Raw genomic sequence first — 72,089 nt, forward strand, 5'->3', positions numbered from 1 at the left:
TTGCATCCATATGGATAAGAAGATACCGGTCCTTCTCCCTCACACTCCTCTTCTCTAAAAAAATTGTTTCATAGATGAACCTACGCTGAATTGAGATTGCCCAACAAACCAGTCACATGACGATGTGATATTGTTTGTCTGGTGAGTTACCATAACTTTAAAATACCTAGGTTGTTGAGGGCACAGTGAAGGAAGACAAATTTGCTGATGTGAGTGTACATTGGTTTATCTTTTCTGAAGGGCATTTTGTCAATTATTCATTTAAAAAACCTTAAAACCAGGCAGGCTATTTGACCTACTGATTCTACTCCTAGGAATTTACACTAAAGACATAATCAGAAATGTGCACAAATAAATACAAACAAAAAATGTTTATTGAGACATTATTTACAAAAATAAAAAGGAGAAAACTTGAATTTCAAGTTGAAAATGGCTAACTAAATGTTGGCATATCCATAAAATAAAATACATGCAACCATTAAAATTGTGCCTTTAGGACCATTTAATGATACTGCACAGACCTCATAATATAAAGTTTAGTAGAAAACAAATAGCATAACATTTGCCGTTACATAAGACATAGGAGGGAAGAGCAAAAATATCTCTACTGGCAGAAGACATGAGTATATAACTGAAAAGTCCAAGACACTCAATGGAAAAGCACTACAAGTAATAAGAGAATTCAGTGAAGTAGCAGATAGGGAAGAAATCAGTGTAAACAGCCTTCATACATACAAACTAAAAGTAGTTAGAAGATATGTGATAGGTATGTTTAAGATAGTAATAATGATAAACTTAGGTACATTAAAAAACCAAAAAATTGTGCAAAAACTGTACAAAAAAAACTAAAAACACCCCTCAAGGATGCAAAAGGAGATTTGAAGAAATGGAAAGATGTATCAGTTTCTTGGATAGACAGAAGTCAGTTCTTTCTTAGTTAATTTATAAATTTAATTGAAAATTAATTTAACTTAAACAATATAATTTGAAAACTACTATTTGGGAGGAAAAATAAGCTGGAGTAGTCAGGAAATCCTTGTAAAAGAAGAGCAATGAGAATAAGGACTGGCATGACCGTATACTAAAATACATTCTAAAGCCTCTATAATTGAAGAACTATATAGGCACATGAGTAGACAGATCAATGACTAGAAAAGTCCAGAAATAGACCTAATTGCATATGGAAATTTAATATACAATAAAGATGGCATTTCAAATTGGTGGCAAAAGATGGACTTATAAATAAGTGGTGTTGGGATAAGTGGATAGCCATATGGAAAAAGATAAAATTGGATCTATTTCTCACATTGTACACCAGGATAAATTCCAAAGGCTCAGAGATCTAAATGTGAAATGAATGAAGCTATACATATTCGAAGAGAAGGGTATTTTCCTCCAATAACTAGGATGAAGAAAAGTGTCTCAACTATTTAACCAAGTCCAGAAACATCAAGTAAAAATCTAGCTAAATTTTATGGTATTAAAAAAAACTTTTTCAAGTAAAAAAACACTCTAAGCAATGTAAAAATAATGACAAATGGGAAAAAAATTGCAACTTTTATCACAAAGGGTTAACATGTCAAATATATAAAGAGCGTCTAAAAATAGAGAAGAAAAAGCCTATAACTTGGTAGATAAATGGACTAGGGAAATGAACAGACTGTTCCCTATAAAAAGAAAGGCGAATGGCTCTTAACCATATGAAAATAGAGTGCAGCCTTGCTCCTAATAAGAGAAATTCAAGTTATAATATCCTGAGATACCGTTTCTCACGTGTCAGATTGGCAGCAATCCAAACGTTGCACACACTCCTCCAGAAGTGGTTAGGACCAAGACCACTGGGAATAGAGGCCCAGAGGATGGGTCTGGCTGGGGCACTTGGGGTCCTTTATGGACAGTAATGGGGCTCCTGCTGCTGAGGCTGCTTCTTCCTCTGGTTTCTTCTGGGGTGAAGTCACTGGCTGCTCAGGGTGAAGACTGGGGCAGACTGGGCTGGGGAGTGAAAGAGTATAGGTATAGGAAACAGGGCACAGATACACGATGCCCTATATTTAGAAATATAAACACTGGCTGTGCTTATATTACAATAACATATTAAAATAGACCTAATTCAACAAGTATTCATGGAGTGCCTTCCCTGGGCCAAGCACTGTTCTAGACACCGGGGATTCATCAGTGAACAAAACAGTCAAAAATCCTCATCCTTCAGATGCTTACCTCCTAGCCTTCTCTACCACTCTTTAGTCATCATTTTGCAACCAAGGCTTGGATACATGCTAGAACTCAACCCTAATCACCCACAATGCTCACTGGAGAACCGCAGTCACCTCTTTGACAACATAATTTCGTAACTGTGACAAAATACCAAATTTGAGTTGAAATGCTCCAGGACTTAAAGATGGCCCAGTAGCAAATGGCTGACTTTTTTGGTTCCTCCCTTGTAAGCCAATCATCGCTAATCATTTGCCACATTCATTTTGTAAACTTGTCTGTTTTCATTTATACAGGTGCAAAAAGTAGCATTCTCATAGGCATGAGGTTGTGTGCATATTTTTTGTTTGTTTGCTTATTTTTTGTTTTTTGTGTTTTTTAACATTGCCTGCATTTGGAAAGGGTCAAGCTGATTATTTTACAACCTGTTTACATGAACTCCCATACTGGGATGTAGCACGCCAAGTCTCACTCAAGTTCAGATGCTCACAAAGCCTCCTGGAAACTCAGAGTGGTATTTATAACAGGAAACGGTGACCCCAAGTCCACAGAGCCACACTATAAATGTCCTCAGAGCTGTCCTCTGGGTCCTTATTAGGGGTCTTTTTGTAAATGAGATTGCCTTATAACTGTCTTCTTTACTTCCAGAAATAACCCCTTTCTAGATGAGGCTCAAGACAGGTCCTGAGTAAGAACCTGTGTTGGATTCTGTGCTGTAGCGCATGGTGTGGTTGCAGTGTATTCAGATCTGGTAGAAATTGCAGACCGTATTGCCTGTTTCTATTTTGATGCTTAGTACAATGCTTTGCACCTAACAAGTTGAGTCAAAGAACATATGGATACAGTCAATTCTTATTGTTCAGGCAGTTATCTTCTATAAAGTCACAACGGACACTGAATTCATGAATCCTGAACCGTTGCTCCTAGAGAAGGTAGAGGGTTAGGTTCCTGTGAGTCTCTGGTCACAGCATTTTGGTCAGCTGATCAATATGTAATGATGTTTTCTGCGTGTTTCTGCTTAAAGACACCTTATTTAATATGTATTGTTGATTCATGACATTGAACTTGTGGCCAATAGTATCAGAACTCATGCCTGAACAAAGCTTATCTAACATGTATACTTTCTACATAAGGCACATCACAGCCTTCTTGCTCTTAGGAACACTAGACAGCACTTCAGCTCTATACTTGGGGACCATTTTAAACACCAAAATCATCAACAAAAAGCACAAAAATGAAAAACGTGGCACTAAACAGGCTGTGAGAAAGTCACTCGTTTTACAGTATGAGAACTAAAACAAGAAGGCAGAGGGTCACCTTGTTCTATCTCAGCTGCCAATGTACGTCTCAGAAGACTCACATTTTTCACCGCTCTGTGTTTGTCCATGAGTGACTGTGCAAGCACCGTGAGTGTTGATTTTGAGGTTAGAAATAAATATTAGCAAGTAGGCGAATTTGCAAATATGGAATCCATGAATACTGAGGATAGGTTGTATGTAAATGTATGTGACTTTTAACTTACAGCACTTAAGGGCAAGCAAAGAAGAGCAAGTATAAAGTTTCCAGCCATTATAAAATTAAATCTGCTCTGAGCACCCACATATCTGACCAGTGGGAAATTCCATTTGCTTAGTAAAAAAAAACATGTTGATCTGTGTGTGTGCTGTGAGAAAAATCAAGGGAAGTTCCTTTCTTAGCATCTGGTAGTCCCCTTACTGCCTTTGTCCTTTAGTCACTTGTTACTGGTGCCGAGTGCTGGTATTCTAGCATCACTCAAGCCTCTACTCCAGGAGGATGCAGAGGGGACCTTCTCAGCAGTCAACAAAACTGACCATGGTTATATAAACCCACTGGGAGGGTCACTGATGCCTTCCAGGCCAGCCTGGTACCAGGTGCGCGGTCTCTCTCTCAGCATCCCACAGTAGTTCCTCACTGGAGCATATCCTCCAGGGGGCCCAATGCTGGAAAATCCAGTGCTCCTTGGTCCCTCCATCTCAGGAATCCCCTGCATTTCCTATGGACCCAGCTGTTCCTACCTCTCAAAATCCTCAAAATTCTGTCTTCCTTTAACCAACTTTATGCTACTCAGAGGCCTAAAGAGGGTGGAATGAGGGGAATGAAGTAGTGAGAAGGAAGTTTTCACTTCCATTACAGGAATGGGAGTAAGAACAGCTCAGACACTTGGAACTATTGAAACAACACTGGCTTCTTATATTCAAAATGAGAGTAGGGAAAGGAAACGCTTATACTAATTATTTTTTGTTCTTCATAAATCATTGTATTACAAGTAATGTAATGTTAGGAATGGCTTATTTTAACTTGGTATATTTCCATGTTTGAGCTTTTAGATGGGAGCCCAAGTTATCATAGTTCTTTTGTGAAAGGGGAAAAGGTCTACAGAACAGATTAGAAGCAGATTAGGGGCAGAGATGATAGTTTGTATTTCTTTGGTGTTATTTATAACATTAGGATAGTAATAAGCAGAGCTAATAGGTGATAGATGCATTTAGCAAGGCCCAAATCCTCTATATTGTAGATATGAGCCGTTGTACAGGGGGGTCTTCAAAGCACCTTCCCTGTGTAAATTTCTATGCTGCATTCCAGAAAAGTGACACATTCATGGCATTTTGAAAATCACTTCATATTAAACAGAGAACTGGATATTTAGATGAGTCATGAATAATTTCATAAGCCATCTTTCCTAATTTATATCTTCTGTGAGTTTAAATTTCATTACGGATCTGTTCTTTTAATATGGGACTCATCACAAACTGTTAATATGTTAGGCTATTCAAAGAATGTTTCTAAATCTTAGCGGAACTTGTTAATAACAATTACTCTGATTATTGAATCACCCATATGGTCTAATTTTATGTCTCTAAATATTTCTAAACTATGAGCCCCAGCATCTTCATATGAGAGATGGGATTAATATCTACTTCAGAGAGTAGTTGTGATGAGAAATTGGATATTATACATGAAATTGCAAGATGACTTATAAAGTGAGATGTAACTATGAAGAATGACTATGAATTCTCCCTCCTTTAGTTCTTATCCAAATTCAAGTCACTGACCAAGGCCCATATAAAGTTCAACCTTCTCTTTGAAGCTTTTTACAACCACTCCAGCCAACAGCTGTCTCTTTCTCCTCTGCATTCTAACCACATGTGTTGCATACTACCCATCCTAGTTCTCAAATATTTGGTTGCTGTTTCTTTAATGTGCTTTGTGCATACGTTCATTCTTAAAAATAAAATCTGGAAGAAGGAAACTCTGTCTTGGTGCTTACTGAATGGATGGATGATGAGAGGGATGGATAAATACGTCATCTTTGCTCTTTTCAGCCAGGTGATTTAGGATGACTAGAAGAAATCCAGATGTCAGTGCCTGAGAGCTCCCTTTTCTTTACTATCCAAGTCAAATGGCTCAAGCCTCCATCCAGTGTCAGTGGAAGTCCTCCACACTCTCCCTGATCACCTCTGAGGATTCCCAGGGAGAGGCTTATGTTCTCCTGGGTCTGTCTCTGTGTAGCCTGCCTCCAAACTAACTCTCTCAGCTCCAGTGGCCAACATCCTTCTTCTTCACTGCTTTGGTCCAGGCTGAGCACTGCACCACTTCTTCCATTCTGTCCCAATACCTCTAACACATCTCTAGGCAGATCTTTACAGGGGCAGATCTTTACCGAAGCTTTCAAGGCAGGAAAGGGTGGTGTCAGCACAGAATAGGAAACAACTGACAATTGAATATTAATCACCACTATTCTTGAAAGTCCATCAGCCATCATTTCACCTTGACTTTCACACTGGCTGTCTTTTCTTCTCAGGCTCCTTGCCAACTTCTTGCCAAGTTGCTCAGCCCTCTCTAACAACAATAAAGCATCAGTGACCATTTCCCCAATGCCAGTTAATTTTTAATGTAATGCAGTTTAACTCCCTTTTCTTCATCCTATCTTTTAAGATAGTGGGAGCATCATTTATATAAAAAGGGGCCCATCAGGCTCTCTTCCCCAGACAAAGTGCTGTCTCCTCGGAGAGGAATAATTCCACTTCTCTGCCAGGCAAAAATAATGGAAAGTCGGTGTTATAGTTTAAATAGTAAATATACCCTGCATTTGTCATTTTAAAAGATCTTTCACTTGAGATTTCCAGAATGGTGCAAGATATACTCGTTCCCTCAGTAGCCTTCTGTCTGGTAGTCAGATATCCCAAGGACCATTTCTTCCATCCATCTCCAGAAGCCATCACAAAAAAGTAACTTCTCATCTTCTCAGAATGCTGAGTCTTAATGGACAGTAGTGATGTCATGAGGTGTGGTCTGTCTTAACCATATTCAGTAAGTTATTAAATGCCTGCCAGACACTTGAGTGCAGATTATTTCTTCTGCACTCTAAAACATTGATTATAAGAAAATCAATTTCACATCCTAAACATTGATTATAAGAAAAGCTTTTCTTATCACCACACTTTGAGCTCACCAGCCAGCCTCCATCTGGTTAAAAAAAATATTAGTTAGCTGTAAGGCTGTAGGGCAAGAAACTCAATAATGTATATGCTGAGCCTACCAAGTTTTCAATCTTAAACTATACATTTCTTTCCATTTTCTGCTTTCTTCATGGCCCAGTTCCCACTTTGTCTTTCAAGTAAAGTTTTGTCTTGTAACAAATCCCATGACACTCTTCCCTAATACTGAATATCCTATCTGCCCATGTCGAGTTACACCATTCTACACCAGCTTATACAATGCCTCCCACGTGGGCTATTCTGGCTCCACAAAAAATTGTATGATTATTTATTGGCAGAAGCATGTCTTAGGCTTATTACAAATTCATCTTGGTGCATAGCTTAGTGCTACGCACATAGAAGGTGTGTGCCAATAAATTCTGTTTAACATCTAAGCAAAATAATTGCCAAAAGAAATTTTATCACTTGAGAATGAAATGTAGAAACGTGAAAGAAGAATGAAACTTAGTCCTCTCTACTATGCCAAGCAGAGAACTTGTGAACTTAGTCATTAGTGAATGAATATGGAGCCCCATTGGTATACAGTTGTCTGTTAAGAGTTGGGGAAGATACAGGTGCAAGAGAAAGTATGGTGCTGTTCTCATGAAGGCTGAGATAGCTATTTTCCTCTTGCTTCATTGGAAAGACATCCAGTTTGTTGTACATTTATAAGATATGAGCCATGAAACACCCATACATTTAAACTCAGGTAACGTTACGATAAACAATGGAGAAAAAAAGGAAGTAGCATCCGTTAAAACATTTAGCAATTACTAATCCTTTCAAGGCTAAACACAGCTTGTCTTCACAAAGTCATTTGAATCGAGTCCAATTGTTAGACAAAAACATTTTAGAGTGCAGACATTTTGGGGAGACAATTGACCATGCCTTTTAGAAATGTGTACTTTTAAAGCAAAGGCAGTCGTGTGTTGAACTTTCTGTGGAGGTTGGCTCTCCAGTAGCGTATGTGATGATTTCATTACTACCCCACCACAAATTCTTTTAAGAGATGGAAATGAGAAGTTTTGTGTTTCTTTTCTGAAATTTTCATCACCTCTGTTAGAGACAAAAATATGGTTTCCCCTTACAAATGATTCTTTTAAAATGTACAATTCAAGCAAGCCATGAGCATTCTACCAGATTGTCAATACTAATGGTCATGAGAATTGCAGGCAAGATGGGGACACAGCACATGCTGTCTTTTTGGAAACATTTGCAAGGGTGGTCTGGAACCTGTGAGGTGAGAGAGAATTTAAGAAGTAATCTTATATGGCAAGAAAGCCAGCTTGGAAACTTCCTGGAAACATAAGCAAAATCAAAGGCCATTGCTGTAAAATTTCCAAACACTCCACTGAAGTAGAATATTGCAGTCCTAAAGAAAATCCCTGATAGAAGGGTACCATGAAATATCAAATCTTATCCAAGTTTTTGACAATAAGTCATAGCTATGTTAGGTGTTACTGGGGCTATACACTTTAACTGTGTCATTAATGCTTCGCTCTATGAAACATTGGCAGATAATTTATATATTTCATATGTAATGGTGCAAACCATCATATCAGCTTATCTAAGTGTCGTCTATTGTTTTCCCATCAGCTGAGGTCTAGATGACACAGACGTTGCCAAGCCTTCCTGGGCACCAGCAGAAAAACGGTTTTTTTCTATGTATTTGTTTTCTCCCAGGAAACACCTCGACCTCACTTAGGTATTAGCCAGTTAGAGCTAATCCAACTGTACTAAGAAGGGAACAGTAACAAAAGTGTCTTATTTGATAACTTCTGCCCTCATTTGATTTCTTTTCAACACTTTATTAAAAATAAAATGCATTATCACCTCTTCATTTATCTTCCACATCCAGAAGGTCCGTCTGAAAGATTGATCTAATTGTAGATACTAAGGGAGTGTCACTCTGTGGCTGATCCTTAGGGGTCTTCTGGTGTCCGAACCTAGGGGTTTTAAATAGAGATGTGTTTTCCAATGCAGACTTTCCAAATGCAATTTCCTATCAGTGTGCGTGGAGAAACAATGCTGACAATATTTCTACTCATCTTTTAAATCCCCGAAAGGCGATTATATAGCATATGGCTGTTAAGTTTAACTAAAGTGGGCTGGGGGGTGGAGGGCAAGTGGGGTAGGAGCCCTGGCCATGAACATTCCAGAGACTGGAGCAGCTCCAGCTGAAGGAGTCAGGAGGCCAGTGGCCGGATGTGCACAGATCCCTGGAGGGGAAAAAAGAAGCCAGAGCGGCTTAAATGGTCAAGGAATCCAATGTAAAGTGAGCTGCAAGGGTCAGATCTGGATTGAAGCCCAAATTCTGAGTCTCCGCATCCGTCCGGGGATAAACTTGGCTCCTAATCAGGGCTGACAATTAGGCCGTACAGTTAATATTTTTACAGCTGTTTTATTAATAACACATACAGTGCATCCAGCCAGGATTTGTTGGAGACACCTCAGGAAAACGAATGATGTAAATAACAGATGGATGTAGAATATTCCTACAAACAGGCATAAAGATATTCCCTTCTTGTTTAAAAAGAATTTAAATAGACAGATTGTAGATAAACAGGCAGACAGAAAGGGGGAGAGAGAGAGGATTTATGATATCTGAGGTAGTGGCTGCATGCATTCACATGGTAGATGGACATAGACACAGAAGCTTTCTATAGGGGAGGAGAGACTCAAAGCCTTGGCTTCCAGAAAAAATAAATTCCATGGTGCAAAGGGTTGAGCACAGCAGCATGGGGGCCATTAGAAGCAGGTGTGCTATGTGGTTCCTCTAACACCTCCTCTGATACATGTCGCAGGTTTAGAGACGACTCATGTCACTTGCCCAGCCGTGCCAGAGCCCAGCCTTGACGCACAGGGTGGCCTGGGGCCGTCCTTTCCTCTTTCTACATATGTCAGTCTCTTATCCAAAGACCCCATGCACACTTGCCCATTTTGCATCCGAACCAGGAGCCGTGATATTTCACTCTGAAAAGAGAAATAAAAAATTCAGGATCTTTGTGTCTTTTGTTTTCACTCCTACTATTTTTTTTTTTTGTACTGCTTTTTCGTGTGTCTGCTGCACTGTGCTCCTTCCATACTTTGCAACCAGATGGCTCAGGAACGAGGAACAAAGGCCACTAAAACGTGGGCGGGGAGAAAAGGAGAAAGAAGCCGAGAGCTGAAAGTCAAGGCGACCGGAGATCGAAGCAAAGCCCAGAAGCTTTCATCACTGATGACTTTTGGTTGAATTGTGAACCTAGAACAGTTCTTCTTCTTGGTGGTACTTTATGTGTGGGGGGTGTGTGTGTGTGTGTGTGTGTGTGTGTGTCTGTGCCATACACAGAAACATCCCCAGTCATTTATTTCACTGATAGGGATCAAAGTCAGAATCCTGTTTCCTTCGATCCATCTCCATGTTTCCTGACACATATCAAAAGGGGTGTGAGGCACCTTTACCCAGAGCGGGTAAAGCACAGATGTGGGCATGGAAGATGCATCCCAGCATCTAGGGAGAGTTGTGGTGAGTTTGAAGGACTCAGGAGTTGTAAGACCTGCCATTTCACAGCTGGCCGACCTTGGGCAAGTCACCTCCCTTCTCTCACTCTTTGTTTCTTCCTCTGGAAATACCTACCTCAAAGGGATGTTGTGAGTGTTAAATGGCTAATATGGGTGAAACTAGAAAGCACCAGATGAAAAGATTGTGTTTTTCCTGGAGTACTGCAACTTCTCCCAAAATGAAAGGTGGCCTAGAGTTGTCTTCAGTGCTTTTCTATGACCCTCTATGCTCTTGAGTTTTACGCTGCACTTAGATCCCTACCTAAGCCTGCCTCTCCAGATTGTGTCCTGTACTATCAAGCTTTTCCTTGACCCCCAGTTGAACTTACTGTTTGTGTACCATTGGACTTTTGTTAGGTTTTAGGATGAACTAATTGTGACTTAGCCTCTTAATTACTTTGTGTGTGAGCCATAGAAAGGTTTCATTTTTAATCAAGAACTTCTATAGATATAATGCCTTAAAGCAAAAGGAATGACTATCTAATGCTAAAATTTCATGCAGGTTGAGGGGGCTCAATAACTTTAGAAGGGAAACAGTTGTTATTCTTCTGGTCAGGGATACACACAAAGGCCTCTTCTGCATCCTGGTAAGGCCAGGCCAGCATCCATGCATTTGTGGGAGTATTGACTAGGAAGAAAGGAAGACTTCTTGTGTGATTTATAAGTACTTCTGCTAAAAGTCCCTTTACACGCTTTACATATCCCTTTACACCCTCCAGGTGGGCTAAGCTTTTCTTCTCTCTGCAGTATGTAGAGTCACACTCCTCTTTCTAGACTTAGACAGGGTGAGGACACTTGTGAAAAGGCAAGACTTGATATTTTCATTTCATACGAAATCACATCCATGGCTTTTGCCTTCTCTGATATCTTGGGGACTCTGCAAGACAGTGAGGGGAATTTGGGTTCCAGATGAGTACAATGAAATGCAAAGAAAGTGACTGACTCCCTCGTCTTCCAAGGCCAAGCAGGCATTGGGGTATGCATCGCATCTTCCCTCGTCAAGAAGAAGGGGCGTGGTCGGTTTCATAATCTAGACAGAGACCTGCGTCCATCTGTATCATGGGCTGAGCTGCTAACTGATACTCAGAATCTCACACATTTGGCAGCAAATTGTAGAAAAATTAAGAAGGACTTGCAAGTCAGCCTACAAATTTCAAATCTTGACTTTCCTGCCAACTATATGTTCTGAACCTCTCCAACATTGCTTAATTTCCTTAGTCCTTATAAAATGGCATCATGATTACCTAACACATAGGGTTGTTGGGAGTGTTCAATGAAATGATGCATGGAAAGCAATTAACATGGTGTCTGGAAGCCTAGAAAGTGTTAAAGGGTGCTGCATTTCATATTCTCATTATGGGCTTAATGAGCATGCCCCTTTCCATATTCTAGAATCATAGAACACTAGAGTGGATGGAAACTTAAAGGAGTGGTTTTCAAACAGTTTAACCAAAATCTCTAAGAAGAAATGCATTTTATTGTATCACTCAGGACAAAAAAAAAGAATATTACTTGCCATGGAATTATTTGAACATTTTTCAAAAATTGCTAAAAACTGGGGTTTGTTTGTGATAGCTTCTGATGTTTGTCTCTTTATATTGTTTCATTTTTAAAATTTAATAAGCCTATTGTAGAGGAGCAAAACAATTTCAATATGCATACATACTGAAACAGAAATTGCATGAAATAAGGCATACTGTTACTGCCTTGCCATGCACTCTGATATTTTCTTCTTGTTTTTTTTTAAATTTATCTATTTTATTTACTTATTTTTGGCTGTGTTGGGTGTTCATTGCTGCGCACTGGCTTTCTTTATTTGCGGCGAGTGGGGCCTACTCTTTGTTACGGTGCGTGGGCTTCTCGTTGCGGTGGCTTCTCTTGTTGTGGAGCACGGGCTCTAGGTGCGCAGGCTTCAATAGTTGTGGCACACGGGTTCAGTAGTTGTGACTCGTGGGCTCTAGAGCGCAGGCTCAGTAGTTGTGGTGCACGGGTCCAGTCGCTCCACAGCATGTGGGATCCTCCCGGACCGGGGCACGAACCCGTATCCCCTGCATTAGCAGGCAGATTCTTAACCACTGTGCCACCAGGGAAGTCACTTTCTTTTTGGTTTGATTCTGGTTTTTTCTTTTTTAAACGTTGGTCGTGATCCAAAAAATTGTTTTCCAAACCCACTAATGAGTCATTCCTAGTGGTTTGAAAACACCGATACAGAGAAAGCACTTCTTTTTACAGATAATGAAGTAAAGCTTAATGTGACTTGTTCAGTATCACTCATATGCCAAGGGCAGAACTGAGCCCTCCATCCAGGGCGCTGAGCTCCCAATCCCAAGAGGCTTATAATCACTGAAAGGTACTAAGCTGCAGAGCCTTGTCCTTTGCTGTTTAATGTCTTGACTATCTAGAGCAAGGGTTCTCCGTGATTCATTACCACTCAGAACAGCCAAACAGACATATGTGGGTCATTCCGAACATTCTTGAAAATTTCCTGAATCTTAAGAAAGATCTGTTTTCTGCACTGCATTGGCAACACAGTTGGAAAGTTACTTGAATGTTTTTCAAAAGTTGTTTATAGATTTGAAAACTGTTTGGGATTTGTGATTGCTTCTGTTGTTTGCCTCTTTGTATCATCTCGTTTTTCAAAATTTAATAAACACTTTGCCGAGGAGCAAGATAATTGATCACACACTTGTGGGTTCCCAGATTTGTTTTACATGTGTATGCAATACAGCGTAACTCAAAACATGTTCAAGCCCAGTGCATCAAATCATCTCTGATGCTGTGGTCGAGACCAAAGCAGACCTCAAGCGAGCACCCACGGCCCCAGACCACATCACTCACCGGGCCTTTTGACCACAGCACTTGGGAGCCAGATTCGGGCCCTGGTGACGTATGTGGTGCCATCGCGGCCACGGCCATGGCTGGCAGGTGCTGTGACAGGCTCATACAGAGGGCCGAAGCCTCAGTCTGGGCCCGTTAGTGTTGAAGGCTTTGCCCAGCTCTGCCACAGAAGGAGGCAGCAACCCCTGCAGGATGCCAGCGGTGCCAGTGGCATGTCTGCCTGGTTCCTTTCACCTGGACAAGCTCCTGCCCCACAGTGGGCTGCTAAGCAAGGTTTGTCTTGGGCCCACTTGTAGAACAGGTAAAGGCTATATTATCTCTTTTCTTTCTTTATCCGGCACCTCCAGGACCTTCTTTTTTTCCCCCTATGAACCATACAAGCCCATTTTTCACTGGAAGGGTGCTAAAGGCCTTGTGGGTTTTCTTTTTGTACCAAATCCTTGAGTGGTCTTTCTCTATAGAGATCATTGATCTCTTTTTACCTTGGATCATTCAGTTCTTGGTTGTTGAAACTCATAAGACAAGTTCAAAATCACCTTCCACTTCCATTCCATCCCACTTCATCACAACAGCTTGCACCTAATAAGGCCTGGTTAACTTGCAGGTGTTTGCTTTGCTTTAACTTCCCCATGAAGAAGGAATAGGTTGAGGAGATTTGGTGAAAATGCCAACAGACCTTTAAACTGCAACGACCTGGTTCTTCGAGAAAAAAAATAAGCAGCCAAACTATACAATCAATGTCAGCAACCCATCCGGGTCGTTCAAGCCCCCAATTTGGATGCCTCTGAAATCTGCACCAATCCCATATTCATTTATTAAATCATTCATCTATCTATACAGTTATTTATCCAACATTTCATTTAATGATGACGTTTAGGTCTTCACTACAGTGAAGTACACCTCACAGTAGATTAAGAGCCAGGTTTATACTGATGAAGTGGATTGGAATACGGAAGCTCCAGTCCACATGGGGACATGTATCTGCCTTTGCCACAGAGTGAAGGTCCAGAAATCCTAGTCCTGTGGCTCACAGTGTCTTATTAGTTATTCATAGTGAATCACAGCAGCAGATATTTTCTCCATTTCATATTATAATGGACGGTCTGGTACCAGTGGCTGTAAGCCCAATGTTGCTGTTCCCCTACAACGTCTCCAAAACAGTTTTAAAATGAAGAAAGCAGTAATTTTTATAACACAATACCTAGAATGTTCCATTTCAGCCCCGATTAGACATTCAGACCTGAGACTTTTAGCCACGGAAGTATAGACCTATCGGTTTGTTTATTTGCTCAAAATTGCTACCTGTTGATTATCTTAACTCATAGCCATAGCTGTGTAAATATAGACACCATGTGAATGGTCTGGCCAACACATGTCCCTTACATATGACTGTAAACTCCTTTCTCACTCCTTACCCACTGTGCGGTGATTAAGTTATAGTCTCTTGCTCCAGACCTAAGCCTCTGTAATCTGTTCTGTGATACTGGGATAACACTCTACAAAGTAAGTTTTCCCTTTGTTTCCAGTTAGGTTCAGCCAATAGGAGATAGTAGAGGAAGGAATCCAGGAGGAGAGGAGAAGGGACTTCTTCTTTGGAATAGATACTTTCTGAACTGAATTGTCCCAGTAATGGCACCTGACGCCAACTCCTTTCAGCTTTCTCAGGACCAGCCCCATCACCACGCTCCCAGGGAACTGCGGCGTCTAGGCACAGAAGCCACCCTACCTAAAGGTCTGTGCCCTTGCTCCTTGTAGCCCTTCCTCTGAACTGCCGGCTTTCTGGCAGTGTTGCCTTTTTGTTCTTTAACCCTCTAAATTCCCTTATTAGATTTTCCAGTTGAAATACTTAATGTGATTTCTGTTTTCCTCATGGACACTGATTGTACAGTATTTGTACCAGGAGGCCCTCCAGGATGGGGTTATGGGATTGGTCTGGTTCTATGCCTGGGCTTGAATGCAGTGCTGGCACCTGCTAATGGGAATGAAATGTTAGTATTTCATGCCAAGCAGCAGCCTCTCAATTTATTGTGGCTAATTGTGATAAAGTTCCTATTAAGTCAGTGTCTTAGGGGACCAAATGCTTGCTGAACTTGGCCTTCATGGTAGCAAAGTGAGGGATAGTGATGACAGTTGACGACAATTTCAAGGACAGCGGGGTGAATGAATTGAGTGAATTGAGGGGCTTATAGGAGGACAATGACAAGTTCAGGGCTTTAAGCTCTCAGCTCAAATTACAGTGAGAAAACTCAAGAACTTTTTCTATGGTAGCCCCCAAAGTTTCTCTTCTTATAACCACAGGGCTGAACTCATTGAAGACCAGACTCAGAATTTAGTTGTGTTGATTGCAAAATTACACAGACTCACCAAACATCTTTTGTGAAAGTCAGGGCATTGGGGAAAAAGGGGACCCTGACACTTGGGAGGTGGCCTCTGGGTCAATTGAGCCAAAGCTGAGAATCTTGAACCCCCAAAATCTTAAATCTTGAATCCTCTGAGCCTCCCTTCCCAGTGGAAGCAGCTCATCCTCCTGGGTTTGAGAAAAATCAGCTTCCCTTTGCTCAAAGACTCCAGAATAACCTTGCTTGGGGCAGCTGCCTGACAACAGGTTGTCTATTCTCCTGAAGACTTACCCCAATTACTGCTTACTGTCCTCAGACCTATAACTAGATTCGTATCTCAGCAAGTTCCAGAGGGACAAATGCAAAGTCTGATCTGGGAGGACATAGCTTATACTAAAAAAAAAAAAAAAAAAGTAAGATGTTATTCGCTTATAATGACAGAAAGCTAGCATATGTGTGAGAATGATTTCTAAGGGTGTTAGACCAAAGATGACGAATATAACGTTGGATTGAGCTGAATTTGTTGATATGAATACACTTAACAGAGACTTTAGATTTGTCATAATTGCCCACTTTCTTCTTACTTCTCGCCCACCCTCAAGCCTCTTCAACTACCACCTCCATCTTGTCCTGTTCCTCGACTCACTGGAGAAAATTCATCTTTCTCTTGGTCCACCTCCTCCATTTTACCATTTCTTTTTTATCCATTTCCCTTTCTCCTCCTTCCATTGCCTCTCCTTCTTTTCTCAAGACAGAAATATTGTAAGAATAGTGCTAGTGATAGGCATATATCAAGGGAAAGGACATTCATAAATTTTGAAGGGAAATTAAACAAAAATAAGAGTCCAGCTGATCAAATGCCAGTATTCGTGTACCTGAAACACACCCTTCAGACTTTCCACTCTAGTTAGGATCTCAGGGATAAGGTCTTTCACAAACAGGGCAACTGAGGACTAGAAACATTAAATCATCTTCCTGGTGCTATTTCTATTGCCCTCTGTAGTATTCCTCTTCTATTATTTATCATTAAAATTATAATATTTTATTTCCATTAAAGATTTTATTTTTATTTATGTATTTATTTGCTTATCTTTAATGATCTAGAACAGATGTACAGTTTTATAGCAGAGTTTTCGGGGGAAATGTATTCAAAGTGGCAAATAACCAACTTCAAAGAGAATTTGAAATAGAATCCATTTTTAAGTTGAGCATTGCTTGGATAATCCTTCAAATAATAATTGAGAAAGGGAATCGGTAATTAGATTAAATGGTTAAGATCACAGATTTGGGGGCCAGAATGCCTGCATTCAGATCTAGTTCTGCCATTTCCCAGCTGTGAAACTTTGGGCAAAATATTATCTCTCTGAGCCTTGGTTTCTTCATTTGTAAAATAATACCTATTACATGCTGGTGTTATAAGAATGAAGTAAACTAGTAGATGTTAAAGGGTAGGACAGGACTTGGCACATAGTAAGCTGTATATCTGTAACTTTTATTATTAACATCATTTGAGGGCATTATTTTTATCCTGACTTTATAAATAGGAAGCTTAAACTTAGTATCAACTGACATGCTCCAGCAGCATGGCTGATAAATGAAAAAACTGAGATTTGAAACCACAGCCATTCAATTCTGAATTCCATGTCCTGTCTCTGAGGCCTTGTGGCTTTCCTTTTAATAATCAAACATACAGAAGTAGATGTACCACCTAAGAGAACCCACAGATTAAATAACTTCCAATGTATAAGAGTTTCATTCACGTAAGTGGCGTTTTTTTTTTAATTTGGAAGGTATTTTTAACTTGCTAAATAGTATAAATGAGATTAATCAGTTTTGAGCAAAAAATAATTGTTTTATTAACGATATGGAGGAGAAAGAAGAGAAAGTGGGAAAAATTGCCCTTTATCTTATGATAATCCTCAAAAATGGGTCACAAAACGTCCTCAAGGGATCACATGATTTCTAACTTCTAGACTCAGAAATAGTCCCTTGTTGATGCTCTAGTTACTACCGCATCTCATGTTTTGGGGAAAGAGAAAAAAAAACCCATTCTTCCTCCTCCCAATTTATGACTTATTATACAAAAAAGAAGCCCTTAAATGTTATGAATTTTTAATTTTTTTTCATTTAGTTGATTCTCTTGCTGAGAAAAGTGACTGCCAAAGAACTGTGCCTAGTATGAGCAATAAACATCAACCATATCTGCTGCATTAATAATTTAAACATAAATAGTCAAACAAAATGATCTGGCAGATCCCACAGGTGAGTCACGCAGAGTTTTAAAGATGCTGGTATGTTTAAACCAGGCAGCTTTTAAATGAAACTTTTACCCCAAGTGTGGTCAGAAATGTGTTAGAGAGCCCATGGATTCAACATCCATTCCACTACCACACTGATCTTACTGTTTTCACCAGGATACATCCCTACCCAAGACCTCACTAGGTTAGGACTTCCCTGGTGGTGCAGTAGTTAAGAATCCGCCTGCCAATGCTGGGGACAGGGGCTTGATCCCTGGTCCAGGAAGATCCCACATGCCATGGAGCAACTAAGCCCGTGTGCCACAACTACTGAGCCTGCGCTCTAGAGCCCATGAGCCACAACTACTGAAGCCCTTGCTCCGCAACAAGAGAAGCCACCCCAAGGAGAAGACTGTGCACCTCAAGGAAGAGTTGCCCCTGCTCGCTGCAACTAGAGAAAGCCTGTGTGCAGCAATGAAGATCCAACACAGCCAAAAATAATAAACTTTTTCTAAAAATTATAAAAAAAGAGACCTCACTAGACTATGTTTTATCCATGGGATTAAGGTCAAGGCCATCTGTAAAGTGGTTGTATCCCATTTACCCTGAACTGATGTCCAGCATGGACTTCTGATTGTCTGGGCATCCATTCTGACTGGTCGGTCTCTGTACCTTTTTTTTTTTTTTAAGTTATTTAAAATACCATTGTATTTGTAGTTTTCTATCTCTGCAATAAAAAGTTATCATAAGTTTAGTGGCTTGAAACAACACAGTTTATGATCTTACAGTTCTATAGGTTAGAAATCCAACACAGGTCTCCCTGGGCTAAAATCAAGGTCTTGACAGAGCTATACCACGTTTTGGAGGCTGTAGGGAATAATTCACTTCCTTGCCTATCTCATTTTCTAGAAGTTGCCAACATTCCTTGGCTTGTGACCCCATTCCTTCATCTTCAAAGCCAGCAACCATGGATTGAGTCCTTCTCACATCGTATCACTCCTAACTTCCTCTTCTGCCTCCCTCTTCTACTTACAAGTACCACTGTGAATATAATGGGTCCACCCAGATAATCCAGAAATACCCCCCTATTTTAAGGTCAGCTGGAATTCCATCCACAGCCTTCATTGATTGTGGAGATTGGGACATGGACATCATTGGGGACCATTTATCTGCCTGCCACAACTATTCATGCAGTTATCCCTGCATACTCTCTACTGCTCACCCAAATATGCCCTTTGCTGCAATCAGGCTAAGCTCCCCATTGACTCTCAAGGTCAGTGCATTTTCCCATCTCTGTGCCTTTCCCTACTTGCTTCTTCCTCTCAGCTAAGCCCTTTCCCTTTCTCTCAGAGTCTGCCTATCCTTCCAGGACCAGCTTCAGTTTCACCTCCCACACGGAGCTTTTCCCATTTCGGAGTGCTCACCTTATATTTGTCCCCCCCTCCATCCCTTTTCTGAACTTCCATTAGAATTCTGTTACGTGGACATATACAAAATTGCCAATAGTTTTCTTACAAAAAGAGAAATTGTTTACCATTTATCCTAATACTCACTTACCCACAATTTGTCATTTAGTTGTTCCTGAATTATTTTATTTGTATTTGTTTTCTCTTCCCATTTGGATTGTAATCTCTTTGAAACCAGAACTATGTCTCATACTTCTTTGGAATCATTCCCTTACAACTCTCACTTGCTCAAAATATAGTGGTTCATTTGGTACTGATGTAACTGGACAATGCTGTACCTGTTATTGTTGTTTCTTTGAAAGCAACAGAATTACAATCTGGCCAATTTAAGGAAAGAAATTAATTTATTAGAAGGATAGTGAATTCAAAAAGCACACAATTGTAAAGAGCAGTCAAGCATCAGGAAGTAGAGGGTGAAACTAAGTTTAGAAATGCATATAGTATTGACTGTGAGTCAGCTCCCAGAAGTTTGGTTCTGTGACAAAAATCTCTGAAGAAAGATTATCCTGGCTTAGGTCATGTCCTTACTTTATGAATGGGGAATGGATCTAACAAAGACACTTGGGTTGACAGCTCCTAGGACCACATAAAATGTGGGGAGAGCAGTTTCTCCAAAGAAAGGATGCTCATAGCAAAGAAAGGATATAGAGATACTGGGTAGACAAAATGACCAATGCACACGAAACTTCTATGTTAATTGGCAATGTCAATAAAAAAACAAGTAGAGACAGAAAAAAGTATAAAACAAAACACAGGCAAAAAAAAAAAAAAAAAAAAAACACGGGCAAGGATGACTCTTAATAGCTTATTAAAACCTTTACCTCTCTTGGGCTTCCCTGGTGGTGCAGTGGTTGGGAGTCCGCCTGCCGATGCAGGGGACACGGGTTCGTGCCCCGGTCTGGGAAGATCCCACATGCCGCGGAGTGGCTGGGCCCGTGAACCATGGCCGCTGAGCCTGCGCGTCCAGAGCCTGTGCTCTGCAACGGGAGAGGCCCCAACAGTGAGAGGCCCGCATACCGCAAAAAACAAACAAACAAAACCTTTACCTCTCCTCTGTAAGTAAGCAACTACTTACCCTGAATTGTAAAAAAGAAAAAAAAAGAATCTTCTTTTTATAGAAGCACCATCAACAGCTAATATTTACTGAGCATATATTATAAGCCAGACATTGTACTAAAATAGTACATGCATTTTCTCATTGAATCCTTATGACAACCTCCTGAGTTGAGTACACTTGTTGTTCTCATTTGATGACGAAGGAAGTGATGCACAGAGAAGTTATGCAAGCTGCCCATGCCTTGTATCTGCGAACCGTAAAGGAGAAGTAGTGATGAGGCGAGGCAAAAGAGATGGAAGGGGAGAGGTACACCTATGTCATTTGGACATCAGTGACATTTGAGAAAACCAGGGTTAAGGAAGACAGCTTTAATTCGGTGATTCATTTAACTAGGCACTGTGCTGGAGGCCAGTAAGTGACAGAGGGAAGGGCATCTATTGTCTAGTAGATCTAGACTGACACTTGGGCAACTGATTCCAGTGCAGTGTGAGAAGCCCTACACTAGAGCTCCCTCAACTGAGCAGAAAGAACTCAAAGAGACCCATGACCCAGGGCATAAGAGGAAAAGGGAGGTTGAGCGAGTTTCTCCAAGAGGAGGTAGGTCTTGAAGACATAGAAAATAGTCATGGTCAAGAACGCAATCCTAAGAAAAGACATCAAGATGAGAAGGAACCCAGTGTATCTAGAGAGCTGCAAGCAGTGAGGTATGATTGAAGCATATGAGTCATGATGGGAATTTGGGGATGGGAATAACATGAGATTAGACGGAAAACATAGGTCAAAGCCACTTTTTAAAGGATTTTGAATGCCATACTAAGTCATCTGCTTCTTAAACTACAAGCAGTGGAGAGATTCTGAATATGTTTAAAGCCTGTATATTAGTGACAAGATTAGGGAGCACTCTGAATGTTAGACTGGAGTTGGGGATGACCTCCAGCTTTCTGATTTAGGTCACTGGGAAACTGTGACACCATTTATCCCAGGACTGGATTCTAAGAGGAAGGATGGGTTTGAAAGGAAATAAAATGAGTTTGGTTTGGGGAGCTCCTCATGTCAATATCCAACACAAAGTAGAAAAGGTAGGGTAGAGCCCAGGATGCATCAATACATGGGGAACAAGAACTCACAACGATTGAGAAGGTTAGAGATGGAATAGTGGATGAGATTACCCAAAGAGAACATGCAAAATGAGAAGAGAGATAAGAACATAAACTCTGGAGGCACCAACATTGAAAGATAGGAAGAGGACAATAAGCCAGGCAAGAAGGATCAGAAGGAATTAAAGGGTTAAGAGAAATGTTAAAAAAAAAAAAGTAATAAATCAAGAGACAAGGAAGTGTCAAGAACACAAGTCACTGCATACCCTTCAACTAAAGAGGAGAACTCAATCTTTTCCACAGGATTTGGCTACTAGGAAATTACTGGTGATCCTATTGGTTAGTTGGTGTTGCACAGTAGAGCCAAAGTCAGGGAGTTGAGTGTAAAGGGCAGTTGAAGAATTAGGGGCCATGAGAGTATTTTATGAAAATGAAAGAGAGAGATAGGTGGTGGTGGATTCATGGTAGGAAGAGTGCTTTTCGAGACAAAGAAAGAAATGGAGATGAGGAGTTGGAATGAAGATGAAGTGGGGGAATTGGCATCCCAGTTGGAAGGGACGGATAGAGGCCCCAGTGAATTTTTGGTCCAGAAGAGGTGGTATGCTCTTTCCCTGAGACGGAGATACACTAGTTCCCCCAAGATTCTTTTCCTCCTTTCTTTTCCTTAACTTCTCTGACCTTTTCAAATTCAGTCCTAGTATGGGGATCATGACTGAGATCATGTATGCAAAGCGCCTGGCCCTGTGCTGGTTACATAACACAAGGTCAAATAATGTTATTTCCCTCTCCACTCCTCCTCTTTGGGCTGGACCACTCCCTTCCCATTTTCCCTTTGCTTATGAAGGAGATGAAATGCCCCAGGGCCAAACTGCCAAGATTGACAGATCAAGTAGCCATGACACATTAATTGTGAGAAGGGCTGTAAGAAACAGTTGGCTATAGCTCCTAAATTCCATCTTACGACAATGGACTTCCTATTGGAAGCATCCTCCCTTGTGGGCTTCACAGAGTTGGCCTGTGAAGATATTCCCATTCCTTCTTCCACCCTCCTACTGTTTCAGGTCAGAAGTGTACAGAGCATGGGTGGGTCACGTAGCCCAGCCAGAAAGAGCTAATGTGAGTAGCAGGCCAGCCTCTGATGAAATAAACAAGGAACATAATTCTGATTGTGTCTGTTCTATTTGCCTTGGATTACTTGGTCCAATTAAATTTAGGAAACACTATGTGTAATACAGTACTTATAATACATATTGGCAATAAAGAAAATAATTGTTAAAAAAACACACATTTTGGGCTTCCCTGGTGGCGCAGTGGTTGAGAGTCCGCCTGCCGATGCAGGGGACACGGGTTCGTGCCCCGGTCCGGGAAGATCCCACATGCCGCGGAGCGGCTAGGGCCGTGAGCCATGGCCGCTGAGCCTGCGCGTCCGGAGGCTGTGCTCCACAACAGGAGAGGCCCCAACAGTGAGAGGCCCGCATACCGCAAAAAAAAAAACCCAAAAAACCACACACACATTTTTACAATTTGAACATGGATTCTGTTTTTAAAGCCACATTTTTTTTAGCCAGATTTTTAGAGCCACATTGGATAGAACAGGTATAGAACAAGATTTGATCATGTGAATGGTCATCAGTCAAAAAATTCCTTAAAATTAATTTGGGGATTCATTTCCCATCATAGTTCAACTACGTACTATCTCAAGCAATCCAAAATTGAGAAAATTTGTAAATGAGCTTGTATTTGGTGGATTTGAATGAATAAAATTTCTATAGCTTTGCAAAGATATATTTTTAAGCCTATTTTTGGGAGATAGTTGGGTGTTCCATTTGGTTTGGTATCCAATATTCATAAATTGCCATCCTTTTCTGTTGTGCTTTATCCTAAGTATATTCCATAGTATGTTTTCATAATTAATATGCAAATAGATGTATAGTTTATAATTAATTTCAGCCGGGCACAGTGAAAAACTTGAAAACCTCAGCGTGGAGGCATCTTTCTTGGTAGAAGTTCAATGAAATCCCCAAATGTCTTTGTTTTTGCAATCCATAATTTGCAGATTATTAATACAATAAATCCTTGTTGTCTGTGAGAGTTGGCATCATACCCACAAACTCCTGTGCAGAAAGCCCACAAACTAAAAATCCAAATGGAAAGAAAAAAACCATGTGGTTTCTGTGTATGCTCATTACCTGCTTCTGAAACCATAATATCTCGGCCTTTTATAGATCTTATAACAGGCTCTGCAGGAAACAGCTGCAGTCATTAGCCATAGGACAGACTAAACACACAATCTGCGTGGAAGGAGGCCTGGATGCTTTTGGACCCCCAATTTTAGGCACAGGAAAGAGCCCCATCAATAGCACATTTTGTACATGTACTTAAAATCAAACAGAGTGTAGTGTGTTTTACAACTTAAGGGATTTGAGAAAACAAAGAGTCCGCCCCCATGTTCTGCCATCTTTGGTACAAGGTTTGGATTGGTTAAGGGGCTTGCCCGAGATCCCATGTTTAGTAGGAGACACAGCTAAGATTCAAAACCAGTTCTGGCTTCTGTGTCTACGTTCTTTCTATTCCCCTCCAGTGGCTCTTTCAAGGACCCTGAGAGAGGGACACAGCACAACTAGGTAACATCTACCCACACACTTGGTGCCCCTGAGCTTCTTCAAATCTAAACATAGAGCTATAACTCCTGTGACTCCCAATCCAGAATTCCTCTCATCACACCCTTCTAAGGAAAACACTAAAATGAAGACACCCCTTCCCCAATCCCAAATTCAAATTCCACACAGCCGTGTCCTCATTTTGAAATCACCCAACTTGTCATAAATTCAGCTGGACTCGTTAGAGTTAAAGCACTGACAAAACTGAACACTTGGTGACAGAAGTCATAGCGGTTTCGGGAGCTAGGGTTCACCTTTCTGAGACCACTTTGGTGCCAACCCAGATCCAATATCCCAGTGTCGCTGGAGGGAAGGATGGTGCCCTGCATTTCAGAGAAGAGTTTAAACCGCGATCCTAACTGCTCATCATCATTAAAAATCTCCAGGCAGTTTTCATAAGAGCAAGGGGGTGGGTGCCTGAGGTTTTGGCTGACGGTCAACCAAGCTAATTACATTCTGTCTACTGTGTCCTCCTGCAGTTTCAATCGGATGTGGTAGTTGTTTTTAACTTCCTGTCCTAATCTGAAGGTAGGGTTGCTCCGTGTTCTTAGGCAGATGCTGCTGTTCTTCCTGGTAAGAGAGGCTTTTCAGATTTGTTTTTTTCTTACAGAAACTTTTTGAGACTTTAAATAAAAGACGTCTTCTAAATGATCCTAAGATCCCGGTACCAAATAAATTTTCAGTGTAATGTCTGCTGGTAATGGGCTATTTATATTGTTATTTTCTCTCACCAAGGATTGACATGAGCAGACATGCTTAACCCCAAGGTGATCATGTCCTCCTTAGAGACAGTCAGCGTCATGGCAATGCCCTTAGCTTTCCCTGTCTCGCCTTCTTCCCAATTGCAATCTCTCCTGTGGCTCTTCCTACGGGCGAATTTCAGGGACAACTCACACATTTTGTGGCACAGTTGTAATGAGAAAACCTTAAGCTAGTTTTATCTATCTGTCTACCTCTCTGCCCATTTATGTCTCTGTCTATCCATATTGCAGTAAGTCAAATAAAGAAGAAAGGGGGCTTCCCTGGTGGCGCAGTGGTTGAGAGTCCGCCTGCCAATGCAGGGGATATGGGTTCGTGCCCCGGTCCGGGGGGATCCCACATGCTGCGGAGCGACTGGGCCCGTGAGCCACGGCTGCTGAGCCTGCGCGTCCGGAGCCTGTGCTCCGCAACGGGAGAGGTCACAGCGGTGAGAGGCCCAAGTACCGCAAAAAAAAAAACACAAAAAAAAAAAAAGAAGAAGAAAGGGAAGAAATTGTTAAAATCCTGATCTTTTCTGGCAGAGCTCCTCTGTGAACTCCAGCATATAGCCATCGGTGGAATAAGAAAGCATTGTTTGGTGCGAGCTCAAAAACCCGGGAGACACGACTTTTATTCCTTCTCTCCCACCCACACTGGCTTCCAGCTCCGTGACCTTCCATAAGGGCTCTCGCCTCTCTGAAGCACACACTCTCCAGCACTGAAGAGCTGAAGAGGCACCAACGGTGGGTCTTCAAGGACTCCTAGGACATATAAATTTATATACTTTCCTCCATGGATAGAAACTATGAGTTTGCACATAAAGCACTGATAACAAACTTTAATGATGGGCGTTTCTGTATTGATAAAAACAGTTACCCAAAATTCTCAGCTATTTCAGTCAGGCAGATTAAAAAACACTGGCTAACATTTTGAGAGGCTTACTCTATGCCAGGCACAGACCTAGGCCCTTTATCTGTATTAACTCATTTGATCCTAACTTGTTAGTCCCACTTTAGAGATGAAGAAACAGAGACACAAAAGGATAATTTTCCCAAACTAGGATGAGGGAGAGCCAGGCTTCACAACCAGGCAGTCTGATCTGGAGTCCACACTCTTCCCAGCTCTGCAATGCTGCCTCCTCGGGGACAGGCACTTGATCAACTTCAGTTCACCTCAAACATTGATTAATGTCCATAGGAGTAAAAAATGCGGTCCCTTCCCCCCCAATCCTCAAATAAGGACTTAGAAGAGGGACAAGTAAGATTGTCTTCTGTGATTAAACTGTAATCTACACATGAAGAATCAAAACAAAGGTATTCAAAATCATTTAAAAAGATAGATGACTTCTTAACCTGCTCTTTTTGGTTCTGCATGGGTGTGATTTTTTTTTTTTTTTTTTTGGTACGCGGGCCTCTCACTGCTGTGGCCTCTCCCGTTGCGGAGCACAGGCTCCAGACGCGCAGGCTCAGCGGCCATGGTTCATGGGCCCAGCCGCTTCGCGGCATGTGGGATCTTCCCGGACCGGGGCATGAACCCGTGTCCCCTGCATCGGCAGGCGGACCCCTAACCACTGCGCCACCAGGGAAACCCAGATGTGATTTTTAAAAATCGTTTTCTTACTTTTCGGTGTAGGCTTGGTCAAGACTTGGGTCTCACTTGTTTCACGTCTCACTCTCGTGGTCTCTATTTCCTGGAAGGGATGCCAGAAGAGAATAAACTATATAAAGGATAACTTATCTTTAAAAAATGGGTCATTCAAAAGGAGTTTGGTTGGCCATGAGATACTGAGTGTGTGTCCTTGAGTCAGATGTCACCAGTGCCTCTGGGAGCCCAAGCCAGAAAGGAGGGGCCTCTGGGCAAAACTCTACTTGATTGCTGTGGTGGTATGTGTGTCCCTGTGAGGAGAATGGACGTCTTAGGTATCTTGACTTGAGTAGACTGTCTTCAGACCATAGAGCCACATCCCTCTGTGCTTACTCCAAGCCCATTAAACTTCCTCCTGTTGACTACCTGGCCTGTCACGGCAGTGCCTACAGGAGGATAAGATGCAGCCCCACCAGCATGAGTACAACTTACACCTACATTTCCCACTGCCAACGAGTTATTGGTATTCTGATTAGACATAGTCTCAAGAACTGTGCTCATGTGAGTCTGTCCTTGGAACCATCCCTCATCACCGGGATTGCAAAGCTCGTTTCCTGAGCCTGAAAACAAAGGATCACCCCCAATGCCATGGCAAGTCCATGAAGTAATTGCTCCCTCTTGGGGCCTCTGAAAAGTGCCTCTGTTCTCTTCTTATGATGTGCCTCTGTATCTGGGACCCTGCACATGTATTCCTTTAAACTTCCCCATCTGTGGTATGAGGTTTTCTGTGATCCCAGTAGAAAGTCTCAACAGATGTGTCTCTCAACCCCAGTTTGAAGCCTTCAATACAGTAAGCTGCAGTTTTCAGTTAGGGATGGACATGGCAATACATTTGTATTCTCACGGGTACATATTGGTGTTTATACTCACATGTGTGCCTCCATTTGCAAGACAAAAAGAAGTATAAAATATGAAATAGCAAAACTGGAAGTGTGAAATTTGTCTTTATCAGAATATGTTAAATGTCAGGATAAAAATCCTCTCAAGGGAACAAACAGTCTCCTAGAGCATTCCTGGCTGACAGGCCGTGTGTGAGAGGCACACAGCAAAATCCCTCATGCCTCTTCTTCGGCTGAACATTGCTGGTGTTTTAAAATTCAGACGTCGTGACACCAGTGACAAAGAGATCTTGAGAAAGACATCCTCAGTGCATCTGAGATATTTCCAGTTCATCGTAAAGAAGGAAATGAATAGATGGCAATTAAAACCAAACGTTATATAACTCAGCTACTGTGTGAAGTATGTACGGAATTGTGATCCGAGAAAAGACAAAAACCCCAGCTTGAGTCGCGTTACATATTGTATGAGAAGGATGTGTTTTGAAGTAATTGACATTTCAAGAGTTAGCAGAAATAATTAGTCTTGATGTCACCTCTATTTAAGTCAATCTGAGTGCGAATCAGAAATTAAAATGTTAACCAACTAGCTTGATTGCCTGTTTTGAGTTAGGCAGTAAGTATTTAAGTGATGTCTTCATATCCAGCACTGTGCTCATCGGGGGGTGGGATACAAAAATGGTCCCTGCCTGCAGATCCTTATAGTCTAGTAAAATAGACCTATATCCAAGAAACAGCTAGAAAATGCAACCTTCACATCCAGTCTGAGGTTACATCAGTGATTCTCAATCAGGGGCAACTTTGCCCCCCTAGGGACATTTGGCAAAGTCTGGAGATAGTTTGTGGTTGTTTCAGCTGAGGGAGATGCTACTGGCATCTAGTGGGTAGAGGCCAGGGATGCTGCTAAACATCCTACAAGGCATGGAACAGCTGCCCACAACAAAGAATTATCCTGCCCCAAAGGACAGTAGGGTAGAGGCCACATATGCATACCACACTATTGCGGCATTGTTTTGGACTAGAGAAATTCAGTAAAGTTCCCAGAAAGGGAGACCTAAGATGGCGCTTCAAACCTGGGAGGACTGAAGCTGTCAGAGTACTTGTATGTGCCAGGAAACCCTCTCATTTCAGCACTGGGATTCTCAGCTGCTACCTAGCTCATTGCACTCAGCTGCCAGCCCAACCTCCTCTTTGCACTGTGTGGTATCAGCTCATGTCAAGGTTTAACTAATATTTAACTAAGCATGTATTATGTACCAGGACCTTACAAATACTTTAAAGCATTTAGTCCTTGTAACAATCTTGTAAAATAGGTCCTATTGTCATCCCCATTTTAAAGATAAGAAAACTGAGGCACAGGAGGCTGAGTAATTTTTTCCTTGTTACACAACTGGTAGATGGCAGAGCTGGATTTAAACCTAGGTGGTTTCACTTCAATCACTATGCAATACTGCCTCGCTGTCGGATGACTTCTACATGGCAGGAGTGATGAGGTTTTTGGCAGGTTTCTTTCACAGTAAAGTGTGTGCTCACAGAAACCATCCATAGAGGTACCCCCGTAGGCAGCAAATGCACCTGGAAAATCCCGAGAGTAGACTTACATCTCCCCCAGGGTATCTCCCCTGTAATTCCAAGGGAAACTGGTGTGCGTGTGTGTGTTTGTGGCAGTGGCGGGGGGGGGGGGTTCTTTCCCCTTTATTCTTGAGCAAAATCCTTGATGGGAAGAAATGGACTATTAAGTTTAGAATCATAGAGCTTGAAGTACAATTGACAGAATGAGTTTCAGATTGTTAAAATAAGTTATGTACCACCTTACAATGGAATTGTATTTAAATAGTTACATTCAGGTGTACTGATAGGGAAGGATTTCCATGTTATCTTGTTCATTAAAAGCAACAAACGTCATACGCCAGTGCATATAACATAATCCTGTTTTTGTTAGAGTAAAATGATGCTATCATACGTGTGGAAATAAGTCCAAAGAATCCATACCAGTCTGTTACCCGTGATGGTAGAATTTTAAACGTAGGATGTGGAATGAAAAGAAGTTTAAAAAATAAAAAGTAAAACACTTCTCTCCCAGACTCCCATGGAAAGTTTACTGAGATGCCATCATTCCAGGGGCAGAGGTCCTGTCCTTGGAGATCCCCCTCAAGCCCAGTCCATGGCAGAACTGGGGGTGCAGAAAAATGTGTCTCCAGGGAGCTCAGCTTTCTTTTTTATACCTGCCTTTACTACTGAAGATGCTTTCTCTACTTAACGTCAACTCCCTCACATCAAATTGCATCAAAAAGGAAGAGAGAGTACATCAACTCCATCCCCCTTCCACCTTCTCAAAGGAAAATCACCTTCTTTTACCTTTTGGTGTATTTAAATTAATGACTACCCACCTTCCAGGAATATTTTCAGGTTTAAACTTTCTCTCTCATTGTAGCATGGGGGAATTTCAAACACTGCTAGTAGATAAAAGAGATACTTCAAAAGAACATCCAGCCTCCTATAAGTAAAATCTTTGCTATATTATCCCTTATACTCAAATAGATTCAATAAAAAAGAAACAACATTTATTTTCTTTGAACGCCTAACATCAAACAGTACTCATGGTACTATAGGGAATATAGAGGTATAATACTCTAGTTTCTGCTGTCAAGCAATTTTAAAAATTAGTTGGAGCACAAAGAAAATACATAAATAAGGTACTTTAAGTGCTACAATAAAGGTGAGGCATACTAGGGGAGGTCAGAGGAAGGAGAATTTACACCTGCTTCACACAGAGTTCGTGTTGGCTTCATGAAGAAGGAGACATTTGAAATGGACTTTGAGGGAGGGTATAACTGTAACAGGTGAGGATGAGCAGGTGACACCAAATGAACAGGGGGAGCAGCATGAATAAAACCCCTGAAGCAGGATAGCAAGGGGCATATTCAGGGAAAAATCCAGAGAGCAGGATGGCTGCGGCACAGGGGATTGTATGAGAGAAGTAGGAGATGACTTGGAGAAGGACCAGAAGTATGTCTCTTTTTAACCAGGGACACTAAGAAATACCTACCTAAAATGTTACTGGGCACGCATATAGGATATTTGCTTCAAACAACAGAGAAGAGTATATTACCTGAAAAACCTCCCTCTATAAAGGAAGGAAGGGAGGGAAGGAGGGAGGGAGGGAGGAAAGAAGAAAGGAAGGAAGAAAGAAAGAAGGGAGAGAGAGAGGGAAGAGTGGGTGGGGGTGTGGAAATCCCTAGCTGCTGAAATACAGCTGGAATTGAAAACTTGAGTGTTTGAGGAGAGCGACTGGTAGAGGTGTTAAACTTAGTAACGTTGAAGTTTTACACAGGCTAAGGAATTAACATAAGATGAAGACACAGACTGTTACTTCTGGGGTGCCAAATAGAAGTAAATTCAAAACCTCTCCAGAAAGACACACAGTCTAACCAGGCCACAGATAAATCCCTGCTAAAGAAAAGCTCACAACTCAAAATTATAAAAATAAACAATTCTATATGAGGGTGAGTCAAAAGGCTTAAGAAACAGTGGGACTAGACCCCTAAGAACATCAGGTAACAAACATTTTATGGAGGGTATAAAATAAATATGTTTAAATGATTGAAGATAAAAAAAAAGAGAAAAAACCCATAGCTTCCCCCTCCCCCCTCCAAAAAAAAAAGATATGGGGGAAAAAAAGGAAATGTTCCTAGAGAACCAAGTGGAAGTTCTGGAAATGAAAGTTTTCATCATTGAAATTAAAAACCAAATGAATCAAACAGCAAATTAGATACTGCTAAAGAGAGAGTTAATGAACTGAAGATAGAGGAGGGACAAGTTTCTGGAATATAATAACAGAGATAAAAAATTAAAAAATATGCTAGAGAAGTTATAAGACTTGGAGGGAAGCATACATCTATGATGAGTTCTGGGAAAAGAGACTAGAGTAATTGGCAGAATAGCAATATTTGAAGAGAAAATGGCTGAGAATTCTCTTGTATAAGTGGTAGATACAAATCGTAAGATTCAAGATGCACAAGGATGTCATGTCCTAGCTGCCTCTATCCTGACTCTGGTATGGACCAGAATGAAGCATGAGGGTGTATTCTGCAAATCTGACCACAGTGTAAGGAAAAGACCTATATAGGAAAGGATGGCTTCTGCAGCTGAACTGGCTTCAGCCCTACAGGATTCCCACTTTGTAAGCTAGATCCAGCCCCTTCTCTCCTCCACCCTCCTGCATGTGGGCTGTTGTCTGTGTTCTTTGCCACCAGACCTGGCCTTTAGAGATGTGTTGCATTCTGACCAAAGTACCAAACAATCCCAATCTTTAATATCAACTGTGACCACATGAGAGTTTCACAAATGGAAAAAAAATCAACACACTTAATGTTTCTCCCATTTTTCCAAATCCCACAATGCAAGAAACATTTTTTAGTTCAAATCAAGTAAAGGACACCTTCAAATTGACTTGTCAGGGACAGTTCCTGGGTACCCCATCTTAAATTCTCTTACTCTCTTTGCCACTTCTAACATAGATTCTAAATATCCTTGTATGACAAATTATGGAAAGAACCCTGTTTTGAAGGTGAGGAGGCCTGAGTTCAGACTTCGGCTCTGTCGGTGTCTAGCTGCCTGAGCCTAGGAAATCTCCTGACCTAATAATAACCGTGACCCGTGTTGAATGCTGGCTTGAACCAGACCCCATGCTAGGTGTCTTGTGCACACACTCTCACTTAATCCTTACAGCATCACTTTTATGGCAGTTGTCCTTTATGGTTGTTATTGACATATATGGTTGAGGCCATTGAGGTCACCTGCCCACAGTCCCATGATTAGAAGGAGGAAGAGGTCCTTGTGACTGCAAAACCCAGAATCTTAACAGCTACAGCCTCCAGTTTCGCTGGTCTTTTGTATTCTTCTATCTCAGATGAGGCCTCTTCACTGCTCTGAAATTCTATGATGTGGTTGTGTGCCTGTGTCTGAGATTGTGTGTGAATTTGAAGTTCCACTGAAGACAAAAAGAAATTTGCATCTATCTCCAGGGAAAAGAAACCAAAGGTATGCCCTATTTTCCTTGGAGATGATGTCTGATCACTTATAACCAAACATGGCTTTCAAAATTTAAAAATAACTATTGTAATTTGTAGATGTTATGATCTTATTTTGACAAATGATCAAAATATTGGTATCTGTAAGGAAAAGTCAATCAGCTTGGTAATAACACACGTCAATTCAATCACTTTGAAATCCTGCATTAGGAAATTAAAATTTTAGCCCATAAAGAGCTTTCAGCTCAGAGATTTTGGGCCTTCCTGGAAGGAAAGGACTTTGAAAACATGTACACAGCAATTTGCAATCTGAATCCTCTACAAAGCAAGGTTGTTTAATCAGCTGCCTATTCCCCAAAAGCACCCTCACTGCCTTCTTCCTGTCTTGTATTTTCTTACTTCTTTCTCTCTCTTCTCCTTGATACCTATTCGACTGTTGTGATGTGAGGCCCAATTTTTATCCTCTTTCTCATGAGTCCTTCCCTCAATTGACCAACCCAGTCTATCGGTAAGTGAACTCGTTCTTCCAAAGTCTTTGGAGCCTTTGCAGTGGTTTCCTCTCATTGAGCACTTATCTTTCTTTCACTGCCTGTTTTGTTAATTAAGAGTCATATAAAGGTAGGGGCCAAGTCTTAGTTTCTGTCACTGTTTTTAACCTACTCTCTCTGCACATAGCATGTATCAGATATAAATCTAAATGATATCTACATGTATATGTATATGATCAGTATAGATGTATGATCCACGTGGATACATATGCATTATCTTAGTATCCATGTGGGTGCAAGAAACAGAAATCCACTGAACCTAATTTAAGACCAGAGGGATTTGTTATACCAATGCAAGGATATCACATAGAACCTCAGTGCAGGAAGTACAGCCAGTCTTCAGAAGACTGAACGGGGACCTGGAAAACATCAGGAGCAAAAGCAACTACTTTCTCATTCTCTTTTTTTTCTCTCTGGGGCCACATGATCTACCATCTGCTCTCTTCTCTTGCTTTTCTCAGCAGACGGCCTCTCTCCGCACCAAGTTTTCATGGGCCAGGGAGCACCATGACCTCTAATCTCTTGTCTCTTAGTTTAAATTCTTAAGAGACAGAATGTGAATGGCCTAGGTCATGGATCAGGTGTCCAGCTCTGGTCCCATCAGCTGTGGCCAAAGAGGAGTACAATCCCATGACAGAACGAGGAGGGGCCCAGCCCTTCAGCTAGGACAGGCAGTTGTCACAGGAGCAGCTCTAATAAAAGGAATTGATATACACATGTTGTTTTCTTTGATTATATACTGTGTGTGTGTGTATGTGTGTGTGTGTAATGAGCAAGTGAGTAATTTGAAGAGTTGCTTATTGCTTTTATGAGGAAGAAAAATGAGAAATGAGTTTTTTTCTAATGGAAAAAAACAAAAGCAAGGAAAAGTTGCTGGAGGCTTGTAAGGACAGAGAGATGAAAATAGATAGGATATAAAATTCAATAGAAAAGCACTCCTTTTTGAAGATGTTATTTAAGAAAGAATATTCTGATATCTATCTGCAAGGTGGGCAGAATCTGGAAACAAAAGTGGGCAGGAGGCCCATTTGGAGTTTGGATTTTATATTATTCTGTTCATAATATAGAACCAGACCCTAAAGGTTTAAAGAGTATGGGCTAAGTGTCCCTCGCCCAGCCGACAGCATTTTGTTGAAGAAATTTAAAGATTAAAAGCAGAAGCACTTAGTCTACTGTGTAATATTTACTGATTTGAGCAGCTCTACTATACAGACATCTTACACATAAATTTAGCTATTATTATTGTGTTGCCCTTTTCCAAGAAAGGGTAAAGTAGATTTGTAGGAGCACTTAACACATGTAAATCCTCCACCTCTTTAAACCAAAGCTTGTTGTATTAAAGAGCTACATAAATTTTACAAGGATTCTGTCCTTTTGAGATCATAGCCCTATTTTTTCTTGCAACACAATTAAAGTGATGCCTCTTTGTCAGCCGGTTCCGTAAACTCTGATCCAGGGGTTCCAGACCCGGGTACTGTCAGAGCTCTATCAGCAAATAACTATTTCATTGGCTACCACAACGTTCTTTGAACTTCATTTACTCTTTTACTGTGCTTTACCCATGTTTCTTAAGACTGGCTTTAAAAAAATGACTGAAAGCATGACTTCCTTCAAATAGCTCATAGTCCATAAAACAGCTTAGTGCTTGCAAGAGAATGTTCAAATTGATAGTGGTGGAATCTCAAATGCTATATTTTTCCACTGATAAGGGGCAACCCAGGCAGAGATAGCCTGATTTTTATCTGTCTTCTGACCATATGTTTCCTCCAACTCAGTTCCAGAAGAAGCAAAGGTTCTATTTCATTTTGAAGGTGGTCCATGCCAAATGAATGTTAAATTTTTGATCAGCTTGAATTATTAAAAATGTAATTCATCCAAGAGGTTAAAGGACTATTATTTTGATTATACACACACACACACACACACACACACACACGACCAAATCATATAAGGTCCCCATAAATTCTACTGGAAAAGGAACAAGTAAGATTTAATAGTCTTATCTAATCAAGCTTTATGAGAAAGTTGGTTTTGGTTTGGCAAAGTCAGGTTTGGAATTCAGCTATTTCTAGACTCAGTGATTTAACATGTGCTATGTGATATCTGTATGTCTCCTAGGAGGCTACATAATACGAGATCAGGAGCTTTGAAATATGCTTCCTAAATATTTCATAACAGAATTTTTGTTGAGTGCACAGTATTCCATCATACAGCTCTGCTGTAATTTGTCATTATGATTTATTTAGCTAATCCCTGCTTGTTAGAAAATTTATATTTCTAATCTTTCACGATTATAAATATTTCTGTAGTGAACATCCTTGTAGATAAATAATACCCTTTAAATTTGTCTCCCTGGCTCAGGTCTCGCTCTGCTTGAATCAATCTGATCTACCCCTGACTTAGGCAGGTTATTCATCTGGAAACAACACTTTGTTAAAAACAGGATAGTCAAGTATTCTGGCTGTACTCAGAGCCTCCACAATCTAGTTTTTATCTTCTTTTTCTTTGTGATTCCCCCAGTGATCTCCCATGGCTCTGCTACTTGAAGTTTGGCTACAACTACCAGGGGATCTCCACACTAGCATCCAAACCATTTCCTCTTAGTGAGAGCAAACTCAGGGAAGAGAGTCCACCAAAGTCCTTCCTGGTGAATTTTGGAACTAGAACCAAGGAATTGTTGTTTCTGCAGATGACTGAGGTAGTAATATGTAAACCTGGGAAGCTTACGCTGCCATGTGAACCCTGGAATAGGAGAAGGTTTGCAGAGGGACAAGAGTAAGCAGGGGTAGAGACAGACGGACAGACAGATAGACTGACAGGCATTCTGAGATGAGAAGAAAGGGAAAGGGAAATCAAAGCATCCTTTCCTTGGAGGATTATTAGCACAGAACAACGGAGGGGAGGTGGGAAAGGGAGATGTAAGCCTTGCAGAGTGATTGAACTAGTTAATTAGTTCTGCTCATCTCATTGCTGCCCAGACATGTCAAACTCACAGAGTTGGATTGAGGACTGGACCACCCAAGTAACTATATGGTACACCACTGTATAAATGTATTAAAATATTCTTAGGGATATTTTACCAACACTAGAATATCCCCAGCAGTATTCCAACGACACTATAAATGTAGTACGATGGAACCAATTTTATTTCTAAAACTCTTCTCAGGGAGCCTCCTACATGTGGAGGGAAGGCATCCTTTGACAAGCTGCTTGGAGTAGCAGAAGACACACCCTTCCCCCATGAGACATGCTTGAGGCTCAACAGATGGTCCTAAAATAACCTTGAAACAAGAGCAGATCGTCTTAAACTCAGGGTTCTCCTTGTGTTGAGTGAGGTATATGTGTTTGGAGCCAAAGCTGAATTAATTTGAGACGAAGATCTTTGATGCTACCGCACACCTCCTTATTCTCTGCCCTTCCCTTCCTGTAACTTCTGACGTTTTTTTCTTTTCTGAATAAATTTAGAGAACAGCAGTTTGAAGGAGTGCCAAATTAAAAGCCTGCCCAGAGCACCCCTATGCTAGCCTAAAGAAGGCACCCACGCGTCTGGTCCTACATGGCCATGACCTTCTCCTACCTTTTCTTAGGCTATTCCTCTCCTTCTCTACATGATGCTTTTTTTTTTTTCAAGAACTAGCTAAAGTTCTATCTAGTTTAGCCAACAGTGGTTTCATCTAAGCCACCATTTACACTGACCTTGAATCCGCTGCAGAAGGGTTAGTGAGAGTTAGAAACTCAACAGATCTGTACACTAGATGTGTCCCCTGCAAATGCTAGTTGACACAAGGGCATGCATGCTATTAGCTGTCAGCAGAAAACAGGTCTGTCTCTTATGTAGGGACACGCAAGAAGCTCCATGCCCATAGGACACCTTACTTTTTTCTGGAAGACCCTGACCAGAAAGTTTGAACATCGTCATAATTCGGTGCTACTCTTCTTCTTATTTCAATCGACTTCTGACTGCCCCTTGAGTTTTGACAAAAATCTGTTCTACATTTTAGCAAATGCGGAGAAGGAAAAACATATATATAATCACAAAACTCAGTCTCTAACAGGCAGCAGGTGGAGGCCAGTTGAATAGCAGGCATCCCTCCTAACTCGAGGCAGTGACAGCACTGCCAATTCCTCCACATTTTCATGAAGGAAGTGAAAAGAAGAAAATGTATTTGGCAGTTTTAATCAGATAATTACTTTAAAAAAAAAGGTACGTTGAATATAATTTCCAGGTTGTTTCCATCTGTTTAAACTTAAGTAGAAGCGCGTCAGTCCTGAACTGACCATGCTACATGATGAATACGCTCTTGAAATGAGTGCTTTCAGATGGTTTCTTTTTATGAAACTTGCACAAAGATGTGTCCTGTGGTGGTGGAGTCAGCCTTGGAAGACATCTGGCCACAACATGTGCCTCATTAAGTTACACCTGTAAGTGTGGGGTCATTTTTTATACCAGTAATATTAATAATAAAGGGTTCATTGAATAGGATTATTAATGGTGCCAGGTGGAGGATGTGGTATTCCTTACAGCCTGGTAGGGGATTGGTTAATGTCTTCTCCCGCCAACGTTTCTGGTTTCATGTTTATAGACAGAACACTCCAGATGATGGCTGGCAACATAGCCATTGAGAAAATGAATTCCCCCTCTTTCCCATCAGCAAGAAAATTTACAACAGTTGGTGGAGAATTTGAATGAATCCATTTTCTAATTTTGAACTCATAATCTCGCTGGAGAGCAAGTAAGGTATTTACCAATTAATTCAAGAAATTAAAAAGTCAGTCTCAAAGCTTTACTTTCTCACTTGACTCAGATTGAAACTTTTCAGTTCTAGCCATCTCCTATCACTTCTTATTTCAACAGACGTTCATCTCTGCAGTTTCCCTTTGTGGTCACAAACTGGAAATTGGCGGGGATAAAAAAGCTAAGAAGACATCTAAAACCTTTCCTTCCTTCTGTGGAATGTTTGCTTTTGCTGTTTTACAATGCAAGGCTTGTAACAGAAGGAAATAGATGCTTGAGGTAGTGTCCTTTTTAATGTGCATTATTACAGGTGTTAACAAGTCTGGTAAATTCAGAGTATTGTTTGATTTGGCAACCAGATCTCAAGACTTAGAACACCAACCCATGTTTTAGCTTCATATTACATGCAACTAGAATAAGATTTTAAATTTAACAAGGCAATTGTTGAATGTTAATTGAATTGCATTTGAGTAATAAAACTCAACTGATTACTAAGGGCCTACTTATAAAAGGCATAATAGAAAATTCTTTTGCATATCTTTAGCCATTCATAAACATACATATACATCCATTTGTCCACAAACAATAAATAAATAAAAATAGTTTAAAAAGTCCATTTGTGTCACACTTTCGAATTTAAAAGTGATTTTTCACATACATTATATTAACAGCTCCATGAAGTAAGTGGTGGTGTTATCATCATTTTGCAGAGAAGAAAACTGAAGTTCGGAGACCGATATTCTCAAGATACACAGCTAGCCTCTTCAAAACCGAAACTCACCCCCACTGAATCTAAACTTTTATGTTTTTTTCCACTCCACCATCTGTTTCCCTTTTCTCAGCCAATTAACTCCCCTTAAGAAAATCCTAAAATCCAGGAACAACTTCCACTGCTACCTCGTTTTAGTAGAAAGATATTTGCATAATCTGGAGGAATCTCATTGAGTTGATGAGTGGAGAAAGACAGACAGAAAGAATATATACCGTATGATTCCATTTCTGTGAAGTTCAAGTCCATCAAAAGTAACCTAAGGTGATGGAGGTCAGAGCAGTGGTTACCTCTTGGGGGAGGGTATTGACTGAGAACATGAGGAAGTTCTCTGGGGTGTGGAAATATTCCATATCTTGATCTGAGTGGTGATGACACAGGTATATGCACAGAAAAGTTTAGCTGAACATGATTTGTGAAATTTACTGTGACTACCTCACACCTCAATTAAAAATTAATTTTAAAAAAGAGGCTATTGCCCGGCAAATATTTACTAAATGCCCCTGAAATGTCTTCTTATTTTCCCTTTTGGGTAAAAAAATCATATCCCTTTCCAGATCCTCCAGGCTTTTTCACGCCCCTACTATCTATTTACTGCTCAGCTATTTCTTCTATCATTTATCACAATATTTTATAATTGTCTGAATCCATGGCTTTCTCTCTCTCAAAGGGCAGATACCATTAGTTCCTTGCATGTGCATTCCCAGAATCTAACATGGTACCTGGCATGAGATATTTATTTGACAGTAAGTATCCTGTCTAAAGAAAAAAACAGTGAGTAAATGAATGAATGAGCCAAATGGCTTTTCACTATACTGTTTTATAACTTAGGCTTAGAACATGGGTTATATTAGGATATCCTGTAAGACCAGGAAACCATCCCCTAGTTGGGGCTTTCCAAGAAGTCCTAGATCGCCTCTTCCAAAAATCTGCTCTAATTAAACCACCATCACCACCAAGAAGAACCCGGACACACAACACAAGTGTCAGCAAGTCCACTCACTTCCGCTGTGGGATCCGATCGTCTCCTTTCTAAGCTTTGCTGTTGCCATGGCTCCGCCTGCTTATGCCATAGTGGAGCCCTCAACTCAAATCCTGTCTCTGCATTTCTGCCTAGGTCCTGGCCCTTTGATCAATTCTCCCTCAGATTCCTTTGGTGTGGAAATTTTACTCACACCCTGTCTAAAATGAAACAAAATCAAACCCTGGCATCTGTCATTCCAGCTTCATTTTCATCAGTCTCACCTGTCAGCCTTTCTTGTTCATCTAAGTTCCAAGCTCAGGATGAGCAAATGTCACCATTTCACCACTTCTGAATAACGGCCTCCCCTTTGGAAGGTTTGCAGTTCCTGTTCTGGTTTTTGTGTGTTTTTTAGTTTTGTGGCTCTCCTTATAGCCAGATACATCCTGCTTTCCTTCTTTCTCCTTTCTTCATCTGTCTCACTCTTTTTCTTCTAGACTGGGTCCAAAGAACTCCCAGTGAGCCTGAGCTATTCCAGGGGAGTCCTTGGGTGGATCATGCTCTGATAACAGAATAGTCAGACTGTGATCTTTATCCTCTAGGCCTAAGCCTACTTTATTGACTTGTTTACGGTTGTCATCTTTACAACCTGTTCTCCATTTGGAGTGAAAATAATCTAGAAGACTATGTTTCTTTCGAGGGTCTGGCATGGAGGCTCTTTTGCTGTTTTGGAGCAGATAAGCAACCTTAAACAAGTGCTGGCATTTACCTGTTTAACAAATGTATAAGTCATTAGCCAAGGCCATGTCACCTTGAAACCATGCTTGGGTTTTATTTTGATTCTTCTTTATGAAGTTGCTTTGATTGTATAGATATTCAGCATTTATAGGGGTTCGTGCTTTTTATTCTTGGAGCAAGAATATCAGGCAGTCTCAAGCAGGGTACAGGAAAATGCCCTGGAGTGTTGTAGAAGTGATGGAATTTCAGGACTGAGGCTCTGCTTTTCTTCCCCCCCCCCACCCCCGTTCATGCTCTTTATCTGGTTACCTGCAATGGGGATAAAGAAGGAGGGGGAAAAAACAAGTAGGAGGTGAATTAGCCTCGAGAAAGGAGAATACACTCCAAATGTAAATGTCACAGTTTTGCATGGTGCTAGTTCCTGAGTCTTCGTTAGACTAGAAAGCATACTGGAGTTGCTCCCTTCCCACTTTAAGCAAAATCTTCAACATCTGTCCCGTACACTTGGGCTATGTCATCTTTTGATGACCGAAGGCACATGGTTAGCGCCATGGTCAAATGCAGGATTTGGAGTCCGAGGAGACCACATTCAACTCCTGACAACTTCCTACTGGGAACATTGGGTCTCCTCTCTAAATCTCAGTTTCCTCCTCAGTGAAATTGGGATAATAATACATGCCTTCACAAACTACTTTAAGTATTAGTTGAGATGTTATATAAGAAAAAAAATCCTATAAGTGGAAAAACATTGCACGTATGTTCAAAGATTTACTGTGATTCTCCTACCTCTTGCTGACTACTTACAGTGCACTGAGGATTCTCCCTTGACTGGTCAGTCCCCTGTGAGAATGATTCCAAACCAGGACGTGACTCTATCTAGTAGATGTGTTGGTATGGGTGTGTTGGTTGTAGGGATGTGGAGAATATAAGCAGTGGAATTGGATGGGTTCTTCTGCTATCTGCTCTGCTCTGGGACCGAGGGGTTTTCTTGCCAATCATTAGGCATAGATTCATTTTCCAGACACTGAGACAATTGAAACATTTAGAAACTCTATGTGATTTTAAAAAAATGAATGGCAGGGAATTCTTAAAATATTACGGTAATGGATTAACAGGTCTCAATAAATGAGACCTGGTTGATTAAATTTCCCATACAATACGCGTTTGATGATCATGAGAATTAGGCACTGGGTACATCGCCTTTAGGGCATTATTACATCTAAAATGTGTGAGACATCGTTTGAGAGAGGAGCCCAAAGCATCCTCCCTGCTCAGCACTCGTCTGTTCCTGGCTTGAAATGAGATGCGGCTGGATCATTAGGGTGGCTGCAAGCTGTCTCTCGGCACACCTCCTACCCTCAAGATGGCGACGCAGGAGCCTCCAAAATGCCAAACCAGGAAACTGAACCCAGCTAGAAGCTATCCCCGTTGTCAAAGCGACACTTCCTTGCTTCATGTGAAAGCCTCCAGGAGCCCAGGCCAGTGACAGGTCTTAAGAGAAGGTACAACACCCTCCTACCAACATTTGCTCCTCCATTCCTTTTGGCTCCACTGGAAGCAGAAAGGAGGTTACTGGACTTGCAGGTGGTTAGTGCACAAGACAAGCAGGGTGAGTATGAGAGGTTAAGAGGGCACCAGGAGAGTAGGGTCCAGTAGACACCTGAGGGTCGGCATTGGTGGAGCCTCCACCATCAGAGAGGACCTTTTGGGCCTGACTTGCTTCCTTCCCTTTGGAAAGCACAGGGCGAAGAAGAAGAAGGAAGAGAAGGGAGAAAAGCAAGTTGTGGCTGGAATAAAAGAATGACGGGGACTAATTCAAAGATGACTTACAGGAACAGAGAATACTTCCTTCTTTTTGCTCCATGTTCTGAAAGTCAGGGGGCGGAAGAAGAGGGAAGGAACATTTATCATGTGCCAATTCTGCACCAGACATTCTGCTCACACTTTTAATGTTCCCTCGTTTAAACTTCATGGGAATTGCAGTAGGCTTTTTTTTTTTTGCGGTCCGCGGGCCTCTCACTGTTGTGGCCTCTCCCATTGCGGAGCACAGGCTCTGGACGCGCAGGCTCAGCGGCCATGGCTCACGGGCCCAGCCGCTCCGCGGCATGTGGGATCCTCCCAGACCGGGGCACGAACCCGTGTCCCCTGCATCGGCAGGCGGACTCCCAACCACTGCGCCACCAGGGAGGTCCTGAAGTAGGCTTTTTAATCCCCCTCATTCCATATAAAAAAGTCCAAGTCCGTAGTGATGATATTACCTTAGGTCATGCATGTGAAGCAGCCAGGTTGGACCAGGTGTGCCTGCCTGCAAAGCTCTCTGCCACGTTGCCTCCCAGTGTCTATGACTTTGTGGTATTTCTACAGGTCTAGAAATAGGGCTAATGACATGCTCTGACACGTTCTTCCTTAGGATTTTCTTGGACTAAAAAAGGGCAAACAAAACATTCATAAATGCAAATTACTTATACTGATAAACCAAGTGTATTTTTGTGAAAATGAATTAAAATTCTAAATGACAATAATTTTTTTAAACCATGGCTGGAAATTGACAACTGAGGCTTCGGTAACCTAATACATGGATAATATAAATTAAAGCCCCCAAGGCTGGCTGACTTCTAACAGCTTTGTGATAGTCCCACGATTTACAAATCAAATGAACAGGTTCCAGAGACCTCTTCAGGGTCAAACTAGACTTTCCCCAGAGCTTAACACATAACACATGTCTTGAGATAGGATCTGGTTTGGGTTGGGGGCTGCATACTGTATGTGTACAGAAATTATCATGACCCTGGGTTTACCTTGGAAGTGGCTATTGGGTTACGCTACCTTGACATAGTTGTAAGAAATTCAACTATCTTCCTTGACAAGTCTCAACTTCACCTGATATCATCTCCAAGTGTAAACTGGACCTCCCAAGGGGAGCAGATATCCAAAAAATGAGAAGGGGGGATTCAGTGGGTATTTGGGGAAGAGAAGCAGGGAATGGCTGCTGAGTTGACCAAGAGTGAAAATCTTTGAAGGATGTTCCACATCCCCATGGAACAAGGAGTTCTGCCCACTATACTCCCAATGGGTGTGCAAAGCTTTACAAACCACAAGCACGTTGTGTAAAGGAATCCCATAGGAGGCCGTAGGGGATGAAAGCTGCAAAACTGGGCCCTGAAATTTTCTTGCCTGAGATTGTTCACCCTTGAGAGATAGGACAGATCCCTGCAAAGTTGCAGAAAATAGAATCTGCCTTTGCAGAGGTGTGGGGATGATTAAGTGAGATACTACAGGTAAAGGTGCTTGTCTTTTAACACTCAGCGCATATTGGCCTTTATAGTGGTGATGGTGATGATGATGGTGATGATGACGGTGATGAGGAAGAGGAGGAGGAGGGGTATGGTAGCTTGCAAAGCACTCCCAAGTAGTGTGTTATTTCATTGCATTTGGGTTGCATCAAATGAGGTAGGTGGCAAGAGTCCACACCAGAACCCCAGTCCCGTGACTCCTAGCCATCATTTTTCCACTACTCTCTGCTGCTTCCTGAGGAGCTTTTAGGGAGGTGGGAGGAGGGGAAGTGGGATGAGAAATCGGAGCACAAATAGTAATTCTATTGAGGCTGCACTGTGGTTCCATTCACCACACTTCTCAAATGGGGTGAAAAGGCCTCTTTGTTGGAGCAAACAGGACCCAGAGATTCACCACCACCACCCTCCTTCCCCCTACAGGGAAAATGTAGAAGAGTCTCTTAGAGATTTATGTCTTTTCTAGGCCTGCAAGCCAAACCTGGTACTCCACCCCCCTACTAATTTTCAGGAGCAAAATAATACTTTTATCCCTTAAAAAGAGAAATAACAAACAGAAATTTTTAAAATCCTCAATTTCTGCTTTTAAGTTAGTTCTGAAATGCAATAATCTCTTTCACTTGATGTGGCTCACTTTCATTCTTCCATTTTAATATCTTAGGGGAAAAAAAACCCCAAATAACCAATAACAGTTTACAGCTTTGACACAGAGCACTAAAGTTGCTTTTCTATGAATATAGATTATTACATTTTTTTTACAAAGCAAGCAAACAGATGCATAAAAATGCATTATTTCAGGAGCACAAGAAAACCTGCAATAAGTATGGTGGTTTTAATTTGCTTTTATGATTACTTGTAATTAATTAGCATCAAAAGTAAATTATCAACATCCAAAATTGTATCATTGGATGTGAGCAGGGTACTCCTTGAATGATTGACTGGTTCATCTTTATACCAAGGTAGGAAGAAGGATCTTTTATTTTACTTTTTTTTTTAAGTTTTAACAATGGCTAAATGAAAGTGCCAAAAGCCAGTGGCAACGCAGAGGAAGAAATTTAAAAGCGACTGAAAGGAAGGCCCAGTTTGTTGCATGATAAATGGTGTCAAGGGGTCAAAATGATGTATATTAGCCGTCACATCATTCTGTCAGGTTAGACCAAGGATAAAAGTTTCCTTTAAAAAATAAAAATAAAAATGGATCAGCTCTGCTAAATTGGAGAAGGTTCTCATACTTCCTTCAAACCATCATGCTTCAACGATAAAAAGGGAGACATTTTGACAGGTGTTGGTATTTTTTAAACCATCTTCTGCTCTTTGTCACCATCTTTTTTTTCCCCCTTAAGATTAATGATGGAATTGTTTGCTATAGCTTTGATCAGTTTAAAACTAACCAATAAGTTCAAGGGAGCTATCCCCTTGACCTCTTCCCACTTCCTCTGACATTTACTCCACAGCTCACCCTGCTGTGAAGCATCCTTTGCTGAGGGAGTGCCAACAAGAAAGAAAAAATGAGTATTTAGTAAGCAGACTGGCTTTTATCTGCAAGGAATATGTGCAGGGATTTAGAAGACTCACCCACCTCTATTTTATTAATGAGAACGTACTTGAACTGAGAACTCAATCTCTTCAATACAAATAGAATTCAACAACAGAAGGGAAGGGAGGGGAATAAATAAGATTAAAAAACCACATTCTCCTTTCTTGCTTAGCATCTCTTCTAAGAGTTAGGTGCTCTCACAGTGGGATTACGGAGCTTCCAACAAAGTTAAATAAAATAAATAGATTAACTTCTAACAAGTTTCATTCCATAGCAGGCCCTCCAAAGACACACAATTTTTTATTTTTGGTAAGCTATCTGAAATGAAACTATATGTCTGTATGTTTTTTATTTTTTTATTTTTATTTTTTTTTGCGGTACACGGGCCTCTCACTGTTGTGGCCTCTCCCGTTGCTGAGCACAGGCTCCAGACGCGCAGGCTCAGCGGCCATGGCTCACGGGCCCAGCTGCTCTGCGGCATGTGGGATACTCCTGGACCGGGACACGAACCTGTGTCCCCTGCATCGGCAGGCGGACTCCCAACCACTGCACTACCAGGGAAGCCCTGTCTGTATGTTTTTAAATAATCCATCGGGAGGAATAGAAAGTGTTACATGTCAATGGGGAGTTGGGGATGGATTTGCACTTATGTTTACTTCAATACTGATGAAAGAATATAAGGTAAATTGCCTCCCAATCAAGACGTAGTCAAGGAAGGATTGACCTCAGCCACACTCCTGATTATTCTGTCCTCTTCCTCCAGGGAATCTACTACAGGTAACCATCGTGCTACCAGTGAACTTGGCTGGTTACTACGGAACCATGTCAGAGTTAACAGTCTCCAAAGAGAAAATGTCAAATCAAACCAAGGATGTCTGCATTGCAGTTACCGTACTAGAAAAATCTCTACTAAATCACACTAAAGTAATACATAACGGTCAAAGCTCAGGCTACACCAACTGCATCCTTGTTTAAATGTTTAAATTAAGGGTTTGTCACAAGTCTTGAATTGCTGTTATTGCTCCCATCCACCACTGCTGAAGACAAGGGTCAGGGAATACTGGGGAACCCATAAAATTTCTAGCCAGAATATTCCCACACTGAGCTTTACCAATGGTGGGCACACATTCCCAGTCCCCTGGCTTGCTGCCTGCCAAATTTGTCTTTGGAAGGTCAAACCACCTTTCCCCAAACACAGTGCTCAGGGGCACATATGGAGAAGATGTTGGTTATTTTTTTCACTGAAAAGAAGAAAATGAGAAGACTCTTCAAGGCAGAACCAAGGAGAAAAAAGCAGTTCCTTGGTTTCTTGAGGAAGTGGACCCAAGTACCAGGCAGCATTCACTGAAGTCCTCAACATAGGAAAAGCCCATATTTTGTTTCTTATCATCATTTCTAATTTGAAATTTGGATTCCTGGTTAGAGCATACCTTGGCATTCCAATATAGAGTTGTTCCCCTATAGATCCAACGGGGCCATTAAGCTCATTGGCCACTGGATGACCATTTCTTTTTAGTTTTTTGTCTTTTGTTATTCCTTTTTGTGTGAATATGTGTCTAGGAGAGGGAGGGTGATGGAGGAAGTGAACCACTCAAGTCTTAACTTCCTAGGTCCACCTGAATTTCAGATCCCAAAGATGGGTCAAATTTCCTCACTACACTACGGTGTCTAATTACTAGGTCTACTTCAAGGTCTTTATGATACTTCAGTAGTGGGTACATTTGGGTGAGGACTAAGACAAATTATTTCAAAAGTTGTTTTATAGTGAAGAGTTACAATACGTTTCTAGAAACCTTGCAGGGACTACCCTGAAAAGATGATTAAAAAGACAATATTTGTATTTATCACCCACGCCGCTCTTCTAGGCTTTTCTCCCGAGATTCTCTGTGCCCTAATGAAGCCCCATCTGAGTGAGGTACAGGATCCAAGCATTTTCTTCTCTGAGCAGATCCCTCAGGTCTGTAAATTTTAAAATATCCTTCCTCTGTAAAATGGCTCTGTCCTGGTACTAGACTCTCTGAATTCTGCACCCAGATTTCCAGGCTACCTAGTGTTTTTATTAGGTGAAGTTAAGGCAATAACAGGTAATTTTGTATTGTTGTATTTCCCTCTGAGTAGCAGGTGTACATTCTAGCATGTCTTTCTAAGTATATTTTGATTAAAAAGAGTGATCCTCAAGGGTTTTGGTTCCAAAGTAAGGGAGATACTTGGGGGCAGATGAAGTCTTTTGGTTCTGTCTAAACCACCCTGGGACAAGGCAATGCCTACATACTTTGAGTCTACAAAGTCTTGCCCTAAAGGTTTATGTTCTATTAATACAAGACGCATGATTTTCCCGATAATTACTTTTATCTACCATTGATATTTACCACAGAGGCACAATCTCAAGAATTGCCTAGGGCAACTGTCTTGTGTAAAACCAACATTGCTTTAAATCTACACATTTAAAAGCAGAAAAGCACACTAGTCATATTTTACCCATTTCCGATTTATGAAGTTCCCTGGGGCCACTTTTTACCATAAAGATCTTTGCAAGACGATTATACAAACTTCCTCCTCTTATCTTAGAAGAAACGATTGGTACCCAAGACTTTCTTCCAAATTCCTTTTCATCAGCATTTTACAGTCCTTTTTAAAAGCTCCCTTTTATGAAATTCCTTTCAAAGTTACACTTTTCCCTGCTGATATTATGATATAATGAACCTCAAAATGAACATATGATAACTTTTTCCCCCCTACTCTTCAAGATTCATGCTTCAGTCAGCAATTTCTTGTACCTTTATGCTTTCTCCTCTCTTTACCCTTTTCCTTCCTTTGAGGGCTTTTTCTGAAACACACCATTGAAAATCTTTCCCGTTTCTCTAAACAGTGTTCTTTCCTTGATAATAAACTGTAGGGATTTCCCCAGCGGTCCAGTGGTTAAGACTTCACCTTCCAATTCAGGGGGTGTGGGTTTGATCCCTGGTGGGGGAACTAAGATCCCACATGCTGTGTGGTGCAGCCAAGAATTTTTTTTAAAGTTAAAAAAAATAAAGCTGTAGATGGTAGGGGTTCCTCAACTTACTTGTCAGTTCCATTCTTTAAGGAATTCTAGAGAGAGAGCAGGGATGGTGATAGAGCTTAGGGTTTCATGGGAAAAATCCAACAGAGAACATTTTAAAAAGAGTAAATGGTCTATATATTAAAATATGTGGCACTGAAAATAAATATTTTGAGGCTTAGAAAGATTAATACCTTTCAAGACTAGACACACAGAAGTTCAAAGAACATTTATGGTTCTTCCAATCCTAATGCTTATGGACTTATGGTTTGGTTTTGTTTTTTGCGGTACGCGGGCCTCTCACTGTTGTGGCCTCTCCCGTTGCGGAGCACAGGCTCCGGACATGCAGGCTCAGCGGCCATGGCTCACGGGCCCAGCCGTTCCACGGCCTGTGGGATCTTCCTGGACCGGGGCACAAACCCGTGTCCCCTGCATCGGCAGGTGGACTCTCAACCACTGCGCCACCAGGGAAGCCCTGGACTTATGGTTTTGATTGATTAAAGTCATAGATGCTCTCCTTGACAAAATCATAACATGATATCTATCAAACAATCTTACAGGGTAATGTCAAAGGATATAAATGGATTCCAAAAGATTTTAGCTCCAAATTGCAACTTGAGGTGATGGTAGGAGAACTAAGAGTTACAAATGTGGTTTCCTGGAAGCAGTATCGGCCAACTGCCGAAGGCAAGCTGATTGGTCTGCTTTTCATGAAAGATCATAAACATTGCACATGGTTCAGCATGGCATCTGCTGAAGAATAAGAACCTTCTTCACTTTAACCTAAAGAAATATCTGAGGCATTAAAACAGATTAATCATTTACTCATGGTACAGTTATTTTAGTTATTTCTGATTTAGATCAAGACCTTATTGATATGTTTCCATGCTTTTACTGTGTGTGCCTCATCTTGTTTTCCTCTGTTATACAGAGTAGATTTTTAGTTTATTTTGTTTTATTCATTTCACTATTAATGACTGCTCTACATCATCTAGGCTTAACGGCACTATTCACCCAGTTGTCCATGGTAGGAAACCTGGACTCATTCTGGTTTAAAATTAATTTACTATATCTTAACGTTTTTCATCAAACTTCCTATTTGCTCTTCATTTAGCAACAATGAATATGAGTATCCACTGGGTACTACATACCATCTATAAATTTTGCCAGTTGATACCCTCCTGATTTGATTGTTCTGTCTTCAGAGCTTACAGTGTGATACCATCAAAGTCCCTCTCCTGCTGACCCAGCCACATCAAATTCCAAGTTCACCAGTTGTAGAAGCCAATTCACTTTACAGTCAGCAGATTCTTTATCAATTCTCACCTTCATAAGAAAATTGATGAGTCATAATTGTCTAGACCTGTCCTACTCAAGTGATGTTGGGTAATTGACAGCAATAGAATGATTCAATTTCAAAGATAAATAATTGTATTTTGTTTCAATTCTCAGGACTCTATGGAACATAAGACTCCATAAAAAAGCTTTGCCTTGGTTGAGTAAAGATAAAGAACTAAAGACAAGTAGTCTAATCTGATAATCTTCCTTATGAGCTTTAACGCTATTTGTTCACAAGACATCTGTGTTTTGGGAGACTAATATCCTCTCATTTAGCATTTTAAGGAGTCAGGGTTTTTTGCTGTGATGGTGATCACGTTGTTCACTGACTGGACAATGTAACTTGTAAGGGTGAGCTGGTCACGGTGATTTTAGGTAATATCAGTAGAACGGTGATTAAGTCACCTGAATCACAAACTCTGGGTTTATTGCTCCCAATCCTAATCTGACTCCTTCAAAGGAGCATTTCCATGGTTGGTGCAAATACAGAGGGCACAGGTTTTGTGTTTAAGATGTGCGTACATTCAAATTGAGATTCAGCCCCAGCTCCCTGAATTAGACTCACATATAAAAGCAGTTACTCAAAACCTGTATTTCAGGGTTATGCAGGGACAGGTGCATACTTGGAATTCAAGGGTAGGTTTTATTATCATTATTATGATTTCTCCTTCTGTATAATTCCACCAATAAGAAGCCCGAGAGTTCATCAGAAGGCTAATCTGGACTTGGAAGCTCTTGAACCCAGGAATCGTAAGACTCAGTAATATCAGGGTGATGGAGGGATTTGCTTGCTGATGCATATTCATCATCAGACCTAAAACAGGGTTGAATTTTCATAGGCTTCTTTTCTAAGGCTGGCCATTGGTTTCCATTATGTGATAATCACAGTTCAATACTGCTCAGTTGTAGCCCATCTGATTCATTCTTTCACATATATGTTTCCTACTATGTGCAACACACTGTGTTTTAACCAATGAGAAACATCTAGGATCACCTTTACTCTCACCTCAAATGAAAATTTTTCTATAGGTGTTACTGTTTATTCTTATTATTATCTCTTCTCTATTTACCACTCCCAAGGATGAAGATGTGAAGATGTGAAGATTACAAATAATAATGCTCCCACTAACTTTGCATTCTTTTGGTCTGTTTAAAAAACTGGGATGGAGGATTGAACCAGTGGAAAGAGGTCTCTGGACATGTAATGGCCTTCACAGTTCAAAATGCCCAAGTCCGGCTACCTTCTGGGAGAAGCCTTTAGATAGATGATAGATTGAAATGGACCTTGTCTAGGCAATCTGCAAGACTCACGTTCCCTTTTCCCTCAGTGGATAAAGCTGAGAAAAGTCATCAAATAATACTTTTTATGAGATATACATTTCACTGAAAGGGTCTGGGCCTAAGTATTGAGTCATCCCGTATTTGCAGAGTTGAGCATCACTCCTGTTCAAACCATGGCCCAGAGCGAGCAATTTTTCTGGACTTAGAGCACCGCAGTTTTATAAAGCAGTAGAGACATGGCATAAGTCACAGAAAGGGGAAGAAAACTTAACCCAGAATTTAAAAAATCCTTCCCTAAGTGGTATACCCCAAACTTACACAATGATTTATTTCTAATTAACTTGCTAAGAAAGAGACATTCTCTCTCTTTTGGCAAAATTTTGACCCAACAATCAGCTGGATATCCTGTCTAGACTTGACTCCAGCTTCTCCTCAAAAAGTCTGTCTAGAGCCTCCCAATCTAACATTTTGTCTGGTGAATGGAAAGACTTTAAACATAACTGCAGTTCTCTTGACTGTTGGTAGTGAAATGGAGTTAATCAAGAAAATGGTGGTGATCCATTAAAACTTTCTGCTACATATTCATTTGTTGATTCGTTTAAAATAAAATTTTGGAGCAGTGATAAGTAAATGAAAGGTGCTAGAAATATACAAATGACCCAGGCCTCTGACTCTGGGGGTCAGACACGCAAGCAAAGATTTCACCTTATGAAGTTTTATGCCTTACAGAACGTTAGCTAAACTCAAAGGAAAGAGATATCTCCTGGAGGAGCTAGGGATGGCTTTGTATGGATCACTTCCCATTGTGAGCCTAGGCTGAGGAGTTGCCCCAGGAATCTGGGATGTGGGACCTTAGAGGTGTGAAGTTTTTGCCGTGCACCCAGCACTCCTGCTGCACTCCACTCGCTTAGCCGTGTGTGCTGGCGGGGAGTGCTGCCCACTGGAAGGAAAGGACGTGGAGCCATGAAACCGTAAGGTTTTCACATTGGCTTGTCCCTCTGGGCAACTCTCTCTGATGCACACAAAGGTAAGCTGATGCCCTCCTGGAGCTGTAGTATGTGTTACAAAGAAGAGAGATCCAAAAGTCTACCTTCTCAGGGAGAAGAAAAATCAAAAGCCAACCAACTCTTTATGTGAATTTTTCATCTAAAAGTCAGAGAGAAAGAATCCAGGTACCCGAACCTGAAACCAGATAGAGCATAAAGACTCGAAATTGTGGGTAGAAGACAGAAGGTATAAATTCCCTGAACTGATCGTTGAGCTGTAATGGATACAGGTGACCTAGTTAGTTGGTGGCATGGGGGGTGTCACAGAGCCAGCCTGATGGGGACAGGTGTCAAAGAGGGGGTGAATTTGATGAAGGAAGAAAACAAAGAGAATTCCAGGCAGAGGGGATACTTCTGCAAAGACTCTAGGGGATGGGAGGCCATGGAGTGATGAGATGACAACAAGACTTCTGGAACAGCTGGGAGGTAGAGATAGATGATGAGGGTCAGGGGCTCAGGAGCAAAGATGCAAAGGGAGAGGAAGGCCAGCTCTTGAAACAATGCCCATAGTGTTGCTCAGTATCTCTCCGATAATTACCAGGATAACGATTTCCTCTTAGGTGGACATACTGCTGTGCTTATGTGCTTCCTTAACTTAAATAATTGAATCTGTGCAACAAATCAGTTTCTCTTTTTGCTTTGGTTGTTGCAAAGCTCTGGGCTCTGTTGTAGACAGACCACAACTTGGTTCACCACATTTTATTACTAGGATCTTGTGTTATTGCTGTTGACCTAACGTAATTCCAAATCATCCATTGTCCTGTGTGTTAAAGCACCATAAATCCCTTTAAAAAAGTAGTCAAGATATGAGTGATACATAGAAATAACATGCAGTAGAGTCTTCTATGTAACAACCAAATGGTAAATGTTTCTCGAACACCTCTGAGAGTTGACTTTTTTTTTTTTAAATACTTTGCTTCGTAAACAAGTTGGCCTATTTTATTAATTAATTTATTTTTGGCTGTGTTGGGTTTTCGTTTCTGTGCAAGGGCTTTCTCTAGTTGTGGCAAGTGGGGGCCACTCTTCATCGCGGTGCACGGGCCTCTCACTGTCGTGGCCTCTCTTGTTGCAGAGCACAGGCTCCAGATGCACAGGCTCAGTAGTTGTGGCTCACGGGCCCAGTTGCTCCGCGGCACGTGGGATCTTCCCAGACCAGGGCTCGAACCCGTGTCCCCTGCATTAGCAGGCAGATTCTCAACCACTGCGCCACCAGGGAAGCCGGAGAGTTGACTTTTCTATTCAGAGAGTCAAAACACAAGGTTTACCAACAAGGACCTCTGTATAGCACAAGGAACTATACTCAGTATTATGTAATAACCCATAAGGGAAAATAATCTGGAAAAGCATATGTATATATATAAAACTGAATCACTGTGCTGTATACCTGAAACATACACGATATTGTAAATCAACTATATACTTCAATTAAATAAAAGCACAAAATTTATTTTCAACACTCTATTGTTAGCTTGTAATCTATCTGAGAACATAAGTCCTGTGCAGATTAATAACATGATAAGTAATAGGACAAGGCATTCTATGCAGGGTTAACAGTTGATATTTTCCCCACTACAGGGGTGCGTGCAATTAAAATAGTTTAGTACTTCTTCTTTGGGTGGTATATAATTAGTGCTCTAAGCTTCCTGAGTTCTCCACTTGCTACTCAGATCCCTTCAAACCAACCTTCCCTTAGGACACCCACTCCCTTGCCTGACAATCCAACAACTGAGGAGTTAACGCTGGGCACAGCAGTGATCTCTGCTCCCTCTGGGATCAGGGCAGCTATTTGCTCTGATGGGATGGTGCCCATGCCCTGACTTTTATTAAATATTTGAATATCTCCCTTGAGTTTGTATTAGGCGCTAAATCACCTGTTTTAGCATTATTATTGCTATAAATAATCATGGCTACTGTTAGTTATTCACTTACTGTGTTCCAATTTAACATTTATAATTACCCATTGAGGGAGTCGTTATTAGTCCTATTTTACAAAGGAGGCAACAGGCTCAGGGAGTAGAAATAACTCAAGCCAGGGAAAGCACCGGGGAAGCAGGGGTGCCAGTTTTCTAACCTGGGTCAGATTCCACATTTGGAAAAGCTTTGTCATCCCGTGTGGGATGGTCAGAGAAGTAGCGTGGAGGGAGGAGGGGGCTTAGTGGGTTTGGCTCAGCAATGGAGGGGCAGGGAAGGGATATGTCAGGTGGGTGGGTGAATCTTGCTTACACACTCTTCCCATGTTGTTCTGGATCCTTTCATTTTCAGACACTCCCTAACCTAATCATAAATGAGAGCTCTGTAAGCTGCATCTACTTTTTAAAAATTTTTTATGTCACTAATACACTTCATAGAAGTTCAACCACCGCAGAGTAAATTGGGGCTTCTTGACGCCACAAGGCACCATCTGGTTTATAAAATAACAGTGTATGTATGCCCTCTGGATTATTTTCCCCTAGGAAATTCCTCCTTATCTGCTGCCTGGCTGCTAACCTAAGGATAATTTTCATACTTTCTATTCTAATTATTTTGTGCTGTGGTTTATTTAGTTTATGAAGAAAAAAAAACCTTTTCAAAAATATACACAGGTTTATTCTGTCATACAGAGTGAACTATGAAAGAGAAAAACAAATATGTTAATGCATATATGTGGAATCTAGAAAAATGGTACAGATGAACCAGTTTGCAAGGCAGAAATAGAGACACAGATGTAGAGAACAAACGTATGGACACCAGGGGGTGAAAGCGGGGGGATGGGGAGGTGGGATGAATTGGGAGATTGGGATTGACATATATACACTAATATGTATAAAATAGATAACTAATACGAACCTGCTGGATAGCACAGGGAACTCCACTTCGCTGTACAGTAGAAACTAACACAACATCGTAAAACAGCTATACCCCAATTAAAAAAAATATATATGTATACACAGGTTTAGTCTAGCAATAAAAATAAAAAACTTTCTCAGACTTCAAGGGCAGGAACAAGTCGATACTTCACAGCTAAGGGAAGATGTGAGCAATTCCGAGAACAATTTAGTGTGGATTAATTGGACACCCATTGTGGAAGCGAAGAGGAGATTTGAGACAGAAGGAAGAATCAAAGAGAAAAGAGAGGCTCTTTTTGGTGGTTGTTCCCTATTCTTGTTTCTAATTCTCTGCTCTCCTGAAAGAAGGGATGAGCACGCAGTTTGAGCTTTAGGTATAATGTCAAGGCTGGGAAAACTTTGAGGATGAGTAGGAGAGGTGGGGTCATGGATGCTACAATTTCAAAATAAGAATTCACCAATGGAAAGTAACCTTTAAAAACTGTATAAAAATTTTAAAAGTGAAAAAAAAATTCATCAATTAAGGCAGAGATTAAAAAGGTCTTCACCAGTGGTACCCAACTCTGTGGTTTCATAAAGGTCTCTGGAAATTCTGAATAAAATCCCCCACCGCAACACCCAAGGCTCACCCCAGCACTCACTCACTGGTCGGTCTGATGCCTTCTGAAATTGTTATTGTGCTCTATTCACTCACCGCCTTTGGTGGCCACAGTTGGTTTTCTTTCTCACTCCGATACGAAAAATCCCAAAGCCCTCCCATCCTCCATCTGTCATTGCCACCCACCAGGCCTTATGTCAGTCCAGAGACCCAAACATCATTAAAGGGGAGGAAAAATATAATCTGGTCCACATTGGCTGGCTCCCTGGCCTGGGCTGGTTCAGGCAGCTTTTGGCTTAGATACCCTGTCTTCCAAACACAATCTGTTTTCAAGATTCCTGGGCAACTTCAGGTCCAGGAGAGGGTTTGGTCTTAGCTTAATCAAACTCAGTCTCCTCTGTGTTCCCCTCTGCTGAGGTAGTATGACCCATGTACCCAAACTCAGTTTTTGGCCCATGTGACTTAGCTGTGTTCTTGGCTTCAGAAGAATCTCTCGGCCTTTCCTGGCTTGGTGGTGTTTTCTTTCTTTCATAACTTTGCTCTGCCAGTGGGTTAAGCATGACTCCATTTCTACAACATCCTAGAGGATTTTGGAAATGGAAAACTACAGAAGATGCTGATTGACCACATTTAAATGAGACAGCTGGGCTTCCCTGGTGGCGCAGTGGTTGAGAGTCCGCCTGCCGATGCAGGGGACACGGGTTCGTGCCCCGGTCTGGGAAGATCCCACATGCCACAGGGCAGCTGGGCCCGTGAGCCATGGCCTCTGAGCCTGCGTGTCCGGAGCCTGTGCTCCGCAACGGGAGAGGCCACAACAGTGAGAGGCCCGCGTACCGCAAAAAAAAATAATAATAATAAAATAAAATAAAGGAGACAGGGCTTTAAATAGGACAAAGTCAGAAACTCCAGAATACGGGCCAAAACCTTACCTTTTCAGACCCCAGAGCACCAGATTCTGACTAGTGTGGATCCTGCAAGTTGCATAGTGCCAGAAAGTGCTAAAAAAAAAATGCAGAATGGTTTTTGAAGTGCTCTGAACATATTTTTTTATCTAAATGAGTATAGTGTTGCCCCATTTTGTATATGTGTGTGTTTTCATCCTATGTGAAGTACCTGACCCCTTATTCTCTAGTTCTAAGAAGTAGAACTTTTAAAAAGTAGAAGACAGTTTTCTTTCTCCATGTCTTTGGATACACTTTTAATGTCTCCTTGGATCATCCTAAGAACATCCTTTTCTGGCTCTTCTGCAACGCAAGGATGCCCTCAGAGGAGGTTAGAGCCCCATTTGCCCCCCAAAGGCCCCAAGATGCTGTTCTTTCCTAGAGCTCCTGTGGCATCTCTCACCAGCAGCTCTGGCAGATCTCAAGGTAAGGGCAGCTCCATTTTTAACCTTAGAAAACTTGTTTTCCTTATAAGTTCTTTCCTCTGCCCCAAACCCCATCATTTTCAGGATGACGGCTCTGTTCAGAAAGACTGAGGTTTCCAGGAATCAGACCTTCAAACAAGCAGGGATTTCTAGTATTATCTTTCTGGATTCCAAAAACGATGTTAGAATAGTGTTCTAAAGTAATAGAGTAAATAAGTGATGACAATTTGATTCAAACCCCAGTAAGCTGGACCCCAACTTCCCTGGTCTTAACCACTTGCATAGAAGCCTAGAGCAAACATAGGAGTTCTATGTTTGAAATATATTTTTTAAATAAAATCTATTTAAAAATTTAAAATATATTTTTTACATTTATGTTAATTTTTAAAAATATTTTTGGAAAAAATGTTAATGATTAATCTTAGGGGAAAGAAACTGCCAGCTTTTTATCAGAGTCTCAGTAATGACTTAATCAATCAGAAACCACTGGTTTAAGTGGACTTATCAGAACTCTAGTCCAGGGAAAGCAAATTAGATTCAGTTCCCCTATGTGGCCCCTCTGATCTGTGGAGTGATGTGGTTTGGAGTGCTGTGTTCAGACAGATTCTGAAGCATTACTGGATCAGCAGAAAAAAACATGCACAGAAATATCTGTTGTGACCTCATTTGGATAATGATTTGAACAGCCTATTTTAAAAAATCATGAGACATCAGGGAAATCTGCACACTGAACATTTAATGATATTAGGGAATTATTAATGCTTTAGATGTGATCATGGTGGTGTGATTACATTTTGTGATTGTTTCTTTCAAATATACATTCTAAAATATTTACAGATGAAATACTACTACGTCGGCGATTTGTTTCAAAATGAGGGAGGGGGTGGGATATGGTGCTGGCTAGGGAGTAGGTGGAGGAATAGAGAAAACCAGATTGACCTTGAGTTGATCATTGTTGAGGAATCATTAAAATATTCCATCTTGCATAAATTTTTCCATAATACAAAATGTCCTTTTTTAAAAAGGTAAATCCAAAATGTTTTTAAAGGAAAGTAAAAGAGATACCTACCATGGATATGGTGAGTGGGGTAAATTGGAAGTTTGGTGGATGGGGAGGTAAGGTCTCTGTATAAGAAGAGTGAACTCTGTGCTAATCTCATCATAGTATTCTATAAATGAGGAAACAGATTCAAAGAGGAAGGTGACTTGCTCAAAATCACATTGCTAGAGAATAGAAGAATTAGTTAATGTCCAGGACCCTAAACCTAACAGCCTCTCTACTACAACCACCCCATGCCATGGGTGTAATGGCTTAATGTCAGAGCATAAAACATATTAAAATATCTTTCCTGCCCCTCTGGGTCCAAAGTGTCCTGAAGAATTGTGCAAACTATTCAATGTCAACTAATCAGAAAGGGCTTTTTTAGAGACATTTAGTTTAATTGTATTTTGATTGTAGTTTTATAAATTGTAATTTCTAGAATGACTATAGATTCATGTGCAATTGTAAAAAGCAATACAGAGAGATCCTACATACTTTTACTCAGTTTCAGTGCTAACACCTTACAGAACTAGAGTAGAATGCCACAGCCAGGAAATTAGCATTGATACAACCCACCAATCTTATTTGGATTTCCCTAGTTCCACATGCACTGGTGTGTGTGTGTATTTAGTTCTATGCCATTTTGCATGTGTAGATTCCTGTAGTCACCACCTTAGTCAAGATACACAAGAGTTCCATCACCACAAAGATCCTTACAAAGGGGTGTTTTAATACATCACTATCACTGAGCATGAAATTCAAAACCAAAGAAATTATTGCCAACCCATAAATACTTTATTTTCTACTTGGATAGGGACTTGAGTAACCAAGAGAATGAAGCTAACCAAATGTGCAATATGAGTAAAAGAAGATGAAAGAAAATTGGTCCAGGTACATAAATGGATCCCATTTAAAAAAGTCAAGAATATTTTTGAGACTATTTTATAAAGCTGTATGTAATAAAAACTCCAATTTTCACACATTCAAATAACCAGATTTGTCATTTTTTTCTCCTTTAGCAAATGACTTAACTTCTCTCAGATGGAGCTTTTCATCTGTAAAATGTGCATAATTATACCTATTTATGGGGCAACTTGTGAAGATGAAATAATATATAAGAAAGCACTTTAAAAATGGTAGTAAAGTACTACTACTATCAAAAATATTGTGATGATTTTCATGAAGATAACACAAATGATAAATAATTAGGCTGACATCAAAAATTTATTTTTTAAAAGGATCTTCCAGGATATACCATATGCTCAATACTAGTTTATCCAATGTACCATACATCTTAATCCTATAGGTCTATAAAAAGGTCACTGATGCTATGTATGATAATTCATGGGGGCTGAAAAATTCTGAAGCATCAGTATCTCACCCAAGGAAGAGCCCACTGAGAGTATTCAAACTTTCAGAGACAGAAAGGATTTTAATCTAATTGATAAATATACTGGTACCCAAAAATATCAAGGGACTTTTGGATCTGTATTGACGTTTTATTCAGTTCTAAATCTTTGACATAGTCTCTCAGACATACAGTAATTGTGAGTTTTCACTTTAATATTTGATTAACCAGGACACTGGATTCCTTAAGAAATTGGTACCCTGGAGAGGTAGCAGCATGGCAAAGTGTGGATGGATTGAGACCATGAACAAAAAGCTATAAGCCCAGAACAGGCCCTGCTACTAAAGGTAATACTTCACCTCTTCAAGTCTTATGAGGAACTAAAGGGGTTAACCCACCAAATTTCTTTGAGGTTTACAGTTCTATGTTTCCACTAAGTGTTTAAGTTCTTCACTGCTGATACTACCTGTCTTCATCAGCTCTCAGGAAAGTGGAAACACTAAATCAAGCACACTCCTTGGGCATGCAGGTCCACTTTTATGGCAATTTATTAGTTATGCAAATTATTTTTATTTCTACCAGGTAATGGAGTTTCCGTTTTTAAAACAACTATCATGGAATCTTCTCTTTTCAAATACTGCCCCCGACCCCTGCCACCTCCCCAAACAGAAACCACCCTGGAAGGAGCAGATCTTAGTGAAATTTTAGAAGCAGTGGCCTTGCCTGATAGGCTCTATTTAAACACCACTTCTAGAATTAAATGCCAAATCCTCAGTTCAATGCACTGCTTCATTAGTTATTAATGAGGCAACATATTTGTTCAAAATTTATGATTGTTGACTTGCTCCCATCACTGTATGAAATATTAACGTAGCATTTGTACTTGCAACCATTTGCAGACATTAGATTGTGTATTTGCATATTCATGAACACTCATAAATGTTTAAGGAGACAGCACAGAAAGCATGGGAGCTGTCAGACAGCCAGTAAAAAGGCATATTTACAGCGTTAATAAGTATTTGAGTTTATAGGCCAAAACGATGAGTAACAAATTAAGTGAATTTCTGGTTTGCCTATTGCAGAGAACTAGGGATTTTGCCATTTTTTTAAAGCTTTGTAAACGTAAAATTCATTTCATAGATGCTGAATAAATGCTTATTGTTTAGTCACCAAATGTATGGCTTTGCTGCACAGAAATTCCTAAGTGTGTTAGGCTTTTAGAAATTTCATTTTCATCCTTGCTGATTCATAGTTCCTCTGCCTTGGGCTTCCCTTCTATCAACGTAATGTGGAAAAGCAAATGTGTCATATACTGAGCCATAATTATTTCCTATTTTAGTTCTATTGAGGAACCTGGGCAAATATATGCTCCTGTGTTACAATACTAGCCAAGGTACTTGACTTAGTCTATCAACCTATAAAAACTTGGGCCTAGAGGTTAAAGGGTGCATGGAGCATTAATGGACAACGAGAGAGAGAGGCATAAAGCATCCAACTAACAAACCCCTGACTTACAAATAATCTACATATACAAATGGTCTCTAACATCCCATCAAACCCACTCTATTACAGGGAACTTTACCCCTTGCATGATGAAAAACCAAGGAACTTTTGGAAGTGTTATGGGTCAATAATGGGGAAAGTGTTAAATTGGATCCCTACCTCATGCCATACACAAAAAATCAATTCCAGATACATTAAAATAACTGGAGATTGAAGGAATAGCTGTAAAGTTTATATTACATAAAACCAATACAGAAAAATGTCTTCATGACCTCAGGGCATGGAAGAAAGAATCAACCCACCTTATGGACAGTGTTACTACCTGGGCCACATCATTGTTAAATGTCTCAAATATCATCTCTGGGTAAACGGATGTGTAAGGTAGCTCACCATATCCTTGTACCAGCAAAAGAAGGGGGTCAAGGTGGGTCATCGCTGGCCTCTGTGTAATGGCCTAATTTTTCTACTGGTCACTGCATGCCCTGCTGGCATCTGCTACTCAAATCTGCAACTGGTGTATTTAGGTTCTTTTCCTTCTTGGCTCAGCAAGGACATGATGCCTACTCAGGTGACCCAGTCCCAGCTCAACTTTTGCTCATACTATTTAACTCTGACATCTGAAAGTGATTTCCATTTGATGTTTAGCCTGGGTAACCTCCTCAGCAGGCCAAGGCAACAGGGCCAGTTTACCATCATTGCAGTGATTCCCAGTAATCTTACCTGCCAGAAGTACCACCACCTTCCTTCTGTGTTTCTCCATAGAGCAAGTTGGAACTTCTAGGTATTTTGGAAAGCATAGGAAACTAAGTAGGGTAGGAGACCCGGTTCAACTTGTCCCCCTCTTAATCATGACATAAGAGCAATTTTATTCTGATTCATAGATTGGTGTAGAGAGGGTAGGAGATTACTGTATGAAATGGTGTTCTCTCAGAATATCACATAACAAACAGAGGGAAACTCCTTGTACTTTCAGAATTTTTGTGATTTGCACTGAGGTGGGAGGTTAACATAGATGGTGAGTCTGGTGTGTTTGTCTCTGATCTCTTCTTTGCATCTCTTTGTCTCCCTTCCCTTCCCCACAATCATCTTGGGCTAACAGAGAGATTTTTCCTCCCCCTTCTGTGCAGCAATAACCTCCCCTACAACATGTCGTCTCTTTCCAGAAACACATTTACTCTGTCCTTTCCCTGGGGCTATGATGGCAGAAAGGCTACAGAGAAAAACACACTGACTTTCTGGGAAGGGAATAAAATCTAACCTTCCATGCACACAGCCTTTGATGAGTCAGAGACAATGCACACACACACACACACAGAGCACACTCACAGACAAACACATATTTTAACTTCCACTGATCAGAAGAAATTCATTTATTAATTCAACATATATTTGTTGTGACCCCCATATAGGTACAGTGGTGTAGAAAACAGAGAAAGCTCTTCTTTAAATGAATTGTATATTCTATTTCCAGGAAAGAAATAAGGAATAAACAAAACAATCAAATAAATAAATAATCTATCAGGTTATTATAAAATGCTAAGGGAAAAATAAAGCAGGGTAAGAGGACAGAGTCCGATGGATTGATGGGAAGGATGCTTTATTGGCTATGATGACCAAGGAAGTTCTCTCTTAAAAGATGACTTTCAAGCCGGGACCAGAATAAACAGAAGGAATAAGCCATGTGGACAGATGGTGAAAGATCATTGGAGGCAGAGGAAATAGCAGGTCAAAGGCCCTGAGGCCAGAGCATGCTGGGCACAGTTCAGCATTACTAAGGAGGCCACTGTAGTGAGAAAGGAAGAGGAGAGGTAGATGAGGTCCGGGAGATGCTGGCAGGAAAAATCATAAGCTTAGATCACAAATTCAGATTTTATTCTTCATGGTTAGAGAAGCTATTGCAAAATTTCTAGAAGAGTGATGCGATCTCACTCTGGCTGCTACATTGGGAATGGACTCTACAGGGCAAACGTGAAAGCTGAGAGACCAACTCAAAGGCTCCTGCAATAATCCAGGTGAAAGTGACTCAGACCAAAGAACTGACTACAGACGTGAGGAGAAATTGTTGCATTCTGCAGATATTTTGAGGATAAAGCCAGGGGGATTTGGATATAGAGTGTGAAACAAACAAACAAAAAGAGTCAAAATGATTCCAAGGTCTGGGACCTGAGGAACTTGAATAATGTTGAGATGAGGAAGGCAGTGAGAGAAGTAGTTTGGAGCTGGGGATCAGAGTTCAGTTTTGGACATATTTGGGATACGTATCTCAACCAGAGAGAGATGTTAAATAGGCAACTGGATATGTGAGTCTGAAGTTAATAGCATAAGTCAAGGATGGAGCTAAAATATGAGTCATTGACATAGAGGAGAGATATGAAGCCATTGTACCGGATGAGATCACCTAGGGTGGAATTTTAGACAGAAGAGAAAATAGAGGTGAGCATTAATCCGTATAACACTCTAATATTTAGAGGTCATGGGTCTGAGAATAATCTAGAAAAAGAAGACAAATCAGTCATTGGGGCAAGAGGAAAATAAGAAAAACGTTGAAATCAAGGAAGTGTTTCAAGGAGCAAGGGTAGCTGGGGGGTGGAAGTGGGATGAGGGAGAATTTCCCATTGGCCTTTGCATGTGGGAGCCATCAGTGCTTGGTGAGGTCAGTGTCTGTAGGGCCTTAGTATGATGGTTCAACAGAGAAAGGAGAGGGGGAGAAAAGCTTTGAAAACAAGTGAATTTTGACATAGACATCTTTCAACCTTGACCCTATGGTCAAGATTGGTCCCTTCAAAGGACAGAACAAAATGGAGAAGCCACCTCTCCTTCTCTATAAAGAACCTGCCCTGAGTACTCCAGCACAGGGAGTGCAAGTTTCTAAAGCTCCTACAGCAGCAAGCAGTGAGCTCCGTCTGCACTGCTGAACCCAGATATGCTTCAGGAGTGGAACACATCTTTGTTAATTCAGTGCCTCCATTACATCCTATTCCCAGCTCCATCCTCAAGCCCCTCCAGCCCCTCCAGCCCCTCCAGCCCCTCCAGCCCCTCCAGCCCCTCCACTGATGCTCCAGAAGCACAGTCCAACTTGAACTGGGCAGCCTGCCGGTGGGGGTGGTGTGGGGGATGAGCAGTGGAGGCTGTAGCCAATTCAGGCAGGTTGGTGGCATCCTAATAAAGCTTCTATTTATCTAACCCCACGTTCCAAGGAGCTCCATGGACCTTAAAGACATTAGCTCATGCCTTCTCCTCACTATGAAGTGGGGAGTCAGGTTCCTTGGGCTCTGTTCTACATATGAATAAAATAATGTGTGACACCAAAGACTGTGACCATCTCAGAGCCATGGATTATTCAGCATGACTGGAGCACCTTCGTGGCTGAGGAGCTCACCAGGATGAAAGAGCCACATTAGAGTGTAATTTGCATGAGGGAGGCAGGACAAGAGTGGTTAACCGTGCAATCTAAGGACAAATATGTGAAACTGACCTGAGCTCTGCGTACGGGGGTCAGTATTAGGTTGTGTGAGGGCTTAGCCCCTTGCTTTACATTGTGACTCCACCCAGGACACTTGTAACTGTAATAGAACCACCTGAGGATTCAATAACATAGCACATGTAAAGGACTTCAAATAGAGCCTAGCACAGAGTAAGCACTCATTGATGACATGTGAAAAAATAGGTTTATGTAATACTACTACTAATAGCAATTATTATTTAAGGAGAATAAAAGAATACATAGTATATATATATATATATATATATATATATATATATATATATATATATATATATATATATATATATATATATATATACTTACCTTTCTAGCTCATTCTATCGAGAGAGAGAATATTCTACCAGTCTTCTTCTACTTACAGAGATGGTTGTTTGAAAAAGGAGGGGCCTTATCTAGGAACTTGGTGTCACCAAACAGAGAATTATCATGTAAGTCAGAGTAATTCTAGCTACTTTAAAAAGTTAAACCCCAAAGTTCAGTGACTTAATACACTAAATGATTTCTTGATTGCGTAGTAGCACCGGTCAGGTGAACAGGCTGGCGAGCAGTCCTTCTGCACATGATTGTTCAAGGACCTAGACTGATGCCAAATGCAACATGTGGCTTTCAAGGTCACCCTGGAGGTCATCTCCAATACCAGAAGGGGAAAAAAACATGGAGGAGCATGCAGGGTGTATGTGCTACGAGGAGAGGCTTAGCATGGACCAAGTCTAAAAATGAAACACAACACTTTCACTTCAGGGACTTCCCTGGTGGCTCAGTGGTTAAGAATCCGCCTGCCGATGCAGGGGACATGGGTTTGATCCCTGATCCAGGAAGATCCCATATGCCACGGAGTAACTAAGCCCGTGCGCCACAACTACTGAGCCTGTGCTCTAGAGCCCACGAGCCACAACTACTGAAGCCCGCACATCTAGAGCCTGTGCTCTGCAACAAGAGAAGCCACTGCAATGAGAAGCCCACACACCACAATGAAGAGCAGCCTCTGCTTGCCGCAACTAGAGAAAGCCCGCGCACAGCAATGAAGACCCAATGCAGCCAATAAATGAAAAATTTTAAAAAGATAAAGAGTTAAAAAAATAAAAACATTTTCACTTCATTTCATTGGGTAGCACTCAGCTGGAATACATATCTCAACCAGAGGGAGATGTTAGGTAGGCAGTTGGATATATTAGGATCTAGAATTCAGAGAACAGGTCCAGGCTAAAGCTGCAAACGTGAGAGTGAAGCCCTGACACTGGGAGGTGGGATCCTGGAAAATACAAACACTGGAGGGGCAACCACTTCCCAGTGTCAAGATTGTGCCACGGAAGCTCTCAGCTCCACTTCCAAGACTCTGCTCATTCTGCATGTACCGGAGTGTGCAGATCAGAGGAAGATAACTTTTCTGATAAGAAAATGCTCAGATATAAAAGACTGAACCTGATATCAGTTGAAGTTTGAATCAAAGTTAGCTTGCCGAACAAAGTAATAGGGGAGCAGCTCCTTCCACTGGCTAACTGGGAAGGGAGGAAGATGGGGTGCATGGGAGCAGGGAGGAGATGGGGAGAAGGGGTGATAACTCAAGGGCAGGGCAGATACAGCGACCTTCTAGAAACAGTGGCCACTGAGAGCTTTCATGTGAAGAGATAGCCCAGGAACTTTAGGATATTAACTCTTCATGATTTCCTGCTCCGGCTTATACAGTGGTCCTTCTCTGTTTTCCCAGGGTAGAGCTAGGCTTTGAGAGACCTCACACTTATACAATTTGGGAGCCCCTCATTTAAAAAAAGAACAAAAAATTGCAAATACAAAATTTAGTTACAAAGTGAATATTTATCTAGAACAAGAAAATGGATCACAACAAATTCCACATTTTAGAAGCAACAAATACCACAGACATCATGAAATCCAGACAAATAACACAATATTTTTATTAATTAGCAGCCTGAATCACTTCTATCATTCTTTTTTTTTTGACATCTTTTGGCTACATCTGCTTTGATTGTCACTTCTTATAACAAGGGCTTTATAATACAGTTTTTCATAGAATTAAAAGATAATTCAATCATTCTTCTTGGAGAGTTGATTAGAATACATTTTTATTGTTGATAATTTTAAAAGGTTTCTTTCAGATTCACAATTTGTTATGGTCAATGTCATGTAAATCTGGAGGATTTTTGTGAAATTTAGGAAAACTTCTACCAAGTTTGTTATATGCACATTTACAGATGTACTTAACCTCTGAGGACTGCTACGTGCTTTTGCTCTGCAAACACAACAATTATAGTCTATTCTGCACAATTCCCACCAAAAGAGAAAAAACTATGGTGCATTTCTAATTGTATACGCTGAAGAAATGGAATATACTCCTGACAGATCACTTATCAGTCTTTAGGGAGAACTGAATCCTCCCCTTCCAATGATAAACATCAATCTTTGGGAGACTGTGTGCAGACTAGCTTCTGGCCTCATACTCTTTGCTGTTTCTCCTTTATCACCCACATCCTTGCAGTGTCAGGTGCTGTTGGATAAATGCATTTCACTATACAACATCTGACTCCCTCCCCCACCCAGTGAGCAGTTCGAGGACCTTGGGTACCAGCCCCCTACTGGAACCTCCAGCAACATCACTGAACTAAACTCCAAAGTCCCTGTGAACCACAGACACTAAATTCCTCTAAACCAAACTAAGCTCCCCACCTTAGTTGAATCCAAAAATGCTCACATGTGCTTCAGTACCTTCCGATTTGAAGGGAAGTGTGATTAAGGGGAAAGGATTATCGGTCTTAATCAATTGTTATTAAGATAGCTTGTATTTTAATATATTAAATAATTCAAAATTATTAATTTTATTTAATTAAAAATATGACTATGTGAGCACATTGCCGGTGCCTTAAAAGAGGCCAACGTAAGTAAGGGTCCCTTTGCTTCCTTAGCTTCGTGGTAAATCCCCTCTGGTTCTCCCCACCCCCTCAAGCAACTGGTGTTCAGCACACAGCTTTATGTTAGCGCGTTGTTGTTGTGTTCGTTCCCTAGGGCTGCTATAACAAATTACCTTAAACTGGGTGGCTTGAAATGACAGACGTTTATCTTCTCATAGTTCTGGAGGCTAGAAGTCTTTAACAAGGGTGTCAGCCAGGCCACACTCCATCTGACTCCCTAGGGGAGAACCCTTTCTCGCCTCTTCCAGCTTCTGGCGCCTCCTAGCAATCACTGGTGGTCCTTGGCTTGTTGGTGCATCACACCAAACTCTCCCTCTGTCTTCACCTCTCCTTCTTCTCTGTTTTTTTCTGTCTCTTATAAGGGCACTCTCATTGGATGTAAGGGCCACCCTAAGCCAGGATGATCTTGACCCTCACCTTAATTGCATCTGCAAAGACCCATTTTCTGTCAATGTAAATTAGGATATTTGTTACATTAATAAACAGTGTAAGTCAATATATTAGCTTATGCTGATAAATATGTGATATCTATCTATATTGTTATAGATATCTTTGAAGATAAAAAGGAAGGAAAAATGTCCAATGAAGAAAGAATGGCTGATTTAACTTTTGAGAACTCAGTAATTCCTAATAGTGAGATTTCATAAAGGTTAACAATTACAGTTTATGAAGAAAACACTTAGCTGATCCTCTGATTGTAAGAGGGTCTTTCATGGTGGTTGATGGGGACTCTCAGGTCAGTCCAAGACCACCACCACCCTTCCTTGGAACAAACGACTATGAGGCTGGATGCTGCAGCTGGAGTGGGTCAGAGTTATTCTGAGATCGAAGTTCAGGGCTTCAATGTCTCAAATCCTTCTCCTAGTGTATCAGCAAAATATGCCAGTATTTGAGGAATGTCACCTCCCATGGACTCTTTAGTGTCACAGCCCTCTGCCTGGTCCTCACCCCTCAATAAAGTGCTATCCCTAGTGATCACAGTTTCGCAGGATCAGCCTGGGCAGAACCAGGCTTGGAAGGCTTGTCATCAGTACATTTGGCCTCTCTACTGTGATCTCATTATAGTTTTTCTAGAGCCTTCCTTTCTTTCTTCTTTTTCTGAGCTGCCATGGCCTTGAGATTTTCCACTTGGGATGAAAGATCTCACCAATGCTTTACTGTTAATTTAATTTGATGCCTCCTTTCCCAGGACTGTTTACATGCTTTCTCTGTTTCTAGGAGGAAAGAAGATAAAAAAGGAAAGGAGGTAAAAAAGGAAAATTCCAAATACCTTGTTACCTGTGTACGGGAGATATTTTGCAACCAGGATTTCCCATCATCCTTGGAATCACCTTTCATAGGAAAACAGCCCAGTGCCTTCCATGAAAGAACCCAGCCCTTCTCAACCTGAAATGCTAATGACATTGGCATTTAGCAGACACGGTATAGTGTAGACATTCATATCTCAGACTAGGATTTGTCATTCCTGATACCAGATGGTATTCAAGACATGGGATTTTCCCCCTTGCTCCTTTAGTACTATTCCCTCTTGCAAACAAAAGCTTTTTACATGGTGAGTAATTTGTAAAGCATAAACTGGACTCATAAATAAATATTTATTTTTATGTAAATCTTGGCAAACTGAGGCAGCTACTTTACAGATGTGATTAAAATTTAAAAGGCAGCATTGTGAATAGAAGATAATAAAAGGTCGTTATTTACAATGGCCCTATTTACAATAAAGTGCTAAATTTATTTTAATAAATAATAATTTTATATTTATGGACAGTCATTTATAGACAAGCAATAAAAACTTCCATTTCTGCTTACCGGATTTTTCAGTACGGTATATAAATCAAATTCTTCACTCAACCCTGCATTCATACTTTGAGCTTGCTGGGTTTTATCTGAGTAGTCAAGTCTGTTGTTTCTTAAATCTGTTTTCTTTATAATAAATGACTTTATTGATTTGGTTTGAGCTCAGCTCCAAATATAGCAGAATAACACTAATAGTCCAAGAAAGAGAGGGAAATGAGAGAGCATTTTATCAGCATGTTTCAGAGTTGCAGGTAAAAACCATGGTGGTTAGCAATTTCTTTGTACAGTAACCACTTACAAAGACTTTAAATAGGAGGCTGTTAATAGCAGAGTCCAAGTCACCATGTTTTCTTCTGACTTTGGGTGACTTTTTTCTTTTCTAGCAAGTTTTTTTTTGACTTGATTATGTTTAATAACTTTAACTGATGACAAAGGGAAAGTTTTTCTGTGGGGGAAAATTGTGTGGTTGGAAGTTTCCCTTCCCTGCCTTATTCTATCATAGAAAAGGGCCTATGCTAGTTTTAACCCCAAAGACAATATTGTCAAAATAGGTTTAATGGGTTAAAAAAAATTCACTAAGTTGGACCAGTGAGAAAAGTCAACCTATGCTGAGATATTACGCCTGTCGTTTTATTTATTCAGTCAAGAATTATTTATTGAGCACAAACTATGTGCTAGGCTCTGCATAAGATACTACAGTTAGAGCAAGTTGTCAGGAAGTTGGCCGATCCCTAGGAAAGAGCCAAGGGCAAATGTGTGTCCAAAGGCATCCACTGCAATAATGAATGGATGATGTCCAAGAAGATTTGTATCTGTCGACATAAAGAATGGGTGGGAAAAGTCAAGACACTAAGAAACAAATTCTTTCTCATGCAAAAAGGGTAGAAGCAGTGGGACTTTGATGCACTTGATCAGGACTCTTGCTTTAACAACTTCTGATTATCATCACCCAGTTGGACCTTAAAGGTAACTCTGACAACTGAGTGAGAATCTTGTGGACACTTAGGGGTGAACTTGGGATGCCTGACTCTGCCTTGTGCTCCCTTCACCATCGAAATGTCATAATCTATAAAATGTTACAACCAAATATGAAATATTACAACTAAATGATGAATTCATTAGCTCAATTTATCTGTTCTCATGGCTGAACAATGACTCTAAACTTTAGATCTATTCTTATCTCCAATACTATAAATTCCAATACTATAAATACATGCTTGATACGGGGACAAAGACAGGGTTTTCTTCTGATATTGCACTACGAACCCAAAGGGTATTAGACTGCAACCCCAGTGACTCACATCTCGCAGTAGTCATGCCTGTGTGATCCCCTCCCACACTGACTCTTGGCTTGGCCAACGAGATATTAGCAAACACAATGTCTATAAAAAATTAATATCATACTGGGTGAAATAAGCCAGACAGAAAAAGATGAATATCATATGATATTGCTTTTAGGTGGAATCTAAAAAAATGATACAAATGAACTTATGTACAAACCAGAAATAGACCCACAGACATAGAAAACAAACTTATGGTTACCAAAGAGGAAAGCTGAGGGGGAAGGATAAATAGGAATTTGGGATTAACATATACACACTATTATATATAAAATAGATGATCAGTAAGGACCTACTGTATAGCACAGGGAACTATACTCAATATTTTATAATAACTTATAAGGGAAAGGAATCTGAAAAAGAATATATATATATATATATCTGAATCACTTTGCTGTACACCTGAAACTAATACAACATTATAAATCAACAGGTCTATGAGATCCAAGAAAAAAAGAGAGAGAGAGATGAATAAGTGCTTGCTCATTAGGGCTCTTGGAATGCTCAGTATTGGAATCCAGCTGCCATGTAAAGAAGTCTGAAGTAGTCATGTGGAAAGAGAGAGAGAGAGAGAGAGAGAGAGAGAGAAATTCCAGTCTTCAAGCCACCCTCACCAACATCCCAGACACATGAGTGGAGCTATCTGGGTTATCCCAACCCCAGATACCATTTGACTGCAGCCACATGAGAGATCCTGTGTGAGACCAGCAGAAGAACCACCAAGCTGAGCCCCAGCCATCCACAGAGTCCTAAGAAAGATTGTTATTTGAAGCTACCATGTTTTGGGGTAGTCTGTTACACAGTAAGAGATACCTGAAACATCAAGGGACTTTGAATAAATGCAAAAAAAGAAGAAGAAAAGAAGAGAAATAAGAGGAGGAGAAAACAAAATTTACTTCTATACATCTAAGAGTTTATACCAAATAAACAAGTTGACAAGACTTGCTAAGAGTTTTTCAGATTGTAACCATTTCCTCGGTTTATATATAACTTTTAAAACTAATTATATTGTCACTGTCTAGTATATATCTTCACAAGAAGCAAATTCCAAAATCAGCCTCCCAGTGGAAAATTCGCCCATGCAGATGACCAATTGTGAAAATCTGTGTGCAACTTTGTGAAAGAGCATCAAACTTAGAACCAATGACAAGGCCTTCAGAAGTAACGATTCCACCTCAAGGCCCACATTAGCTGAACATTGCTCTGGTAGAGTTATAAGCTGACATCTGCAAAGAATTTACAGCAACCACTGTTATCTAACACCTCCTCTCCAATTAAGAATACTGACCTTGGGCTTCCCTGGTGTCACAGTGGTTAAGAATCCACCTGCCAATGCAGGGGACACAGATTCGAGCCCTGGTCCGGGAAGATCCCATATGCCGCAGAGCAACTAAGCCCGTGCGCCACAACTACTGAGCCTGTGCTCTAGAGCCTGCGAGCCACAACTACTGAAGCCTGTGTGCCTAGAGCCAGTGCTCCGCAACAAGAGAAGCCACCACAATGAGAAGCACATGCACCGCAACGAAGAGTAGCCCCCGCTCGCTGCAACTAGAGAAAGCCCGCACGCAGCAACAAAGACCCAACGCAGCCACAAATAAGTAAATTAAAAAAAGAAGAATACTGACCTTTTCAAAGTTTTAAGGAATGGTAGTTTTTAAATTTTTTCTCTTCCGTTATTTTAAAATCAACCTTTACATCGTCCTTGGATATTCAACACTAAATCACATAGTACAGTCTCAATTTAATCACACTGAAATGAATCCAGTAGTCAAGGAATGGTTGTCAGAAATGGCTTACAAAGAAAGGCCTGGGGGTAACATGATGAAGGCAGAAAAAGCAAATATCGAACCGTTGTGGTTCTCTTTGTTTGGCAGTACTTCCTCCACAGTTTTCTCTTTTTAACAGAGAGCTAAGAACGCTTCATCTTTGTATTTCTCAGGGGATTCTTGGAGTTTGAAGAGGCCAAGCTTTCCTACCTGCAGCTGAAGATTAAGGCTTTAGAGACTTCTGGAGAGGCTGCTTCTCCCGGGTTACTGATAGAGAGGACAAGAACTACTGACTGCTCTGGATGGGAACAAACAGGCACAGTTTGGGGTCATCCTGCTTCGTGGACGGCAGCTGCCCACCATGACATGGTGGGATATTAATGGTTAGTAAACCTCTGGTGCTTGGGAAGAATTTGAAAGGAAAGGAGTGTGAATTGGGAATTCTTAGGTCTAGCTGGGGAAAGATATTTAGAAAAATACTAACTCATTAGAAGAACTGCTTTCAAATAAAATCTAAGTTAACCAAGCTCCTCAGGGAATGTCCATTTTGAAAATTTAACTTTCTCATTAACTATTATTTTTATAAGTTGTATT

Source organism: Mesoplodon bidens (assembly GCF_964165515.1).
Source record: "Mesoplodon bidens genome assembly, chromosome: 13".
Taxonomy (NCBI): domain Eukaryota; kingdom Metazoa; phylum Chordata; class Mammalia; order Artiodactyla; family Ziphiidae; genus Mesoplodon; species Mesoplodon bidens.